We start from the raw sequence: 72,089 nt of genomic DNA, 5'->3' as shown, positions 1-72,089 counted from the left end.
GATTCCAAAGGAGTTTATTTATGTTGATGCCATCTGCCCAAGATTTGGTACAATGTGAGGCGTAGTGAAGTCTAACTTCAAAGCTTAGGAAAATAGTAAAAAGCAGCCTGGGGGTTTTGTGCAAAAGCTGTGCTTCATTAGTCCTCTATCAGGACTTCAATGGGGGTGTGATTAATAGTTTTCTCTACTCACTACACATTTGTACACTCAAGACACAGGTACTTCAATTCCTTCGTTGTTGCAGTCTAGAAGGAACTGAGATATTTGAGTGTTTGGGTAAGTGTTTTTATCCTGGAATCAGGTCGTAAGGCAAGACAGAGGGTGGGGGGAGAGACAGAGGGTGGGGAGAGAGAGAGAGAGAGAGAGAGAGAGAGAGAGAGAGAGAGAGAGAGAGAGAGAGAGAGAGAGAGAGAGAGAGAGAGAGGATTGTCTACAAAAGGCACCTATAATTTGTTTTGCAATTGGAAGTAGGAATAATAGGACACCATCTCTTTTCTTACCATTTATAACAAGAATCTGATTTCTTTCTCTTTGAAAACTGTGATAATATAAGAGGACCAAAAGGCTGGGGATTTATGTTCCACACTGTGCAAACATATAATCTTGGGCAAATCGCTTGGATTTGGAATTATAAAATGGGATTAGTCATAACTGTTGAGTCCTTTGTAGGGCCAGCTTGGCACAGGTAACTCCTGAAATCAGGATAGGAATTACAGACAGCTTATCCAAAAATTCAGAGGTGCATACATTCCTTTTGCTAACAAGGAGATGTCCTGCACTTGACTAGAAAATAAAACCAGTTTGCCAAGAGAATGGTTAATGGTTCTAAGTTTCACTAGAAAGGTTGACGTTCTAGACACTGACAGTCGTTCTATAGAGAGTAATACTGTAAATAGCCATCTTCTTGAGTTCAGAGCCAAGCAGTGTCTTTTCTACATTTATAGTTTATTGGAATTTTGGACAAAGGAACAGATATTAGGGATTTCACAAACTGGGGATACTTTGGGGCATTAACTCAAATGTGGGTGTTTAATCAGATTATTTCTTGTTGAGTCTAAATCAAATTAACCACAGAATCATTTTAAAAACACATTATTGAGTATCTACTATGGGGTGAGACACTTAACAACCTCTCTGTTTTGTATCAATTTACCTGCTATGTGCCATAGTTTCATTTGCAAATGTGCTTATTCTTCCTTGCCTTGATTTTACTGATAAAATATTACCGCCTTCTTATTGCAGAGTGGGTTCTATATGTGTATATTTGGCGTATTTTATAACTCTTGAGTTTTTGGCATTTAAAGCATAGTCCACTTCAACAAAATAACTAGAACACAAACTCCACAGGCCAGGGAATTTTCAGCACTCATCACTGGGCCCCTGTACTTGGAACAGTACCAGTGTGTGGAAAACCTTAAATAGATGTTTATGAATGAAGATGGCTATGTAAAATTCTTAATAATTCACTTGTCCAAGTATCCACAAACATTGGCATTTTTATGTTAAATCAGAGAGGCACATTGTAGAATTTTATTTACCATTACCATTCTAGGTTATTTTAAAACAATACTTTGGCATCAGAAAAATGATTAAATGTGGTGAATTGCCATTGCTTTTCTATAATCACAATCCAGAGGTCTCCTGTCAAATTGTCATGGAGGCAGAGACAGGAATAGAATAGCTTGGTTTTCTAATGTTCATGGAACACTTGGTAAAGGGAGAAAGGATGCAATTTTGTATTAAAAAAGGGCCATCTCCTTGGTGTTTCTAGAGACTGTGTACAGCACTAGAATGCAGAACTTAAGGAAAACGCTTAAGTTAGTGGGGGTCACTGACTATTTCAGACATGATATGGCATAATAGTGTCCCAAATAGCCAGGGTGTAACTATATAAGCACCAAGAGGGAGCTGCCTCAAACAGCTTCCTTAGTGTGCAAGGAAGAAAACATCTATGACATTTTGGTGAAATAAATAATGGCAGAGGGAGGGAAGAATGGATATATATATATATATATATATATATATATATATATGTCTCTCTCTATATATACATATATATATAAAGAGAGAGAGGAAGGGAGAGGAAGGGAGAGAGAGAGGAAGAGATGAAGAGAGAAGGGAGGGAGAGGGAGGGAGAGGCAGGTTCATTCTAAGGTATCATGTAGGGTTCTGGTCTATATGCCTTCACAGTAATTTCCCATATTCACCAATTTCCACACCTTTTCCCCTCTTCATGCTAATGAAAAGTACTCACTCACAAAAGTATTTTGTATGTACTTTCTCATAGGTGACTTTAACAAGATACTACTGTTATATTGTGATTCATAGAGTACTGCTAGACTTGAAATAGTTGTTTGATTGGGCTATGCCATTCATTTAGGAATTTTCCTTCATGCTCATTATTAATCCCCATGTTTCTTGATAAAATAGGAACATTGTTATTAATGTATTTCACATGAATTTTTTGAACTGTGAGTTAATGCATGAAGGAAATTGAAATTGCTTTTGGCTCACAGGAAGCATGAGAGGTCAGTGATTACTCTTGTCATTGCCTTCCTTCCAGGCTGCTAATGATGGGTGACAGTCCTACGCAGATGGGCAGGATGTGTGGGGAACAAAATTGCCTTACAGAGTGAAGAGGGGAAGCAGCCATGTTGATGACTGACAAATCCCAGGAGAAGCACTCATTCAAATTTGAGTGAAACCAAAAAGGCAGAAGTAAATGAAATGGATTTTTTGCAACTGTATTCAGGCCAGTTCTATGGAGTCTGAAAAGTTCCCTTCCCCCAATTCTGTGCTTGAACAATAGATGGCTAGTACATCTTGCGCAGTGACTTCATCGTTGTAAAGCGCAGTAGAGAAAGGACAGGTCATGCTCAGTGAAACTGATCAGGGAGAATTCTTGCTGTTACAGGTTCTCTCCCCGTATGTTAATGCCGAGATGCTGGCAGCACTCACACATTTCTTGGCTGGACAGTGATGTCATTTCTGCTCTTGGGGATGGCTCATAAGCACTGAAAGGTTTCTTCACCCCTGAATCCACAATAGGGCCGACAAAATTCAGTTCTAGTGCTCAGCAATTTAAACTTGGCTGCTGGGGTTATGTAGTTGTCTTGTTTATTGATCGTTTATGCATTGAGAAAATTTTAAAGAGCAGCAGATTCACAGTCAAGAAGTGATAGCTTGTTGATGTTAATTTCCTTGTATTGCAATTTCTCATGACCCAGATACAATGAGGAGGATTTAACTTGATAGACTCTGGGCCAACGTGCCGTTAATAGAATAATGCACTTTCCATTGTGCTGCAGCTGTTGTGGGGGTATTTCTGAAAATCACATCTCAGAATACTATTACACACACAAGAGATACCCAATTTATCCAAATAACCCCTATTTCTCCAATTCCATCACCTTTTGCTTGTTTTCTTCTTTTGAGCCTGATCTGTTTATGGCTTTCATTTACTCTCAGATTCAAATTGCTCAAATTTACCCATGCTTGAAAGGCTGAATTGACAATCTCTTCAGTCAGGCTCTTCCTCCTGTGATGTCTCCAAGCTTTCATGCCTCCTGTCCTTCATTTAGTTTGCCCTCTTATTCTAGCCATGGAGAAAGCCATCCAGGTCTGGCCTCCAGCAGGGAAACATCATTGTCTCCTGATGGAGAAGTGAATTTTCTGTACTTAATTTGTGTTTGATTAATTACAGAATTAAGCTCGACAAGAAACACATCTTATATGATGAATAGGCATTTAAATCCTTTTTCATACATAATATGATGTAATATGACAGGAATACTTCGAAATATTTTATTTCTCTGGTTGGGTGTGAGATGAAGTACACTGGACAGGGATGGTGAATTTAAGCAGTGATGAGTTTTAAGTTAATTGTGATCATGCATATGTATGGGATGCAGTGTAATGGTTAGAGGGACACAATTTATAATGGTCAAATTGGAGTATATGTGTATATGTATATGTATATATGTATTTCCATCTTCTTAAACACTTTTAAAAATGCCATTGAGTTGTGATAGGTGTGCACATTTACAAGGTACAGTGTATTATTTAATACATACACACTAATGAAGTCAAGGTCACTAATATCCACCATAACCAATTTGTATTTGGAATCTCTGAGATCCATTTCTTTTAGTGATCCGTAAAGTGTTCCTAGCTTCCTCTGAACTACAGGCCACACATTGTTATTTAGAGCACTAGAATTTATTACTTCCAGTTTTGATATCCATTACCCAATCTGTTTAGCTCTTCCTCTCTCCTCTCCAGGCTCTAGTAATCATGGTTTCATGTTCAGATCGACTTTTTGGCATCCACATATGTCTTTCTGTGTCTGAATTATTTCACTTGACATAACATCCTTCAGTTTCATCCATTTTACTGCAAATGACATGATATTATTCTTTTATTTATTTATTATTTTATATGTAGATCCCAGTTCCCCCTCCCGCCCTCCCTCCCTCTTACTCCCTCTGACCCCTCACATGCACCCTGACTACCCTCCCCTCCCATCCCCCACCCCAATTCCACATGTAGGGCAATGCCATCCAGGTGGGGTCATGTAGATCTGAGAGGTCATTTTAAGTAGGGACTAGGGCTTCATTCCTGTCTCTAGGTTAAGGCAGTTATCCCTCCATGGGGGATGTGTCCAAAAGGTCCTTTTGTGCACCAGGAATACATCCTGGTTCCACTGTCTGAGGTCCCTTAGACTGCTCAGGCCTTCTAGCTAAAGAAAGGTCTAGAGACCTACGAGACTGCTGCCAACTAACAATTTGAGCAACCGGGGAAAGGCTATCATAAATGCCCTTCCCGGATAGTGAGATCAACAACTAACTTATCCATGGAGCCCTCACCTAATACCTGTTGGAAACACAAGCAGACACCCATACCTAAACACTGAGTCGAACTAGAATCCAGATGCAGTGGGAAAGGACAAGACCAGGTTGCAGAAACACATAGAGACAGCTGACCTGAACAAGGAGGAGCTAACGGCCCCCAGACTGATAGCTGGGAATCCATCATGGGAGTGACTTAGGCCCCCTGAATATGGGTCTCAGCTAGCTATCATTCTTTCTTATGACTGAATAATCGTGTGTATACATGTCACATTTTTGTTCTTATATATAGAAGTTTTCCTACTAACATATAGCCATTGCTCACTGCTTAGCAAGTTTTAGTCACCATGGAAGACTTTAAAATACAAGAATAACTTAATAATAATATTTAAAAGTTTGCTATTATTGACTATTTTTAAAATAACAGAGATAAATTTTTTGCACAAAATAATGGGTTTCATTATGATATTTCACATCTGTACACAATGTTTTTGTACCTCTGTCCCTTTTCCACTGTCCATCCAGTCTTTCACTTACTCTAAACAGGCCCCTTTAAGTCTATGTATCTTTCTTAAAATCTAGATTTGAAATATGAAGGAAAGTGTAGTATTATTCATTCTGAGTCTTGTTTATTTTATACACTGAGCCATCCCACCAGCACAAGTCCTGTTTATTTTGATTCATATGATGATCTTAAATTCTGTTCTTCTATAAATGGCATGATCACATTTTTTTGAGATAAGTTCTCACTATGTGCAAGATTTTTAATTAGTGTATATTTGTGTGTGTAGGGGAGGAAGAGACACACAGAAATATAAAGAGACACAGACATACACACATAGAGAAACACACAGGAATACATACGTAGACACACACAGATACACATACAGATACACACAGATAAACACACAAAGACAAACACACAAAGACATACATACCGACACTCACAGTTAAACACAAAGAGATATACATGCACAGGTAAATATATACAGAGACTGTACATGTAGAGATCATGGGACATCGTGTAGGAATCAGCCCTCTTTAATTTGGGTTCCACCTGGCAAAGCAGTAAAAACCATTACCCTGTGAGACATCTTATTCCTCTATTTCACTTTTTTTCTTATCGCTGAAAATTAATATATGGTGTCTATATACCAAATTCTATGGTGTTCATTTTACTGAAGGACCCCTTACATCACTTAAGCTTGTCTGTTATGAGTTGTCCACAGTAAGCATGGCTGTGCAGGTATCTCTGACTTTGGTTCCTTTAGGTTTATTCAAGTTTATGCAGTTCTAAAGCAGGATCATGTAGTTCTACTTTTGGCTTTTTGATGGTCTATATATTATAGATACTACCATATCTTAGTGACCAAAGGAATTTATATTCCTTTTAACAGTGTGTGAGTACTCTCGCCATAATCCCTGCTGCTACTTGTTTTCCGGTAAGGAGCTAATGGGACTGGGATGAGATGTAAAGCTGGTTATATATCGCGCTACTGTCAGGGAGCAGAGGGTATGGCTGAGAATGGAGCTGGCATGCAAAACTTCAAGGCCCATCTCCAGTGAGCACATAGACATCCGACAGGCCCATCTCCAGTGAGCACATAGACATCCTACAGGCCCATCTCCAGTGAGCGCATAGACATCCGACAGGCCCATCTCCAGTGAGCACATAGACATCTGACAGACAGCCGTACAAACAACATGTTCCCAATGGGAGACCAAGTGTTCAAACACGTGTGACCATGTGGGGCATTTCACATACAAATCACAGCATTACACCTCTGTCCTCCAAGTTCATGACCATCTCATAATGTGAAATGTACTTGTTCCATCTTTCAAAGCCTCTACAGTCCTTAACAATCCCAATACTTCAAAAGTCCCCAATCTATTCTGAGATTCAAAGCAGTCTCATAATAATAGATGCCTTGAAAACAAAACAAAACAAAGTTATATGCTTCCAATATACAATGATGCAGTGATAATCCCATTCCAAAACAGAGGTATAGGGGTAGAGAAGGGGCAACTGAATGTAGATTCACAGTGTACAAACTCACATCAAAACCTTTGGTCAACTGTTGATTAATTTTTTTTTTTGGTGTGGAGTTTTTATTCATCTCTATGTGAAAATCTAGTTTTCCCAGCACTGCTTTTTGAGGAGTCTGTACTCTCCCCAAAGTGTTTTGACCAATGTAAAGAATTAGATGACCTTATACCAACAGCTGGGTGGGTTTATTTCTCTATCCTCTTTCACTCCATTGGCCTTTTTTTTTCTGATTTTGTTCAATACCCTGATTTTTTTTAAAAATAATACTTTTATACTATAATTTGGTATCAAGTATTATGGTACCTCCAGGATTTCTCTTTCTGTTTAAGATTGCTTTAGTTATTTGAAGTCGTTTGTGCTTCCATATGAAATTTAGGGTTGTTTTCTCTAGTTCTCTGAATGCCACTGGAGTTTTGATTTGATTGTCTGAATCTTTAATTTATTTTTGCTAAAATAACCATTTCACAACATCAATTCAGCTGACCTATGAGAATGAATGGAAGGTCTTTCCAACTTCTAGTGTCTTGTACAATTTTTTTCCAGCAGTGTTTTATCACTTACCTTATTTTACCACCTTGGTTAGGTTAATTTCTTTGGAGTGTTTCCCCCCCCACCCCATTAAAGCGATTGTGAATAGAGTTGTTTCCTTGATTTCCTTCTCAGTGTGTTCATTGTTGTTATATAGGGAAGGTACCGAGTTTTGTGAACCGATTTTGCATCTTGCTATATTTCTGAGGGTATGTGTATATGTTAACAGTTTTCTGGTGAAGTCCTTAGGGTCTCATGCATAGGAGCTAGTCATCTTCAAATAGGGATACCTCGATTTCTTTACTACATGTATGTCTTTTTTAATTTTATTTTTTATTTTATTCTCTAGCTAAGTGGACACCTCTGTCTCACAACTCTCTGGTCACAGTTGGTGCTTAGAGTCTTTCTCTTACCTAGTAAAGTACTGACATGGTGTCACACACCTGTCTTTTACTCTTCTGTTCTTTGCTTCTCTACGGCTTTCATAAGAGATGGGAGGTTTGCCATGTGCCTCTTCCGTCCCTGTTGACACTGTCACCCAATGTCTGCCTGTGAGTTTGTTAATGTGATGTATTGTATTTATTGGTTTGCATATTTTGAGCCATACTTCATTTGTCCTTGGAATAAACTTACTTGTCTATGATGAATTATTTTGATGTGTAGCTTAATTCATTTTGCAGATACTTCACAGAAAAATTTCAATATTTATGATCGTCAGGTAGATTGGCCCATCATTTTCTGTTTTTGTAGTAACCCAAACCATTTTTGGTATGAGTATAATATGGGCTTTGAATTTAGTAACAATCTTTTTCCCATTCTGATGTACAGAACAGCTGAACAACACCAGTGTCAGTTCCTCTCTGAAGGTCTGGCAGTCATTATATCTGGGTCTGAGATTTTTTAAGTTGGGAGGCTGTTTATTTCTGCTTGAACCTCATTGCTTGCTATATACCCTTTTCCTTAATTTTGGTATAGCATGTGTTTCTAGAAACCTATCTATTTCTTTTAGACTTTTGAATCTATCAGAATAAAGGGTTTAAAAACACATATTAATAATTCTCTCAATTATTTTGGAATCCACAAAATCATCTTCCCAATATATTAATTATTATTATTTATTTGGATTTTTTTCTCAGTCACTTTGGCTAAAATAACATCTCCATCATGTGGAAAACTGCACAGATCATGCTGAGAGCTGTCCTTCTCTAGCTAGAGGTATTTCTCAGGCCAGTACCCAGGGAGGGAGATCATGACAGTCACTCTGGATTCCCAGCATAGGCCACAAAGTGGAGAACCCATGCTTCCAGAGCAGCATAGCTTTCAACTCAGCAGGTTTCTGTTTTGAAAGGTTTCTTGCTGTTATTATTGTTGAATTCTGAGAAAAGAGAATTTTCTCAGCCCTGATATGATACGGTGACCCTAAGGTCCTGCTCTGGTTGGACTGAAAGTCTGCTTTGATGAAGTCTCCACTGTTGTTCATGCCTTTGGAGTTTGTTTCCATTTCCTACCTTTATCTCTTCTCCTTCATTTGCCAGAGCATGCAGATATCATGGGGTTTTCCTTGTATGAATTCATTCTCTTGCTCTTCCTGCCCTGTAACTATCTAATTCTGAGATCAGGGTGTCGGTCTATCTTCTGTATTTGTACTTCACCTTCATCAACTGGGGCTGAGTCCTTTGGATAGACACTGGACTTCTTTGGCTTTGCTTCCTAAATTTTCTTTCCATATTTCACTACTGAAAGTAGTGTTTTCTGTCATCATCTGTGTCATGGGACACTTGATCCCATCTATCTCTGGTTTGTTCCCAAGAGACCTTAGCTGTCAGTGTGTGGATCTAAAAGAATTCTGCAGGTCTTTCCAAGTTTATCATGCATATTCCCAACAGTCACACCATTCCTGCCAGAAGGAATGGAATCCAAACTCTCCATAATACAATTTTCTTACAAGAAAACTTGAAAGGATTTGTCCAAATGTAAGGATAATCCAGACTTCACCTGGTGTACTTACTTGCCTCAGCTCTCCAGTCATGGATAGCTTACTCCTGTCCTGCATGACCTCTACTAGAACTGAAGTTTGTTGCTTGCATGCCTGACACAATCCTGATCGCCTTTGAAGACTCACCTTATGGCACTTCCTTCAGGAAGCAGTTTCTGGTGTTTCCTTCATACCCTAGAGAAGGAAATTCTACAGTTTTGGCTTCTAAAGTTGTAGGACCTTGCATATTATTGTCATGGGCAAAGGTTGGTTGCCCTTACTTGATGTTAGTGTGCTTTTGTAATCCAAGGGCTATGTAGTGTTTCACATACAACTCCCTCTTTAATAGTTTATTTAGTTGAGATTGCATACTTAACTTTTGGATCCTCATTGCAAGGTGAGTTCTTGTCTACAGATAAAAATGAGTCAGGTTTGGGTGTTAACTATTGCAGAGCTGTGTGCTGTAACTACTGATAGACTTGTTTTGGAAAATATCATGCACTCTGTCTCATTCCAGGAATATGTTCCCTGTAATCTGCCCTTCCTGGCTTTGCACTGTGCTCTTGGCAACAGCAATAACACAGTCCTGCAGGCAGGTGTGGTTGGTAATGGATGGAATTGGATTTGGAACTTTTTCAGAGATTTACTTTGGATTCTGATGTTTTGAGCTCTTGATTTTGGCAAGCCTGTCATTTGCTAGTTGTTAAATGCGCTGAGTCATTAGTCTGCCTTTGTCATCTGGGAGCTTCCAGATGATTGATATGGTCCTGTGCCATTTCCCAATGGGTTGATTTATTTGTCCACTTAGCGTCATTACCTGGTTTTGTGAAAAGTAAAATAAACTCAATCAGTTGTACCATGCCTATATACCTGTGAAAGCAGCAAGCTGGGAATGTATTAAAGCCAGCTGTTCACTCTTTGGTAGTTAGGACAAAAATTCCTATTGGCAAACCCAAACATCTGACATCTTATTGACCCAATAAAATAATCTGTATTTGTGTTCTCTGTGTAATGATTTTGTATGGTTTTTTTTTCTTTTTCACAGTCATCCTATGTAGTCTAAAGAATAAATATTACCTTCATTTTGCCAAAAAATATCTTGACCCTCAGAGATTACTTGGAGGAATAACTTAGTTCCTCTCACCTGTAATTTTTCTTTTGTTGGGCTCAAATATTGAACAAAAGAGAGTTTTAAATGTGACATATATGCTAATCTCTGTTATTTACTTCTGAAGTTTATGGTTGTTTAGTCTTTTTTTTTTTTTTTTTTTTTTTTTTTACAAATATGTCTTTAATGATCCATGAAACCTTCAGGCAATTTGTAGTGAAGCAAAATATGTAATAATAATCCACCCCATCCCAGGGTTGGAAGCTGGTCTTCCCAGGTGGCACAATCAGCAACCAACAGCCTAAATTGCAGGGTTGGGTGGAGAGGGGCAACTCAATCCCAGAACAGACTAGAGATCTGTGAGACAGAGGTATTCTCTACTTTCCCACACAAATGGTTCCTTCCAAAAGCAAAGTGCTTATTGTCTCCAATATAATGTGGCTCTTGGATGCCATCCCATCAGCAAAGTGGAAACTCATATCTGGTAGTGGTGTCCTGGTGTGCTGATGAATAGGAAATGGCTTTGGAAAAACACAACACCAACAGCAATAAAATGGCTTTGAAAATTTCCAGTCAATTATTGTATAGCATGAACTTCCAAGAGTCAATCACATGATAGCTTTTTTCAAATGATAACGTACAAGTTTGAATTTTTACCCTTATAAATGTTGTGACCATCATTCTTCAGACCAAACCTTTTTTTCTTTTGAGTTGAAAGTCCTTATAACTATCTTTAGTTTTCTTACTTTGTATAAAAACAAGTCCTTTATCTTATGATAGTGTTGGCTTCCATCCCCATCATCCTACTTAAAGTTTATTCCCCTGTTGTATGAGGATAAATCTCAAAAATGAGTTGCTGTAGCATTTCTCACTCATATGGACAGTCAGGCTGTCAGCAAGGGTAGATAGAAAGGCTGAATGACTGAGCAAAACCAGAGCATCAGAATTTAGAGGCCATGGGGTGAAGGATAAGAGTATAATGATGAGGATGTATGAACCCTGGAACACTATTCTGGAAAAGTTGATGGCAAGAAAGGAAAGGGTCCCTCATCAACGCTGGTGTTCTCTTGCTTGAACTTCCACTTCAGTTTTATGAGGTAGTGGTTAGCTCTTGTGGATATTTTTGTCATTGGGAAAATACTTCAAATTAGACAAAGACACTTCTCGGCAATGTTCAGGATTGGCTGTTCTATAAACGCAAGGTGATGTTTAGATACTAGGTTTCCTCTTGATTAATAATGTTTGGTGCACATCTGATCCATTGTAGAAGAGAATTCTAAGACAGGCAAACATCTGATAAACTTCAGTCTCTCTCTCTCTCTCTCTCTCTCTCTCTCTCTCTCTCTCTCACACACACACACACACACACACACACACACACACACACACACACGCCCCCTGCAGGGAATTCTTTTGACCGAAATCTTGGTATTTCCAAACTACAACTTTGGTAAACTAATGAGTTTTACTGGGATTACTTACAGGAGCAGAAATGACTCAAAGACAGCTGAATTGCCAATGCCCACCGCAGCATAGGTGATGGCTAACAAAAGTTAGAAAACACAGAGCTCACTGCATAGCCTGCAGGCAGCTCAACAGGTTGGAGAGTGTCCTTTCCAAGTGACTTCTGGACTAAACTTCTTCGAGACAAGCTCAGCTGGTTTCTGCTTCTTTCAGAAAGCTGATCTGGTCTTTGTGTCTTTGCATCTTGGCTTGTCTAAGTGGCTTCTTTGCAGATTTTATTGGTTTGGCAGGAAAGGGCCTTCTGAAGCTAGTCAGTTTCAGGGACTTCCTGAATCTATTTTGAGTTGCTTACTTTTGGGTTTAAAGGGCTTTTGTGGAGAACAGAGTGTTTCAATCTGGGATAAAACTGTTACACAGCAGCTAAGAAACTGCCACTTTTATCATATGATTAAAAAAAAAGGCTCTTTAAACTTTGAAAAGCAATTTGGAGATTTCTGTTACCATGACCATGGATGTACCAATTTAGTATTCAAAATAAAAAAAAAAAGCTTTCATTGTTATTTTGTTTCTCCCCCAACCAAATATTCTCTTTTTTTTTGTGATCCTGATACATTAACTCTATATATGACATATTTTTTGTTTTATTTAAAGAGGACCCCTTTTAGTTTGTTGTTGCTGACAGAAACCAGAGTATTGACCCCTATGATGGAGTAACAAACTCAATGAATGAAATTCATTTAAGGGTAATTTTAAGCAGGCCAATGTATTCTTGATGACTCCAATAACAGGATTTACATGAATACTGCTTATGCCATAAATATATTGAAATAAAATTTTAGCTATCTCTAACAATATTACTGTTGACACAATTAAAATTTTCTATATCATGTGTTAGTTATCATGAATAAGCAATATGCATTGCATATATGATTTTTCAATCATGCCCACCATAACTATCTTTGCGCTATATTTTTGTAAAGAAGAACAATGTCTCTGTAAAATTCAAATTTTGTAATACCGGATAGTTGGAGAACCTTCTATTAGCATTCAGTGATCAGTAGTTAGCTTAGGGAACTTACCACGAAGGAGGTTCTGGGGATACATTAGAAAGAACAGTTTCAGCTCCCAGAGCTGATCATCTGGCAGAGAGATGGTCTGAAAAGGTCAGGGAATGGCAAGTATTCCACAAAGAGGTTCTGAGTTGTTCAGAGAGTAAACAAGGAATCACTTCCAGGAACGTACTGTTTAAGTTGAGATGAGAATAATGAGCAGGAAAATGGAAGGATATGGAAACAGTGAGAAGGGCAATTCCAAAAGGAACTAAGAATGAGGACAGGGTGCTGACATATGGGGCTGGGGCTGGGGCTGGGGCTGGGGCTGGGGCTGGGGCTGGGGCTGGGGCTGGGGCTGGGGCTGGGGCTGGGGCTGGGGCTGGGGCTGGGGCTGGGGCTGGGGCTGGAACAGTGACGGATGTCAGGGAGGACATTCTTTGCCACCACTGCTAAGGTTGACTGAGAACAAGGTCCACATTGAGGCAGCACACACCAGGTCTGAACCAGTCTTTGTTTCTGCAATGACTGGACTGCCGTAGCCCTCACCCTCCCAGTGGCCCTTGCAGACACTCCAACAGAACTTAAGTCTTTATCTCCATTGTTTTCTGTACTTCTTGCTTGCTCTATTCTGTGCAAGGCATGCATTCTTCTTGGGTATTAGCACATAAGCACAAATGGGACAACCAGCACCAAGAACCCCATGTGCCTAATGTTACTGGTTCTGGATTGTCAGAATCAGCATCAACAGTGATGTGAGTTCTTGGCATTGCCTTCCTGCACCTTCTGAGCCCTCTGCTACCACCTTCTGATCATACACAAGATCAGGAAGAGCCCTTGAGAAGGAGAAGCATGGGCTGTGACGGAAACTACTAAACAAGATCAAAGTGGATAATGTTGCACAATTTCCATGATGCCTGGTGGTTATTCAGATAAGCCCCGCTCTTTCCAGTGCTTACATTTCAGCAGATGGGGATCCACTTGTTTCCATATAATTTCTATTTTTAGAGGACATAATTGGTTTTCTTTCTGGGAAACCTGCAAGCAGGGAAAAGCTACTACTTGAAGTATTATCAGTCTGTGATGACAGGAAGAGATGTTCAAGCCTCCCAGTGACCCCAGCGGTGGTGGGAGGGGAGGGGAGAGGAGGGAATGTGGGAGAGGAAAGGAGGGAAGGTGGGAGGTAGCTGGGAGGCATGGAGTAGTACAAGCTTCTTCTTCCATGTGGTGGTATTCTTTCTTCACAGCACAGATGAGAAGGTTTCAGTATGCAGTGCGTCTATCCTCAGAGAGCACGGGGAACTCTGCCAGAGTTTTGTTCCAACCACCATTTGTCTCTGCTTTAAAATAAGCATTTATGTGGCAAACTCTTCATCAGTCTCCTAAAAGGCTGTGTCAGGAAGGCAAAGTTGTTATTCCCATTATTTGGATAGGGAAAATTAAAGAAGGGAAATAACATGCTTTGAATATGTTAGCAAGTTATTATGGCTCAGGGTTTCCAGCGTGCTCCGAAGCTTTCTTAATTTTCCTGTAGAAATGACTGGTAGTGTCTCCATTGAAAAAAAAAAGAACATCAACTTCCAAGAAGAGCGGTTTAATGTATGGGTTACCATATTTCTGGCTTACATCACCCAAAAGCAGCAAATCTGTTCGCACGATTTATTTCTTAAGTCATTGCCTCTTTGAAGGCAATACTTCGTGTGTGTGCACGAATATGCTTACATTATAGGCATGTGTGTATGTGGATTAGAACTTAATGTCAGTTGTCACCCGTCAACCATTCTCCACTCATGTTTTGAGACTGTCTTTCACTGAATCTGGAACTTGCTGATTCAGCTAAACCAGTGGTTCTTATTCTTCCTCATGCTGTGGTGAGCCCCACCCAACCATAAAATTATTTTCGTTGCTACTTCATAGCTGCAATTTTGCTACTGTTCTGTAAATATCTGTGTTTTCTGATGGTCTTAGGCAACCTTTATGAAACGGCCATTTGATCCTCAAATGTGTCCTGACTCACAAGTTGTGAACCAATGAGCCTAAACTAGCTGGCCAACGAGCTCCAGAGATCTTTCTGTTTCTATGACTCCAGTGCTGGGATTGCAGGAGCCTGCCTGGTTTTTCAAGTGTGTACTCAGAGTCTGAATTCAGATTTGCGAGCTTGTACAGTACCCACTGAGCCATCTCATCCCCGAGAGACTGTACTGTTTCCTTTCCCTTTTTATTTACTTAATGGTTTTGGATTGAAAAATACTTGCAATTGTTTGGCAATATCAGAGATTGTATTTTTAAGAGTAGAAAGAAGCAACAGTGGACAGACTTCCTTATCTTTAATAAAAGGAGAAACAAGGTTTTTTTTGTTGTTTGTTTGTTTTGTTTTTCCAGTCTTTTTGTGAGTCACATAACAAGCAAGTGAATTTGAGCCAGATCTCCATATCCTATGGTTTGACTGCCATATACAACTCTTCTTTAGTCTTTCTTAAAAACAAGTTTTTTGAAGCTCAATTATTTTTAATAGATACAAAAGAAAACATCCTCAGGCATTGGCAAGTTGTAAGTTCAACATTGTTTTAGTCACCTTAGATCTATAGATCTTTATTCTTCTCATTACATTTCAGAATCAATGTATTATTATTTACAACATAATTATGTTGGAATTTTGATTCCCTCTGCAATGTCTTTGAAGACAAATTTGAATAATTCTGCATCACACTAATATTTCACCCATGACCCATTTCATTTGGTTTTTAAAATATTCCTGAAAGTGTTTTATTTTCTTTATAAATCAATGGTTAAAGTTATCTGGTATATTAGAAGTGTTCCATTTGAAAGGTCTTTCTTTCTTTCTTTTTTTTTTTTAGGCTGATAATTTACCTAGTAACTTTATTGATCATTCTTTAAAATGTGAAGTAGTTTGGTATTATTTGCTTTTTGTTATATATGATGGTATCTTTGAGTGACGATAGTTTAGCTTCTTCTTATCCAGTTGTAATATTGTTGCAGAGGCAACACCATAAATACGCCTGTGACTTCACTTGCTTTTGGGTGAATTTAAAAATAATCAGTTATGGAAGTCACCTAGCTGGTCTCAGATGACTTTATCAAGTTGATACTTAAAAACTAAGTAGGACAGATATTTACTAGTCAGGCTCTATCTAGGTGGTAGGTTAAGATAGCTGAGGATTTTTTCAAGAGAAGGATTTGGATCAGACAAGGTTGTGAAATGGTTTTGCCCTGGTAGATGTAGCAAGGCAATGAATTTAAAGGTGTTTATTATTCCTCTCTCTCTCTCTCTCTCTCTCTCTCTCTCTCTCTCTGTGTGTGTGTGTGTGTGTTTGTACATGATAACGTTCAGGTGCATGCTATGTTCAGGTGCATGCTATGGCCACATCAGAGTGTAGGATCTCCTGAAACTGGAGTGTCAGGTGGTATTGAGTTGCCAGATATGGGTAGTGGGAACTTGGAGTCCTCTGGAGAAATAAAATAAAATATAAAATAAATAAAGAAATAAATAAAAATAAAAAAATACTAAGTATTCCTAAACATTGAGCCTTTTCTCCAGCTAAGGTATGCAACATAAAGTGACCAGTGCATTGTCATTTAATGAACAAGTTATTTTGCTCAGGGGAAGGTAATATGTTGTACTAATTACTTTCTATTGCTGTGATTAAACAACATGACCAAGACAACTTACAAAATTGCTTCAAAGTGATCAGCTTTGAGCAAACTTGAGGATGTATGATCACTGATGGCATGCTAGAAATAACAGGACCTTGAAAGGAGTGGTTTACATGGAGTAGTGGGGGAGATTTTGGTTGGAGAAGTTTCAAAAGAAGTAGAAAGGAGTAGAAGAGAAGTAAGGGATTTTGCTGGACTTTTTTTTTTTTAATGAGTTTTGCTGCAATTTGGGGGCTGAGAGGAGCAATAGCTCAAGGGGAAGAGGCATCTAGAATCTAGAAACGTTATAACCAATGGGGATGAGTCCCAGGAAAAAGATACTTACTATGTTGCCCAGCAGGACCATTGCTTGAGTGATGGTATTTGGTGTCTTCTCCTACTTTGTACATAACATTCACACACAGTTATCAGCAACAGCAGTCCTGTAATTTCTTGCCTTCACCCTCTCTCTCTTCTTTAGCTGAGAACCATCTTCCTGATGCTGCATACCTTTCATTTGCCATTGTCAGTTTTTAGCATTGGCTGTCATGGTTGTGTTTTAATTTGAACTTGCCTGAATGTATTTGTTCATCTTTTACCTTAAAATTCTTCTGTATCCTTTTGATTTTAGGTGAATATCTTAGAGGTAATATTATTATTTCTTGTTTTGTTTAGTCCATTTTGAATGCCATTATTTAATTTGTGGGCCTACTTCATTTAAATTAAATTGATTACCTTAGTTACTTTTGACATCTTACTCACCAGAGGTACATGTATCTTTCTGTTTTCTTATGTTTCATTGGAGATGCAGATTTTTATGTCAGTTGAAAGTTGTGTAGACAGTATACTTGTTTAGCAATGGTCTTTAAGGTATTAAGATCAATGCCCATGTTTATTTTCTTTTTTTAAGGAAAGAAATATTCTCAACATTCTCTGCCTGACTTTATGTTGGTGTTGGTGTTGTTATATTTTGGTGTTGTTATATTTTGGCTTCTTGTGTGGTTTGTGGATCCTTGTTCTTCACGCTTGTTTCAATTTGCTACCTTTTGTTGGGTAGTTGGTGATATATATACTATAATAAAAATGGTGTTAGTTTTCTTTCTCTCATACTTCATTGTGTCTTGTATTTTTACCTTGCTTCCCTCACTCTCTTTCTACCCCCTGCCTCAGGAGTAACTACTCTACATTCTTCACTTTTTAAAAATTTGTTTAAGCATTGTACTCATGCATACAATATTTTGACCAACTACACCCCCATTCTCTTCACTTCAATTTCTCCTCCATCCTCCCGTTCCCTATCACTATTGCCTCCAAGTTTCATTTATTGTCCTCCACCTCAACTGAGTCCCTTCAATGCTGCCAGTCTGTGCATGGGAGCAGGGCAATCTACTGGATCTCCAATTGGAATATGGGTGCAGGGTGATCTACTGGGTTTCCAAATGAAACATGGGTAATTCTTTCAGGAGCCACATCCCTGACGAAAACTCTCCTTCTCTCAGAAACCATCAGTAGACAATAGTTTCTCAACTAAGGGTGGGGTTATGTAACTTTTCTCCCTGCATGCTGGAATTTTGAGTGGCTTGGTCTTGTGCATGTTGTCACAGTTACTCTGAGTTCATGTGTGCACCTGTCATGTAGTCACCATCTGCCCATGGGCTCTGCAGTCTTCCTCTTCTGCCTCTTCTCCCATGATTCCTGAGCTCTGGGAGGAGGGCCATGGTAGAACTGTCCTGTGCAGCACTAGGAATGCCTCTTTTAAAAGTGAATTTTTGTATAGTAAATTTTCTGAGTCCTTCCATATCCGAGTGTCTCTTTATTTCCATTTTACTTTGAGGTAAACATGTTAGCAGATACGTCCTACACTCAGATATCTCATTCCTTCTAAGTGCAAGAGGCATTACTTCATAGTATTTTTCCTCTCAGTGTCCCTGATGAAATATGTGATGTCAGTTTAATTATTGTTCTTTTATAAGTTCTTTGTTCTTTCTCTCCAATTGACAGCATGTGGAATTTTTGCTTTGTTTTTGATGTTCTTGTAATTTATGATAATGTGTTTAGATGTGGATTTTTCTTATTGATTATATTTGGCATTCTTTGTTTCAGCAGTGGAAAAATACAAGATATGGTTTGACTATAGACGTATAATACCAAATGCGTTTACTAACTCAAGTGATTTTTTTTATACTTGTGTATGTGCAGGAAAACTGCTTATACACACACTTAATCTGCCATTGTTGGTTCTCACTATGTTAGTCTTTGTGCAGTTTTATGCACATTGTTTCTTTAGCTGAATCTAAAATCTGCAACTTTCTCAAGATCAGTGAGCCAAGAAATAGTAGACAAAGATGCTATCTGAACCCAGGTGTTTTTTCCCTGAGCTTACTCTTACATCTGTCCCAGTTAGTAAGTTTTTTGAGCTATTTGAACTAGACTTTAATAATTGGTGGTTTAGATAGATTTTTTTCAGATTAAAATTATGTAATTATTTATATTTATATGAGGGGAGAGAGAATTTCATGTAAATTACTTTGAGCATACATTAATAACTCTGTACAATTATGATAACTGTAATCTGTGTTAGAAAGGAGAGCGTCTTTCAAATTAAATGATTTAGAGACAGTATTTGCTTATTGCTCTTGTCCCCTACAAACTGTCAGCCCATCATTACTGCTAAAATAATTGCATTTTCAGTAATAAAAATATAAGGCCTGAGTTTGGAAGAGGAAAGATTGCAAAGTAAGAGTAACAGGGCAGGGAGGTAATAAACCCCTCCCAGAAGCCATCGACTGCCAGTACAGAGTATCACTGTTTCACCCATACACCCTGTTAATTCTTTTCCAGTTTTGTTTCACAATGTCTTCTTCTGTAACCAAGCTAGAAAGGTGGGGTTTAGTACCAACCCCCACAAAAAGTAAAAGTTTCTGCTAGACATAATATGAATGATTTGTTTCTGTTTTCTTTAAGAATGATTATTGAACAGAACATATTGGGTAGCATAATAGGTAATGTGATACTGGCTTCTTAAATATCTGTTGGGAAGGAATTCTGGCCATGTTTATTACTGTGTCCTATAGCATAGTGATTGGCTCACAGAAACTCAGAGTCAGGAGCTGTCTTTGTCAGAACCAATTGAGCAGCCCCAACTTTGTACCTGAGTAGGGGAGTGTGGATGCGGGAAAGAAGTTCATAATTGAGTGGGGGTGTGTGGATGAAGGAAAGGCTAGCTGTAGACGATAAAGAAAAGACAGAGACAGAATAAAAGTCAGGAGGACAGATCAGTCAATACTGAAATGCCATGAGTTTATTTTTCACCACTCGTAAATACCTTATCTCAAAAGGGGAACACCGTATCATGTATACAGAACAAACATTTTTCTTCCTCACTTATTCTAAGGGTTCAGAAACCACATCTTAGCTCCAACTTCTTGTTCCCTAGCCTTGAGGTCAGGAGTAAACACAGCTCAGATTCAACTTCTCCTTCTTAGCCTTGAGTCAGGAGCAGCCATACCTCAGACTCAGGTCTGTTGTTATTTAGACTAAGATAGCCAAACATCCTTCTGTAGCCACACCTTTGACATTTAGGTCTTATGACTTGCTGAGGACAGCTTTGAACTCTCTGTCCTTGTGCCAAGATGGAGTGAACCCATCTTTATGGGCACCCACAGAAGAGCTCCTAGAAGTAATTGAATACAGCATCTGGTAGGCAAAAATGCTATTAGTTTTAATTAAGACAATTGGTCAAATAGTGCTTAAGAGAAGAGATGACAATCGTCCAGACTCCAAGGTGCAAAGCCGCCCATCAGTATGGAAAAAGAAGCCAGGGTTTAATTGCACTGTCACGTTCAGTGGGTGACTGTCACATTCTGGTGGATGTTACCCTGTTTCTGGGTTTCAGAAAGAAAAAAAAATTATTTTTCAAAGCATTTAATTTTTCCCCTTGAGGAAACTCAGGAAAATAATCTGAAAGTGACTGAAAAAAAAAAAGAAAAAAAAAAAACTTAAACAAGCCTTTATCCTTTGGATTATAAGAAAGAGGAGAGAAGGGGACAGGCTGTCACACCCAATTCTCCTTTGTCCAGGACTGCATCTTCTGACCTGTGAGTGCTACTGTGCCCTGGAATTTTCTGCTGGAGGATTTGTTTGCTCATGGTGTCTTCATTTACTTTGTACAAACATATTTTTGACTATCATAAAAGTTTACTTAACAAAATTCTTAATATAAATAGGTATATGACTGGATAGTTTTCTTGTGCTAGGGCTGAACCCAGGGTTTGTGTATGTTGGCTAGCATGTTATCACTGAGCTGTTTCTCTGGACTTATGATCTATTTTTAATTAATTATTTGACAATTTTATACAGATATCTGATGTATTTTGATCATATTCACCACGTTACCTCTCTGATCTTTCTCTAACTTTTCTGTATCCCCTTTCCCAACAAGTTTTCTTTCTACTATTGTGTCTTTAAAAAATACTGAGATTAGAGGTTTTTCCTTAAATATGGGTATGAGATTATTTAGGAACCTGGGCAATATACTAGGTAGAGGCTATGCTACTGGAGAACGCATCTTCCCTCCCCCCAGAAGCCATTATATGCCATCAATAGCTCTCCTATGATCTAATTTTTAATGTCATAATCAAATAAGATCTTTGGAGATAGGACATGTTTCTTTGCTAAACAGTCATTCATACCTGTTCCTAGGATTCTCATACAATGATTTTATTTCCTCTTTGACAACCATTCCAACATTGTTCTTTGACCCATCAGCTATCAGCACACATCTAACTATCACAAAGTTCAGAAAGGTATCAAATCCCACAATATTTCTTAGTCAGGTATGCCACCATTTAATTTCAATATCTTCCCATCATTTTCTCTCACACCCCTCCAGGTGAATAGCATTAGCTGTGCTCATGGCATAGACTTGGCAAGCTTACAGATGCTTTGACATGGACAACCAATTTTGATTTAGTGAACTATGGCTAGAGCACAGACTGAGAGAACCAACATGAATTTGTGCTGATTTCAGTCTGCCTTCTATTAACTAACAACTGGGATGTGAAAGGCTAGGGAGTCAAGTCATGCCTTCAGGGTTTGATGCTATTACTTTTACCTGTGTGACTTAGGAAGCCAGCCTGACATGAGACCATATACTGTATGGTTCTGGTGTAGGATATAACTATCCTAAATTAGATAGCAAGACTGGAGGTGCTGGATCCAATGTTTTTTCATTTCTATGTCACCCAAAGCACAGGTGTTGAAGGTTTGATCCCTAGGAAGCAGTGTTCAGAAGTGGGGCTCTTGAGAGATCATGAGGTCTCTGATTTCAAGAGTGGGTTATTTCACTTATAATCCATAGCTTATTGAGTCTTGGGGAAGGTACTTACTTGGTTATTGAAGTGCTTCCTGGCCACCAGGAGCTGAACAGTAATGCTCTGCTCTATAGTTTCAGCCATAATGTTTTCCCTTCTCATGGGCATAGTCCAAGTGAATTGTGGACTGACTCCTCTGAAACCATGAGACAAAACAATGCTTTATTCTTCCTAATGAATTGTCTAGGGCAATATCTCGATTGTAGGCAGTTACTCCAAATGGAACAACAGAAGATCAGATGGAACACTCAAATAATTATCTGCCAATTGTGTTTTCAAAAGGAATTTATGACAGTAGGTTTTTCATGACTTAAGTATATGATTGTACCTTTTCTATAAACTATAGTTTTATGAAACTGGAGGGAAAATTATCTGTTTATACTACAGGACCATGAGTTCAAGTCTACTGATGAGGAAGAAATGCTTAGCAACTTATGATTATATATATATATATATATATATATATATATATATATATATATATATAATTTGTTCCTTTTTATACATTGTTCTTTCCTTTACTAAAACATAAAAGCCTCCCTTGTAGTTTTGACCCATCTGCCAGTAATATACAGCAAACAAAGCAAATTAAGAAACACCTTAAACCAAATTCACATCAGTGACAACAGAATAGAGAATTGGACATGGCTTGTCCTCCTTTCCTACATGGCAGAAAATGTTCTAAGTTAGCCTTGTTGGGAATTTGAAGTCAGAAGGAATGTTCCCTTTCTTTTAAAACAGGAGATGGTGGTAATCTATGATTTAGAAGGAATATATCAAGTTACAGAGCTACAAGAAAAACCCAAGGGATGAGTCTGTAGTTTTTAACCCAATTTAAGAAAGCTTTGGCTGTTTGCCTGATGAGGGGTGTGTGATAGAGATGGGGAGGAAAGCCATCTCTTCCTGACCTTTCAGGCATCCCACAGTGTATTACCTTCCTACAGACACTGCATTATTAAGACGCCCTTGTGCATCCTGAGGGTGCTAGGTGAGACTGGCTCTAGCAGGCAGCTCCAGAAATCTTAGCTGGGAAACTTTTACTTTAGAAGAGCTCTGAAAGCAATTGTGACATGGTTAAACTATGCTAAACCCCATCATTTGCATGGGAATCTGGACCAGTAAATGTATTGCAGGCAGATACATGTCTTTCTAGACCAAGTGATTCAATTCTACAGATATAATAATGAGTCTGGCTACTCTGAATAGTGCTGCCATCCTATATTAGATTAAAAGGTATTACAAACTTTGACATTCAGTTTCGTGGATTATAAGACATTTAACTTTTTGGCTGTTGGTAGATGGAATGTTTGATTGATAGCTGAGTGTAACAAGCCTTGCAAACCTGGGATAAATCCTATGTGTTGGGGTACATAGCTTAGTCATATATCAACCAATTCCATTTTCTTTCGCTGAGGACTCACTGTGACTAAGTGCCTCACACTAGCTCCTGAAGCCATAGTTAGAGCTGTCCTCACAGTCATGCCATCCCTGACATGTGTACTGTCCTTTCAAATGAACTATGCACCACAATAAACTGTTCTTTCTTTTAATGTTATTTTTGTTTGGTATTTTGTAACAGCAAGCAGAAAAGCAACTAATACATAAATCGATATTTTGCTCAGGATCTTTTGATCTATATCTTGGGAAATTTTGGTGTGTAGTTAAACTTTTTCTTGTGCTATCTTTGATGTTAGGCTGGTGCTGTTTCATAGGATGAATGATGTAGTATTTATTCTACATCTGTCCTGCGAAAGAGATTATGAGGAATCATCACAATTTCTTCTCTAAATATTTTGTAGAATTTGCCAGCAGCCCCATCTGCTGATGCTGTTTCTGTTCTGGAACACTATTAGTCCTGACTCCACTCCTTTAGTGGATACCAACTTATTTAGATTGGTTGATGTGGCTTCTGTGTCCATCAAGGAACTGGTCTATTCTTCTAAGTTATCAAATTTGTGGCACTTTATTTATTCAACCCCCCACTTCAAGTTCCTTGACTAATCTAACTCTTGCTATATTATTTCATTTCATTGACTTGATTTGCTCTCCCTAATTTTTAAATATGGAAAAATATAGAAACAACCCTGTTTTATATATCAATTCCAGTTCTCTATATCTCCCATGTCCCCCACTGATTTTCCCCCCCCATCCCTTTCCCTTTCTGCTTCCCAGGGAGGGTGAGGCCTTCCATGGGGAGTCTTCAAAGTCAGTCACATCATTTGGAACATGTAAGGAGTACATTTTTCCTCCCGCAGCCTAGTTTTGTCCTGCTGCCGTGCCAGCCCCAAATAACACACAGAGACTCTGTATTTGATATAATTCTGTTGGCCCATTTGTTTCTTATAGGTTAGCTCTGTCTTAAGTATTAACCCATTTCTATGTATTTCCACGTGGTCTCCTTACCAGGGAGTGAGGCAGGCATCTGGTCTCCCCGGTCTCTCCATGCTGACTCCTCCTTCCTACTTCCCTATTTCCTCCTTGTCTCCTAGTCCCTCCCACCTTCCTTTCCTATTGGCCAACAGTTCTTTATTCATTAACTAGTATGAGAAACATATACAGAATGACATCTCCCATCAGGAGCAGGGCCAATTATCCCTCCTTGTGGAATGGGCTCCCAAAGTCCATTTGTACAGTGGGGATAAATAATGATCTACTACCAGAGGCCCCGTAGACTTCCCAGGCTTCCTAACTGACTCCCACATTCAGGCAGGCTCTGTCAGTCCTATGCTAGTTTCCCAGCAATCAGTCTGCAGCTCATGAGATCCCCCTTGTTCAGGTCAGCTGTCTCTATGGGTTTCTGCAGCCTGGTCTTGACCCCTTTGCTCATCACTCCTACCTCTCTGCAACTGGATTCCAGGCGTTTGGCTTTACTCCTTAGCTGTGGGTATCTGCTTCTGCTTCCATCAGCTACTGGATGAAGACTGTAGGATGGCATATAAATTAGTCATCAATCTCATTGTAGGGGAAGGGCATTTAAGGTAGCTTAGGTTCTTAGTTGGGATCATCCTTGTAGATCTCTGGACATCTCCCTAGTGCCAGATTTCTCTTTAAACCTATAATGGGTCTCTCTATTATGGTATCTCTTTTCTCACTCTCCTCTCTTTTCCCCTGACTCAATCTTCCTGTTCCCTCATGCCCACCTCTCCTATCCTCTTTTCCCTTTTCTTCCTCCTAACTCCCTGTCCTCCCCCTGCCACTCCCATTTTTCTCAGGAGATCTTGTCCCTTTCCCCTTCTCTGGAGGACCATACATGTCTCTTTTAGGGTCCTCTTTGTTTCCTAGTTTCTCTGGCTGTATGGATTGTAGGCTGGTGATCCTTTGCTCTGTGACTAATATCCATATATGAACGAGTACATACCATGTTCCCATGTTCATCTTTTTTTGTGACTGGGTTACCTCACTCAGCATGGTTTCTTCTAGTTCCATCTATTTACTTTCAAATTTCAAGATTGCATTCCCTCCCCCTGCTGAGTAGTACTCCATTGTTTAAATGTAGAACATTTTCTTTATCCATTCTTCAGTTGAGGGACATCTAGGTTGCTTCCAGGTTCTGGCTATTACAAATAATGCTGCTACGAACATAGTTGAACAGTTGTCCTTGTTGTATGAATGTGCATTCTTTGAGAATTATGCCTAAGAGTGGAATTGCTGGATCTTGAGGTTGAAAGATTCCCATTTTCCTGAGAAACTACCATAATGATTTCCAAAATGACTGTACAAGTTTGTACTCCCACTAGCAGTGGAGGAGTGTTCCCCTTTGTCCACATACTCTCCAGCATAAACTGTCCTTAGTGTTTTTGATTTTAGCCATTTGGGTAGGTGTAAGATGGTATCTCAGAGTTGTTTTGATTTGCATTTCTCTATAGCTAAGGATATTGAGCACTTTCTTAAGTTTCTTTCAGGCATTTTAGATTCCTCTATTGAGAATTCTCTATTTAGTTCTGTACCCCACTTTTTAATTGGCTTATTTGGTGTTTTGGTGACTAGTTTCTTGAGTTCTTTGTATATTTTGGAAATGAGCCCTCTGTCAGATGTGAGGTTGGTGAAGATCTTTCCCCATTCTGTGGGCTGCCATTTTGTCTTGTTGACTTTGCCTTATAGAAGCTTCTCAGTTTCAGGAGGTCCCATTTATTAATTGTTGATTTCAGTGTCTGTGCTACTGGTGTTACGTTCAGGAAGTGGTCTCCTGTACTAATTTGTTCAAGGGTATCTTCCATTTTCTTTTTTAAGAGATTCAGTGTGTCTGGGTTTATATTGAGGTCCTTGATTCATTTTGACTTAAGTTTTGTGTATGGTGATAGATATGGATCTATCTGCAATCTTTTCCATGTCAGCATCCAGTTATGCCTGCACCATTTGTTGAAGAAAACATACATCTTTTATTTTACATTTTTTCTTGTTTTTTATGTATGTATTTAACACTATAAATATCTCCTTAAACTATTTGGTTGCATGCTTCAAATTGGCACAAATACCAATTGAGTGAAAGACTAAAGCCCTCTAATGATACAAATGATTTTGAGACCCATACAATAGCAAGTTCCGAGGCACTGAGGTAGGAATAGGGTTGAGCTATTTGATGAATATCAGATGTGCTTTGGGTGAATTAGGGGCCGGTAATAGAAATGCTGGCTGAAAAATATTTAAAAGCATATAGGCCTCAACAACTGTGACATAAGAGCAAAGATAATAAGATTATATAATATAGAAAGAAGCAATCCAAAGCAAGTGTTCATTAAAAGCCAAGCCACTGGAGCTACAGAGATCCTTATATAAAGTTGTCATTTGTCCCTTCTAGAAATGTATTTATTATTATAAAGGTAGGGTGTTGTATTAATGCACAGATTTATACATAGGTCGAAGATAAATTAAGGGTTATATATTTTATTCAGTAAGAAGTCACTTACACGATAAACTAATGACTCTCATGGTCCTGCTCTTAGGACCAATGCCCGGGCTGCTCTCTGTGACCTGACTAGAACTAAGAGAGTGAGCTGGGATCCAGGACCCCTACCTAGCCTACCCAATCACATATGCACCTGTGACCACTCCCAAAATGTGGTCAGTGCTTCAGGTGTGGGCAGGGTGGATATCTCACTACAGTGATGTGTACACACTACCATGTATATAGAAGTCAGTGACAGCTCTGTACAGTCAGTTTTATCATCCCAACTTTATGTGGTTTCAAATATTATATTTTGATTATCAGGCTTCCGTGTCAAGTACCTTTGTGTGTTGTACCATCTTGGTAGCCCAACATTTTGTCTCAATGGCATTTTGAGGAGCTACCTTGAGAGCACAGGGGAGCCAAAGTGAAAGCCAGCAGAGAGACCAAGCTTGGGTTTAGGATAGGGCAAGCTTTTCTCACTGTCCTGAAGGTGCTCCCTATCTTTAGGAAACATCCTCCATGTAGGACAGCTTTTCTTCTAATGTTAGACTAGATGATGACACAGTACAGTGCTTCTCAGTGATCTACGGTTATGTGTAAGGTATTTCCGCCAGCTGGTCTGGGTCCACCACCGTGCCAGCCCCAAATAACACACACAGATGCTGTATTTGATATAAAACTGTTGGCCATTACTAGTTTCTTATTGGCTAGCTCTGTCTTAAATATGAACCCATTTCTATCAATCTAAGTATTTCCATATGGTCTCATCTTACTGGAGAGAGGGGACAGCATTCTCTCAAGTCTCTCAGCTCTCTCAAGTCTCTCCATGCTGACTCCTCCGTACTACTTCCTCTCTCCTCCTTGTCTCCTAGTCCCGCCCATCTTGCTTTCCTATTGGCCAACAGTGCTTTATTCATTAACCAATACAAGAAACATATTTACAGAATGACATCTCCCATCATCCCACTGTACACCTGTTTGAACCACAGTGTGACATTTCCTCTCCATATGTAGACCCAGGCTTCTAATTTCTGCCCTGGATTTTCTTCTCTCTACAGAGCTTTGAACACTTCCTGCAAGATAAATCCCTCAACTTTCAATTGCTAAGAATGTGTCTGTTTCTCATATTTATTGTGTCATTTGAGAGGGATAAAGTCACAGGATACTGATGTGTTTTGGGTGGTTTTGTTCTCTCTGTGCTATGTTTTATTGCACTGTCTTCTTATGAGAATGGTGTGTAACCTTCGATTTCTTCCATGCCTTTCCTCGTCAGTGACTTTCTATGGTTGGAAATGTTGCATCTATAGAAGCATTTTTCTTGGGTTTTCATAATAGTTCAGTGGTATCTGGGATGGAAAGATCTATGATTGGCATATGTGATTTTGCCTACTTCTGTTCCTTCTCCATGCTGTTTACATGTATGTTATACCTTTCCTCGTTACCCATGATTCTTAGCTGACCTCCACTGTATTTTCTGTCTTTGTTTTCTTTGACTGTTAGTGTTTGAGGTGCCAACTAGGATATTCTCAAACTCACAGGTTTTCCTCTCAGCAGTACTCGGTCCACTAGTTAGTATATCAAAGTTATTGTCCATTTCTGTTCCAATGTGCTTTACTTTAGCATCTCAGTTGTTAAGCTTAGGATTCCCATGTTTTTTACCTCCCATTCCCACTGTCTGCTTTATCAAATAGAATTATTATTATTATAATAATCAAAGTGGCTTTACTTACTGGTCTAATCATGAACATTGTTGCCACATCTTATTCTGATACTTGTGGTATATTTTCAAAATATTTTCATTATTTGTGTACCTTTTCCATTTTGCTTGCTAGCTGGACATGATGCACCAGTTGAATGAAATGGTTATACATAGCTTTACGCAATGTGCTAGTGAGATATGGAGGAGAGGAAGCATTCTGAGGTCTTATAATTTAATCGCAGACCAGAAAGCCAATTTTGCAAATGTTTAGTTGCCACTCACATGCTACACACACTTCGCTGGAGGCTTGCAAGGGCTAAAATTAATTCTCTTTTGTAGAGGAGACTGACCATCAGGTTAGTAAGGCTTTGATAATACCCCACGTGTGGCAAACATTTACTAACAGGTTCTGCAGGGAGCAGATCTTTCTGAGGAGAGTGCTAGAATATGCTTTAAACAAGGTCTTTCCATATTTATTTTTCAGAAAACATTGGGGAAGGGATTGATTTTCTCTGGTGTTTCTGATGGGAATCACACTGAGCTCGACAGATAAAACTCATGAAAACCTCCAGGGCTGGACTCCACACTGTGCCTCCAGCAATTTGTCAGTCAGCTTTTCCTACCTGTGGCTTACTTACTTCTGCTCTAGGAAGTGGTGATTCTCTGTATTTGCCTGCCTGTTTCCAGCCCTGCAATCAGATATGTGTGCTCTTTCAGAGAAGAGATATTGAGTTTTCAGATTATCTCCTGTTTTATTTGTCAAATGAAGTGGCAGCATTGAAGCCCCCCAACCTCTTTTTTTTTTATTTTTGGTATGGTGTTGGAAACCTAGTACTCTCCTTTGATGGCTTTTTTCTTCACCATTAGTGCATGGATGAAAACTTGACTTACGTGGTGAAATCATAAAGGAATATTGTTTGTCAAAGATTGCTGTGTGGTTTTTATTTTTTTAATTTCCTGAAGACATTATGTATTACATGTTGCCATCACGAAAGGCAGAGTAACAAAAACACAAATTAAATTAAAACCAGACTCATTTGCTAATAATGGAATAAGGGGAAAATTTGAGTTGTAGGGCCATAGGGTTAATTACAGAGTTCAGGGAGTCTCCCAGACTTTCACTCCTGTGCTAGATCTATCTTCCCATTCTCTGTTCAAGGGTCTAGACAGATTCCAGATGACAACTGATGAGCCAGTAAGTTATTATTATTTTTTTCAATTGTCTGCTTTGAGTCAGGTAATAATTTGGTCTGGTGAGATGTGGCCAGGGATGAGGCATGGTCAGGTAGTGATTGCATTTGTGGATGACTTACTCTCTGGTCTGTGAGAGAAGAATACCCAGTGTAGGGATGTGGCCTGAATGGACAGCATTGGAAATGTGTGGGACTCTGGTGCCATAGCTTTGTGATTATAACCAAAACCCTCTCAGCCTGATGGTAATATGTCCTGACTTAGATACCCACAGCAGAGCAGATGCTTCCATCAGCTTCGCCATCATTTCAGTATGAGGAACTTAACTTAGGGAGATTATAGGCCAGAAAAGAAGCCCATTATTAAAATGGTTCGATATTTATACTGGGTAATTGGTAAACACTATTGTTTCAAGTTGTTTTTTACTAATGTGTTTGCTTTCTGAATCAGATGGGCAAATTAGTGGCCTTACGTCTGTCTTTCAGTTTCAGCTTGCAGAGTATATGATGGATGCATGAACCAAATTTTTATTTTCTATATCTAAAGCCTATACTTAAGTAATTTTTGCAAATGAGATTTTTCAGTCACTGCTGGCATGTTATAGTTCATGTGTATGTACTGTTGTTACAAAAGCTTTCTATAACAGATAAACGAGGGCAGAGATCGATGTGTTGACAATTCTATGTTTAGAAGTCATAGTCTAACTATATTATACTAGTTCTATAGTTTATGTAGGAGTTTAAGCAGGGAAAGTCAATAATTTGGGAAACCTGAGGGATACAATATCACAGCATCAAGTTAAGACAGTCCCTAAAGCCTTAACTAGGGAAGAGTAAGAATTCTATTACATTGGTTGTTTTAAAATTGGCTTTATTATATTTAATATTATAATACATTTATATTGTCCTTTCAACCATAATTTTCAGTATGAATACATTAGCCAGATGCCTGTTTCTTTATCTAGCAAGCTGTTATTTCCGAGGTTCTGTTACTATAGGTTGTAGTTTGATGGATGTGTGTCTGCATTCTGCATTTGATACAATTAAAAACGTCTACCGTGTATTCATGTGTAGAACAAGAACAATGTGCCAGAACAGCTAAACTGTAAACTTTGGTTGTTTAGCTCAAAAGATTGTTTTCTGTTCATAAACTCGTTTTTATTCTACATACTGGGCAGTTTTCTTCTAAGAGGTAATTGGGGAATGTAGGTACAGCAATGAATACAAGTTGCACAATGTTAAAGAGATATAGTTGACAGGTCTTGCATATTTTTTGACGTGAAGTGCATTTGTCTGTGAGAATGATATTTGACTCACTTTGGTCTTTGAGCTATCTTGTTCTTACATAGTTTTCTTTTTTCCTTAGAACCTCATAGGTTCTGTGTATTGTGAGGTCTAAGTGAGTTGTAATGTAAATAACTTGCTTAATAAGTTTTGTTTTGCATTTCTGTGCTGTGTTCTGTCTTGATCTGCCCCCTTACTTGCACCCTTATTTTGAGGTTTCTTCTCCCTCCTGCCCTTCACATCTGCCATGTCAGTATTTCTAAGGCTCTTCCCTTCTCTCATTGATGCTCCTCCCATTTTACACTCAAGAACAGCCTTTGTCTTTCCAACTGCAAGCACCACCCTTTTCCCCTTCTTAAAGGACAGTGCCCTGCTCCTTCTCTCTAAGATACAGATTTAAAAAGAAACATAAAAGAAGAAGTGCATATTTCTTTTTTTTTTACCCAGTATTTTAGGGATTGGCCACATATCTGGCTTTGTTGTTCTGTCAAGGGAGGCAAATATCTGAGAGACTGGGGGTTAGACATTTTTGGGCTTTAAAGAAGAAAAATTCTCATTTCAGCTCAAAGAGTTAAAAGCTGACTTTATTACTTCAAATGAGTTTCATATTCTGGTTCCTTTGTGGGCTCATAAAGCATCCAATCTTTGCAGACTCCTAACAAGTGCCACATTTCATGTTTTCATGCCCCTGCTCACAGCTTGTGGGGCAGTGGGGGGTGGGTGGGGCTTCCTGTATACACACAAAGGCGGAGCTACTCACCCTGGAACAGGCATTTGCTTTTTCTTTCTACTTACATGCTGCTCTCTAAATAAAATTTATCCTCGACATCTGTCCAAACTGTAGCTCCATTCCCTGTTTACAATGGAAATGTGCGTGCAAGTGGCTTGAGTGAGAGGAGAGTTTCAAGCCGAGAACCATGCACGAGGGAGGGTATGTGAGGGAGGAACCCTGGAGTCTGTGGATGACTGGCAGGCGATGGTTAAAGAAGGACAACTAACCTCCCAAGGGCTCCAGAGTGAATAAACAATAGTCTCCACCTCTTAATGAAGACTTAGGCCAATAGCTGCGATAGCGTGCCTTGTGTTTAAATATCACTACCTGTCTGAAGTCAAGGTTATGCAGATGAAATTGACTTCAAAATGTACACTTAACTCTCCTTTCAAGAACTGGAAAACACAAAACATGGATATTTAGAGTTACTTAGGAAATACTTGTTCTTAGGAAATGGCTATGACTGCTAGAAGCCTACTCAGTTCCTACTATGTAGCGTCCATGTCACTGTTACCAGAATTTTGAGACCGTGAGCTAAAGAAAGCCATAGAGTAGTGGTAGTGGACACAGAAGCAAGGCCCCGAAAAGAGACCCTCTATTTGAAATGGTCTTGTGGGGAAGAGCAACAGTTCACATAGGAAACTAAAAATTGAAACTTATGTATGCTTTGCTGTAAAAGATAGAGGAGATGATTAACTTTGCTCTTCATAGTCAATATTAATTTTAAATGTTCCTAGCTATTATTATTTTTGTCTATCAGGAAGATGAGCAGGAAGAACACTGAAATGTGTTGACATCTGTTTAGGGCATCCTGAGGTGACCGAATGGGAAGTGCAGGAGACTTCCTGGTGACAACGGAGGTGAATTCAGAGACTGGCAGGGTTGGCGGTCTAGATTATACTGCATACCTGGCACCTACGGGAAAAGGAACAAGGTAGAATGACATTTGCAAGAGATGAAGACTTCAGTGCCACTCTGGAGGTTTTGGTAAGTCTCTGAGACTACCAGAACAAAGCTTCCCCACTGGAGAAATCCCATGCTGTGAGGAAATAGCTTGGCTCCAGCCCCCACATTGTGCTCAGGTCTTGGTTGGGAGCAGTGAGCAGGCAGGGTTTCAGTGTGATGGATGATGCACGCTCCAAAGTTCATTCATCATGTTCCTGAAACTGGCCATCCCCGCGGAAGGACCAATCTAAACAGCTCTTCCTGGTGCCACTCTTATGGCTGAGTTAGTTAAGACTACTATAACGATATTCCATAATCTGAGTTGTTCATAAACAAAAATTTATTTCTCATGGTTTTTGATGGTGAAAAGTCCAAAATCAAGGTACATTCAGTGTCTAATGGGGTCCTGGTTTTCTTGGTGGGCCATCTTGCTGTGTTTCTCATGTCCTGGTTTTCTTGCTGGGCTATCTTGCTATGTTCCTCTTGTGAAAAATAGGCAAAGGGTCTTTCTGGTCCCATTGGCTGATGGCTGTGTCCTTCTGAACAACCAACCACTGAAGACTCCTGTGTGTTAATGCAATCACCTTTGGGGTGAGGATTCCAACACACAGAGTTTGGAACTGGGAGGGCCAAAATTCCAACCCCAGTAACTTGCTTGAATTCTGGCAACTTCATCCTTTGCCAAGCATGTTAGCAGGTGTTTGCTTTTGTTTCTATATTGAAGCCTGAGGGTTTTAGCAAATATTTCATTAAGCTTCATCTATTTATAACTCTGTAACCAGCTTATATGCCCAAATCACTTTGCTCATCTCGATGGTCTTTTCCATATATGGTGTAAAGATATTTATCTGAGAATTGTGAGTAGTCACTGTCTCACAGCTGAGGCCATGCAAAGTTATGTAATTTATTTTCCCTAATGTATTTCTTAAAACTTTGCCTCAAAGTGTGTCATGATTATACTGTTTACCAAGTAGTGAATCATTTCATATCTCTATAAGGAAGGGCAGTTATTAGGATGTATTGGGAAGGACTTTGGGTGGTAGTTCAGTCCTGAGTAGGAAGAAGATTGGTTGTTCTCCCCAAATTTATGATAAAATGCACCAGTTCTAATCAAGTCCCATCTGGAGGAAGTGTCTGAAGGCTCACAGGCTCTATTTTCCATCCGAGCATACCCTGGGCCACATGCCTGAGGGGGTTGCTCAGCCTGCAGACACCCACAGGTTTCATCTGCTGCTAAAAGATGGCATATCAGAAAACCTGGAGAGCAGGGCTGAAATAAGTTGCCCTGAACTGACTCTTGGTGCTGTGTCCCCTTATGCCAGTTAGGGCTCATTTGGACAGAATGTTTTCACTCTGAAATTGAAAAACTATGAGGAGAAATTGGGAAGGTAGTTCAAGTATCACCATGACCTCTTTGTAAGGATTAGGAATTGTGTACTAGAAATATTTTTTAAAAAAAGATGAAAGGAAGTGACTTGCTATAACTGCTTTGAATAAGCTCTACATGAAGTTCAGAACTGTCTGTCTTGCCACTTGAGCCAGATCTTCCATATTTTATTTCAGAATCAATCTGGGTACACTTAACTTGTCTGGACTCTTAGAATTTCTGTGATGAGTTGGATGTTCTCATCTGTAGAGATAAGGTTGCTTCCAAAAAGATGAGAATGCATGGGTAAATTATTGTGAACATAACAGTCATTCACATTTTCTTAAAATTTGCATTGGAGTTGAGTGAGGGAACAAAGGCAGAGAAGCCATTGCAGAGGAGGATGTCTTAATAGAGGGGACAGTAAATGTGTAAGTAGAAAGAAGAATTAGTGGGAGGTTTATACAGGGAGAGGGCAGAGGAAAAGGGAGATGGAAGCAATGTGAGAGGGCTAGCTAAAAAGAGGGAACATATAGAAACTTGTAATCTTATAACAAGACAAAACCAAAGCCAACATACAAACAGATTTGGAAGGTAGATATCCTTTATGGCTGGGAAATGTTTTTTGAAGCTATGGATTACTAAACAAAAGCTCCAATAACTTGTGTTAGATAAATCCTAATGGGTTTTTGGTCAGATGGTTAAGACCTTATTGTTGAATAACTTAGATACTTTGGTTGTGTGATACAGAGAAAGCAAGCTGAAATGAGCTAGAAGCCTCTTCCATGCTGGATAGCTTTTAATAACACTAGAAAGGGCACCATGAAGACTGATGATGGGTGCGGAAAAGCACTGAGGGTCTTACTGAGCTGTGAGCTCTAAACTACAAGACTGACTTATAGGAAAGATGTCTGTCCACTTATGCAATAGTGGAGCCATTGTTATGGGGGTAACCAACAGATTAGTGATTGACATTGAGGCACAATCCATTGGGAAGAATTCATACCTCATACTGAAAACCCAAAGCCCAAGAAGGAACTTAAATCTGTTGCTTAGTTAAATTGACATAGTGTTGGATTGCCTTCTAAATATTATATCCATAGACAAAAACTATTCTCAGCCTTAATGAGAGATGCTGTGATTTCCCGTGAACTGTGACAAGTACAGACTTATGGCTGTAGAGGGTGTTGAGAATAAGTGATGGTTACAGGTGCAAAGGCAAATATATTGCTACATCTGTGGCTCAGGGAACATTGAAGAAGTGATGGAAATATTGTAAAAGCTGAAAGAAAGGGAAGAAGGGCTGGAAAACAGCATCTTTAGGACAATACATAGCCACTGGAGATGACTCTACTGGGTTTGCCAAAGAATGGGCCCATCATCATCCAGGCAAGGATAGGGAAGGGGGTCAAGAAGTCCTATATGTTAACACTGACCTATTTCTAGTTTTCATGTTTTAATTATTATTTTTTCTTATTTTACATATAGATTCCAGTTCCCTCTCCCTCCCATCCTCCCATGCTCCTCGACTCCCCCCTCCCATTCCATTCCCCACCCACTCCACAGGGAGGGTGAAGCCTTCCAGTGTAAAGAGTATAGTTTTTCCGCCTGCTGCCTGGTCTTGTCCTGCCGCCGCACCAGTCCTAATTAACACACTGAGACCCTGTATTAGATATAATTCTGTTAGCCCATTACTTGTTTCTTATCGGCTAGCTCTGTCTTAAGTATTAACCCATTTCTATTAATCTAATATTTCCACGTGGTCTTCTTACTGGGGAAAGGGGCCAGCGTCTCGTCTCCCCAGTCTCTCCATCTTCCCCTCCTTCCTACTTCCTCTTTCCTCATTCTCTCCTAGTCCCTCCTATCTTCTTTTCCTATTGGCCAACAGTGCTTTATTTATTAACCAGTATGAGAAACATATACAGAATGACATCTCCCATCATTCCAGGAGGGATAATCAAAATGTGTCAAGTCTTTTGGAGTAGGTTCTAGGCCCTCCCTCTTGCCTCTAGGCTAAGGGACTACCCCTCCATGGGAATGTGCTCCCCAAAGTCCTTTAGTGAGCTAGGAATACATCCTGGGTCCACTGTCAGAGGTCCCTTAGTCTGCCCAGGTCTTCTAACTGAGACCCATGTTCAGGGAGTCTGGGTCAATCCAATGCTGGTTTCTAAGCTATTAGTCTGGGGGTCCATGAGCTCCCCCTTGTCCAGGTCAGCTGTCTCTGTGGGTTTCTATAGCCTGGTCTTGACCCTTTATCACTCCTCCCTTTTTGCACCTGGATTCCAGGAGTTCAGCTCAGTGTTTAGGCTTAGGTGTCTGCTTCTGTTTCCAATAGCTACTAGATGAAGGTTCTAAGATGGCATGTAAGTTAGTTATCAATCTCATTATTAGGGAAGGGCATTTAAGGTTGGCTCTCCACTGTTGCTCAGATTGTTAGTTGGGGTTATCCTTGTAAGTCTCTGGACATTTCTTTAGGGTCAGTTTTCTATTCAAACCTATAATGACTCCCTCTATTATGACATCTCTTTTCTTGCTCTTGTATATTCATTCCCTGTCTGAATCATCCTAGTACCACATGTTTTCCTCCCCTCCCCTTCTCATTCTCCTAACTCCCTCTCCAATCACTGTCCATCCCCTGATCCCAATATGCTCAGTAGATCTTCATTGACCTATTTCTTATAGTTTTCTGGAAAGGGAAATCATTGGTTTTAGTTGTGCATATACTGGATACACAATGCATAGTCTCAATCCAATTGTCAGAGAGATGTCCCTTTTTAAACTAAATGGGTCACAAAACAACAGTCATGAATCTGATAAAGGGACAGGAAGTCAGAAGGGAGTTTGATAGACATGGAAGAGAGAAACAGAAGGTAGTAGGAGATAGTTATTAGAATGCATTAACTACACAAATAAAAATTTCAAGTAACCAATTTAATTTTTAAAATGCCTTAAGAAAGATCACTCTTTCTCAAAACATATCTTGAAACTTGATTCCAAAAGACAGATGGTAACTCTGTTTGGGAGCACAGAATCATTTATTTAGTTGCTGCTGTTTTTTATGCACACAAGTATAAATCATACCAACACTAGTTCTGTTATTCAAGAATCATACCTATTTGTTCTTTTTACTCCATGGGGAACCTCTGTGCAACAGACTTGTGTTCAGTTAGGTCCAGTGGTCTTGATAACAATTCTGTCAAGAGCATGTTTAGAGCATGACATCATTACACACATATTGATGGACATCTCCTCAGTAGTGGGTTGGGAGTATGCACTAATGTCCTAAGGTTCATCCAGATTGTTGGGTATTAGGAAGGAACTGAGTTTAGCATTATTCTATAAATGTGGCACTAGGCTATGTTCTGATTGTGACCTTAGGTAGCCACATAACCTGCTACTTAGTTGTTCACTGGCACTAAAATCACACCATTTCCATATTTAACAAGACAGATTGTACAGTGGGAAAGCTTGAGAATTTCTTGAACCTGGTAGATTTACATCACAAATAGTATATGTCAGTCAGTTGTCCAGTAGTTGCATGCAAAGATGCTTCTTATTTGAAATGGTCTTACCTAATGGAGCTAATTCTTGACAACAGCCACTGTAAAAGTAGGTCTTTGTTTTACATTCTTACCAAATCTCTAAATTGAGGCCGTATTTTCTATGTCGTCTTCAAGTCTCCTGTTGGCACTGTGGTGGAATGGTGCATATTTAAAGACTGGTATTTTGGAACTGTGCAAACCACATAAGTGTTTTTTTCTTTACAAGTTATTTCTGTTAGTTGCCTCCTTTACTTGCAAGTTGACTATAAATGTCATGAAGTTTATGTCCTATATAAATTGCTTTAATTATGTTGGGTTTATATAACTTCTTTGTGCTTATATGGGCTAAATGTATAAATGCATTTTCTTCTATAAACTCTAGAAGTTTGCTGAATGTCATAGTAAATAAATACAATCATATTTAAGAAAAAGCATTTACTCTCACTGTTTTAAAGTCTAAATCATGGATATCATTATCACTGCATGATGATACTGCAGTTTGGTTATATTAATTGAGAGGTGTATGCCAGCTTTTCATCAAAGCAATCCCAGATGGGAAGTGTTGTTCTTAGATTTCTAGTTTATCAACACAAAAATCCTTAATTCCCTTTCCTTTGCCCTACAGAAACAAAAACACCCCAGATGCTGCAATAAATGTGTGGGATAAATCTATATCTTGCAGAAATATTTTTATGGCCAACTTTAATATAATACCAAGAGATTTTTTAGGTATTTCTACCCAGTTGCTAAGTTGAGTGGCAGTACCAGAAATAAGTGTAAAATAACTTGAAATGACTGAGGAGTTAATATGTAATGAAAGTCTCAGTAGAAGATGAGAACACCAACAAAATACCTCTAACACACACTTTTCCTCCCAAATATCCTGCAGTCAAGTTTGTCTTTGCTAAATAAAATAAAACAGAACCTGAAGGCAGTCTAAAAATCTAATCATTGTTCACTTAACTATACTGATGGATGTCTCATCAACTAATAAGATAACTGTGCTGTGTTAGTCAGCTCCATTATAGCTGTGACTGAATTCCTGTGACAACAGTTGAGGGCTGGAAAGATTTATTTTGCTTGAAGTTTCAGAGATTTCACCATAGCCCTCTGCTCCCATGGTCCCAGGCCAGTGGTGAGGCACACGTTGAAGGTCACAGAGTGTGTAGTGGAGGATGTCTCTACAGCAAGTAGAGAAAGAGGAAGGGATCTAAGACCAGGTACACCCCTAGGGACCCAGCTGGGTCACATATCACATCCTTTGCATAACCTACCGAGACAGCACCACCAGCTGTAGATCAAGCATCCAACATATGTGCCTTGAAGGGACAATGTCTGTGTAAACCACAACAGTGAGTGTTTAAGCCCTTCCGGATAGTCTCCTTTTATTCAGTCATTGATTTCTCTTTTAATCCCTTCACTATACATGCCATCAAGTGTGACTATAGTTGGCAAAATCTCTTGATTTACATACTCTTCAGAGTTGTGACAGAGTTGTGATGAAAATATAGATAGATGCTCTGAAAATTTTGTGTTACTGTGTCATGTCTATTTCTTAGTTTGTGAATATATAATATCCAGAAAGTGGTGAAGCCGATGGCATCAGGGGCAACTCATTGATATAGATATAAAGGTGAGTGAAATGATGTAAATACTTAACATTTTAGGGCAATACCATGTAGTGTGAGGCTTTCTATTTATTTGTGTGCTAACAGATGCTGATTGGTATCTCCATTATTGTGAAGGCATTTCTATGTCTGAGCTGCCTGTAGGCAAATCCTTTCTGGATCATGTTACCTTCTAGAAGTTTTTATCAGTCCTTGACTTTCCTTGGCATAGAGTTCTAGCACTTTAGTGGTGTTTATTTTATTTTATTTTTTTTGGAGGGGGTTCAAGCTAAAGATCAGAAAAGCAAAGCAGCCAACTATGATCCTGTCCTCAGTGTGGCTGGGGAGTGAATACAGACTGAGGCTGTGAGCTCCTGTCTTTTATTCCTCTCTAGTGCTGGTATTAAAGGCACACACCACCACAGCACAGCCTTTATGGCTAACTAGTGTGCTGCCACCACTACCTGGCCTCTGTGGCTAGTTTTGCATTCTGGTCTTCAGGAAAGCGTCATTAGATCATAAACAAAATATCACCACACTTGGGATAACTCAGAGACATATGATTAGAGTTGTCCTTGGGCATTGATGGTGATCTTGCTGGCCTGGCCATCTCAGAAGTGCTCTGAGGCCCTCACAATGTTCAATCCCTCTACCACCTTCCCAATAGTGGTAGTTTTGGTTCATTTGTCTCTCTCTACATGGTGTTTAGATGCCTGTTTGACTCTCTCTCTATCTTTTTATAAGGACATGCAGCATCTTGAATTATAGGATCAAATTTTATCTTGGCCACCTTCAAAGCATTTATTGTCAAAAATACCATCCTCACAGGCACTAGGAATTAAAACTGGTGGGGCAATTATCTTAACATGTCTTATAAGGGTAGGAGACTCAATTAGATAAACACATAGGAGACAGGAATTTCCTGGGGGCTGAATAGAAAAAATTATTTCCCAGGCCATCCACAGAAATAGCCAGTTGGACTTCTGTTCCTTCAGTGGGATTCACATTTTCTTTTTTTCTTTTTCTCTTTACATATCGATCCCAGTTCCCTCTCACTTCCTCCCTCCCTTTTTCCTTCTCTCCCACCCTCCCATGCTCCCAACCACCATCCCTTCCCATCCCCCCACCCCAATTCCATATGTAGAGGAATGCCATCCAATTGGGGTCATGTAGATCTGACAGGTCATGAAGTAGGGACTAGGGCTTCTCTCCTGTCTCTAGGTTGAGGCAGTTATCCTTCCATGGGGGATGTGTTCGCAAGGTCCTTTTGTGCACCGGGGATACATCCTGGTTCCACTGTCTGAGGTCCCTTAGACTGCCCAGGCCTTCTAGCTGAGACCCATATTCAGGGGTTCTGAGTCAGACCCATGCTGGATTTCCCAGCTATCAGTCTGTGGGTCTATTAGCTCCTCCTTGTTCAGGTCAGCTGTCTCTATGTGTTTCTGTAGCCTGATCTTGTTCTCCCTCTCTGCATCTGGATTCCGGTTCAGCTCAGTGTTTTGTTGTGGGTGCCTGCTTCTGTTTCTATCACCTACTAGATGAGGGCTCTATGATGGTGGATAAATTAGTCGTCGATCTCATTATCAGGAAAGGGCATTTATAGTAGCCTTTCTACTGTTGCTCAAATTGTTAGTTGGGATCAGTCTTCTAGGTCTCTGGACATTTCTCTAGATTCAGTTTTTCTCTTCAAACCTATAATGGCTCCCTCTTTTATAGTCTCTCTCGTCTCTCTCTCCCCCTCTCTCTTTTCTCTCATCTATTCCTCCCTGAGTCAATCTTCCTAGTCCTGCGTGCTTTCCTCTCCTCCCCCTTTTCTTTCTCCTAGTTCCCTCTCCACTCACTGCCCCCCCCCACACTCCCCCATGTGCTCAGGAGATCTTGTCCCTTTCCCCTTCTGTGAGGGACCTTATATGAATCTCTTAGAATCTTCCTTGTATCCTAGTTTTTCTGGTGATGTGAATTATAGGCTGGTGATCCTTTGCTCTATGTCTAAAATCCATATATGAGTGAGTACATACCATGTTCCTCTTTTTGTGACTGTGTTACCTCATTCAGGATGGTTTTTTCAAGTTCCATCCACTTGCCTGTGAATTTCAAGATTCCATTGTTTTTTCCCCACAAAGTAGTATTCCATTGTGTAAATGTGCCAAATTTTCTTTATCCTTTCTTCAGTTGAGGGGCATCTAAGTTGCTTCCAGGTTCTTGCTATTACAAATAATGCTGCTATGAACAAACATAGTTGAACACATGTCTTTGTTGCATGGATGTGGATCATTTGGGTATATGCCTAAGAGGGGGATTGCCAGGTCCTGTGGTAGATTGATTCGATTTTCCTGAGGAACTGCCATACTGATCTCCGAAATGGCTGTACAAGTTTGTATTCCCACCAGCAGTGGAGGAGTGTTCCCCTTTCTCACATCCTTTCCAGCATAAGTTTTCATTGGTGTTTCTAATTTTAGCCATTCTGGCAGGAGTAAGGTGGTGTCTCAAAGTTGTTTTGATTTGCATTTCCCTGATAGCTAAGGATGTTAAACACTTTCTTAAGTGTCTTTCAGCTTTTTGATTTCCTCTATTGAGAGTTCTCTGTTCATTTCTGTATCCCATTTTTTAATAGGGTTATTTGGTGTTTTGTTGACTAGTTTCTTGAGTTCTTTGTATATTTTAGAGATCAGCCCTCTGTCAGATGTAGGATTGGTGAAGATCTTTTCCCAGTCTGTTGGCTGCCATTTGGTCTTGTGCACTGTGTCCTTTGCCTTATATGAAGCTTCTAAGTTTGAGGAGGTCCCATTTATTAATTGTTGATCTCAGTGTCTGTGCTACTAGAGTTATGTTCAGGAAGCAGTCTCCTGTACCAATCTGTTCAAGGGTACCTCTCACTTTCTCTTCTAAGAGGTTCAGTGTAGCTGGATTTATATTGAGGTCTTTGATCCATTTGGACTTGAGTTTTGTGCATGGTGATAGACATGGGTCTCTCTGAAGTCTCCCTACACACCATCATCCCGTTGTGCCAGCACCATTTGTTGAAGATGCTTTCTTCATTCAACTGCATATTTTTAGATGTTTTGTCAAAAAATCAGGTGTTTGTAGGTGTGTGGATTAATATTACTATTTTTTTCATTTGATTCCATTTGTCTACCTGTCTATTTTTGTTCCAATACCAAGCTGTTTTCAGAACTATAGCTCTGTAGCAGAACTTGAAGTCGGGGATGGTGATTTCTCCTGAAGTTTCTTTATTATACAGGGGTTGTTTTAGCTATCCTTTGGTCATCTTTAGTTCATGCCAGCCTAGTTCATAAGGGTTCATAAGGGTAGAGTTCAAAGACTCAAGTAAAATCTAGGCTTTCACTCTCACATATAATTGCACCAGAGAAGTAAGTTAATGTGTTATAGTTATCAAAGTTGCTACTTTGTACACTTTGAAATAAGAATAAAGCCAGTATTTTATCTCTGGGCTTTGGTCATAGGTTGTTGTGGGAAATCTTATGTAAATGATACGACTATTTTAATTTAATGTTTCTGGAAGATATATCAATATTTTTTATTGCTTTCCATAAATCTTTGGCAGCCTACAAAGACAGCCTATATAAATGTTTGTGGCAACATCTGCCATTTCTGCAATATTGAATGTGAAACTGAGTTGCATTTCTACATCTCATAATCAGAAATACCTTCTAGTAGGACTTGATTAAACTTCTATAAACTAAACTATTTGGAAATGTTAATTGATATAGAAAACATAAAGTCCTTCAATAGATATTCCTATCACCTTTTGAAAACTAGGAAAACAATCATTTGCATTTGTTCTATATATCATTCCCATCTCCTGAAATTTGTTATATTCTTGTTCATTTGATTGTTTGGTAGTTAAATTGACATACAGAGAAATTTAGTGGTTAATCTCAATGAACTTATTTTAGAGAATCAGAAGTAGTTTTAAACATTCAATATAGTGGTAGCATTTTGCATGAAATCAGAGTGTGGTAAACTAGTGAACTACTTCTGAGGAACAGGTGGATGAAGTCTCTGTGACCCTTAATAAGAAACAACACAAGTTGTAAAAATATATTTTAATTTGAGGGAAGGACATTTAGTAAGGACTCAGGTACAGGGAGGCATGGGGAAATGGCCTTCTAGAAAAGGGCAGGATGAATGCAATCAATGTGTGATGCATGTTTGAAATATCAAGGTGAGGTACACACCATCAATTGGCAACATTAATATGACTTCAGAAAACAATGTAGAGGGCAGAGTCCTTGTTAGCACTGAAAAACAAGATACCACCAACTAAAGAAAATGTAACTAAAAATACATTTCAAAGGTATAAACAAATAGGCACTAAATAAAAGAAGCTATCTGGAAACATGATGTAACAAGAGCATTATGGCTGTAAATGTGATAAAGGACAGAAGACTGTCATTTACAAAGCAAATATGAAATTAGTTTTTATTTGAAGGAGACAAAGAGTAGAAAGAATAATCTATGTAGTTTTGTTCCATAATTTTGCTAGGTTGCATTTAACTTTGTTGATTTCTTTAATTTTCAAGATGTGAAAATTAGCTGCTTCAGTGGCAAAAGTAAGTGGATTTTCAGAGAATGATTATCTGTTTCCATCTTTTGATATGTCCACTTGAAGCAATATAATACCAATGAGTTGTGTATGATACCAATACATTCTGGGATCCAAAGTTACACTTTGTGTTCTTCTACATGTGGATTAGTCCTAGAGATCAGAAACTCCACAGGCAGGCTTATATTTCAAAATGTTTGGTGATTCTTGAGTTTAATTACGATAATCTGAAAATAAGATCAGAGGAAATGGATTAGGAGATGGTGAATGGACATTTATTACCTAGCTTAAAATCACCCCATCTATAAATCTTCCTAAGGAAAATTTTTTCTTTATCTCAAAAAATCTTCATTTATTCTTTCAAGAGAAAACAATGAAATATTTAAAAGCTCCCATTTCTTAAATGATTGATTGAAATCTATAACACGCCCAGTTTAGGTTTCCCTAAGAAACAACTACTATTTTACCTTCTTTAATGATCTTTCTTACAGAAGAAACCAAATTCCTTTTCAACTTGGAGTCGAGCAGGAAACTAGAAATTAATAATAAAAAAATGGCACAGAAGTAAGGCTTTTCCGTGTTAAGGCTCAACAAATAAACATTATAAAGCATAGTTCCCTTTCATAACTCTGGGAAGAAAACTCTGTAAGGCAACTGGCAGACAATTCTTTATCTTAAAAGGGAACAGTCACAGTAAAGCTCAGTATACCAAAATCTTAGGGTTTGATTTCTTCAGATGCACAACCTTGCTGGGTCATCTAGGCTGACCTCCTACTTCGCTTCAGTCCTCCTTCAGCTTCCCCAGTGCTGGGTTTACAGGCCAATGCATCATGTCATTGGCCTAAAAGTTTCTTCAATTTTTAAGGATAAACAACTAAGCAATGGGAACTTACACTTTTCCAAAATTTCTCAAGTTTTAAAAAACAGATTTCTACCATTATTTTTTGTCTCAAAAAATGTATTTCTAAAAGCACTTTATATCTTAAGTATACTTAAAAGTACAAATGTATAGCTCAAAAAGTGTGTGTCTGTGAATATCTTTTATTTTTTTCCTTCAGAGTTTGAATAAGGATCTTTTTTAAAAAAATTATTATTATCCTGGAACTTGATTTGTAGACCAGGCTGGCCTTGAACCTACAGAAATCCATCTGTCTTTGCCTCCCAAGTGTTGGTATTGAAAGTGCACATCAGGACTGATGGATCACAAAATATTTTTGTAAACTCATGTGCTTCAGTGAAGTCTCCAATCGTGCACTTCAATGAGCAAAGAGCCACTAGTACATACTCTACAGTGAGTCATGAAATCCAGAAATGTAAGCACTTTGATTAATTTTTAAAGTGTGAATGACTTTTATGATAGAATATTACTCATCTGAAACAAAGGAGCTGAAAGAGCTACTATAACTTTGGATAATTAAAACAATTTCATTAGGAAGTTTACCAAGGACATTTACTCGTGTTTTACCTAGAAATCCAAAGGCAACATCACTCTTGATAACAGCACACATTTCCCACATCACATGAACAGGTAGGTGAAGTGATATGGCTTTCATAAAGAATTTGTAGTCAGGACATTAACTATAAGGTCCTGAAGTGTCTTGATTTTTTGGTTATGCTCTCATGGCTTATGGATCTTCTCATGTTCTTACCAATTTCTTGTCTTTGATGTTAAATGCTGCTTATTTGTACAATCAATATTTTTGGGCTATATATTTCCTATACATTGGCCGTAAGGACTGCACTTCTTGAATAAATTCTCATTCAGTGTATATTGCTAAAACTGATATACTCATAATTCCTCTAAAATTTATTTTTCATGGACACACTGAATCTAGCCATACTGGTATTTTCCACCTAAGGGTCCCATCTTTATTTTTTCTAAATAATAAATTTCCTTAAGCTGCTACTCCTGGATATTTTTGACACAGGTTTTTTCTATGTAGCCCTTGCTGTCTTGGAACTCTTTGTAGGCTGGCCTCAAACTCACAGAGATCCTCCTGCCTCTGCCACCCAGTGCTGGGATTAAAGATGTGTGCCACCCCGCCCCAACATTACTCATGGATTTTAAACACTAATGCTTATCTAACTTTTCTTATTCATATTGGTTCAAAGAACAGACAAGATGAAAAATTTTTATGTTCCTCAGCAGAAAAAGTCTTCCTCTGTATTAAAAAAATTAAAATGAATACAACCTACCTTATTGTTAAAGAGACTACTGTGCAATATATTTTCATTGTGGGCAGTATTACCTATAAATATATAATAATTCATTTATTCATCAGTGAAAGTGATATGAAGCATGGGATATATAGAAAAATTATTAAATGGATAAAATGGCATATTTTTACGTGTACTCAGTGAACTGAACATTATATTCATACAGACCAACTTGAATAGTATATTGAGGAGTTAGTTCTGTTCAGACATAATTTTTCAAACCCTAGTAATAACAACTTCTATTTCGTTAAACACTTTTACGTTTCTTTCACCATTTGCCAGAACTGGTCAGTTGCAAAGCACAGTTTTCTAGGCTCCCCACTGGCAGCTTATTCTGCTCCCCTAATGTTACCATGAGACACCCATTTCCAGTCCAGCTACACAGTGTAATCCTACTAGTTTTCCCCTCTCACATTTACTGTTATGCTATTTGTTCAATAGGTCTTTATCTGACTTATAATTTTTCTTTTCCTCCCAATATTTGTCATAACATTCCTATTCTTAACATATTCATATGAATCACTTGGTTGAGTATTACACAAATTTAATTTCCCCCATCAATGACTTCCATTTATCAATCATCAGACTCTGGTTCCATAAGTCATTATCATTCTTTATAACAATTTCCCATGTACATTATTCACTTAAATTTTACATATGAGAATGCTGAGTCTGATTCATTCATAAGAAGACATGAAAGAGTCCATGCCCTAAAAAGAATACACAAAGATATGGTGGTAAAGGAATACTGCTGTCCAACACAGCTAACCAGCAGACCTCCAATACTAATACAGTAAAAGGAAAAGGAAGACTCTAATCTAGCCATCCAAAAGAACAGGAAATAGCAAGCCCCTCTCAATAATAACTTCAAATGAAAAAAATGTTCTCAACTTTCTAACAAGTCACTAGCTCACTGATTGGATTTTAAAACAATATTTAATTGTCTGTTGTCTCCAGAAGTGCACTTACTTAGCAAAGGCATCGGAAAACTGAATGTGAAAGGATAGAAATCTACCACCAATCAAATGGAGGCCATAATAAGCAAGTATAGTAATTACTATGCTTGCTAAAGAAGACATCCCAGCAAAACTAGTCAGGGAGAGAAGGAGAGAGAGAGAGGGAGAGAGGGAGAGGGAGAGCCTCCATATTAACTAAGGGAACATTCACTAAGTAAATGCAGCACTGCATCTTGGTGTGTTATACAACACTAAAAGATCACATAGGTACCAGCACATTACTAGCAGGAGACTTTACTACTCTAATATTTATATAGATCTTTATATTGATTGTGTCACAAAGTAATCCTCATTAAATAAGTAAATAAACTGGGACATTTCCTTGTATTTATCAGACCACAATGGAATACAAATATAAACAAACAGCAAGAGAAACCTCAGAAATCACTCAAACACTTAGAGACTAAATAAATAACATGGTTTGGAATGAGTAGCAGGGCATTAAAGAGGTCAAGGGGGAAATCATTTTTTAATAGTCCAGACATAATTACAAAATCCAATAGTACACACTACCAGATCTGCTGGATTCAGCTAAGGCAGTCCTTAACGAAAGTTTGTAGCTATGAGCACTGGCAGTAAAAAGTAAGAGAAATCTTAAATAACCTAATGGTGTACCAGAAGACTCTGGAACAACAAGCCAAACCTAAACCCAGTGTGTGGCAAGAATAAAGAATGGAGCAAAAGTTGGCAAAAAAAGGGAGTAAAGGGATAGATAGTACACAGAGTAAATAAAGAGTTGGTTCTGTGAAAAGACAAAGAAGACTGACAAACATTTCCATAAAGAAAAGTCCAGGACTGAAAAGGTCACTGATAAATCCAGCCAAACTTTTCAGGAGGGTTTAAAGCCAATAATTCTCAAAATGCTCCAAGAAATACAAAGGAAAGGCAAAGTCTCACCCTCATTTTATGAGGCCTGTATTACCCTGATGCCAGAATGGAATACAACATGATAAAAGAGAACTTCAGACTAATATCCATGATGAATATATATGGAAAACTCTTAACAAAATTGAAGATCATGTTAAGAAGATCAAACACCATGACCAAGTGGATTGTACGTACAAATCACTTATGCAAATCATTAAGTATATTATTATTAAGTATAATATATATTAATATATGATATATAAATTGAGGACAGAAGTCACATGATCATCTCAGTAGATGCAGAAAAAGCGTTATACAAATTCATATGGTATCAGTCCTAGAGAAATTAGAAATAGGAAGAAAAACTCCAAATTAATAAAGACTATATAGCAAAGGTATAGTCAATATTGCACTAAATATGAACAATCTGAAAGCATTCATTCTAAAATATGGAAGATGATAAGAATAATCACTCTACTATTTTAAGACCCACTAGACAAGATAAAGACATAAAAAGATTAAAAGTAGAAAAGGGAAGTTAAATTATTACCATTTATCACATAATTCAATAATTAAGACCCTACAAACTCTACCAGAATATCCTGAGATCTAATAAACACATTGCACAATGTTGCAGGGTTAAAAACCAACTGACAGAATCCATTATTTTCCACATATATCCGTAATATCAAACCTAAGGAAGAAATTTGGAGAAAACATTTTACCCATAACATCTCAAAAACCAAACCAAAGCATAGGTAGTAATAAACAGAAGGAAGGAACTGAAAAGCTCTATATTGAAACTTTCCCCTCAGGAACCCAAGGAAAAACCGTATATGTTATCTTTCATATGTTGATACTGAGATAGGCTATGAAACAAACAAACAAACAAACAAACGGGACCACGAGAGGGGGTAAAAGAGGTGTTGAGAAGGGGAGAGATCAATCGAACAAACATGCTATAAAAATGGAAAGGGGGCTACTGGGGATGGAGGAATATAAGTGGGGACTGTCAGGATAGGGGGAAAGAGGGGAGAAACGTCAGCAATGACAAAATCATGTTTGAAAATGCCATGATGGTATCTATCGCCCCATATGCTAAAGGATACAGACAGATGAAGAGCAAGAGCTTAAATTAGGTTCTAAAGGATACAATTAGCCAAATCACAGTGTCCTTTCTCTTCATTGTGATGGGACACCTGGTGCTGCTATAGAGGCACCACAGTTTTCTACTTGATGCCAGATGGTTTTGCCCATAAATGTGCAATCTATTCAAAGTTGTACACTGACACTAAACTACTAGGTTTATATCAATTATAAATATCTAATGCATACTTTGTTATAGTTTAAATCCTTAATTTAATACTTAACACTTACCACTTGGATGGTGCACAATGGTGAGTTTATCTACAAGACAAATAAACATTCAGTGAGGTTTGTTTGCTATTTATCCTAAGAGATCTTTTTATTGTCTTATGACTTTGTGTCTCTGAGGTGACCCAAATTTACAGCATATACTACAAATACTAATCCTTCCTCTGGATAATGTGTGAACCCAAGCCTCATTGTGTCTCTCTTCTCTGACTTGCCTGGAGGTGTTAAGGTTTGATTGTTGTTTGATGGCTACTGAAACCCTGCTTTCTTTAATAAGAGGTGCCGTGGTTATGGTGTTTCTTCTCAGCAATAGAAATTCTAATTAAGATACCAGCTAGATTGAATTTAGAATACCTGAAGCTTTGAAATTGTTATACTCTAGCTATGTGGAGAAATGAACCTAAAAACTAGATTAAAGCACATTTTAGCTACCATTTTTTAGAGTACGTTCTGGACTTTAAGTAATGTGTTGGCAATCCTTTTGTTCAGTAGACTTCTCACATTCTCTGAGGCTCTCCATGAGCGTTTTGGTATGCTACCATTTTAGTCTGGGGTCTGCATCATGGTGGAGAACATGGCCTACCATTGCTTTTGTTTACTACAAACTTCAGAACCCTCTGTTTTTCACATTTATGTTCTTTTCTGACAATCCTATGTAACCCCACTCAGTTAATTTAGCTCTGTTTATATTTTCTCTTCTTCCAGTTTCTCTTCTTCTCAATTATTATTCATTAAATATAGAAAATATTAAGTTTCTTAAAACTCACATGAGAAATAAATGTACTCTTTTAAATTTTATGATCATAAATTTCCCTCTAACTGCCTGTTAACTGCATTTTGCTTCATATTATGAGTTTTGGTATCCTGTTCACCATAGCTTTCAATGACTCCTCTTTTGATACAAGGATTATTTTTGAAACATTCAATTTGATTCTTAAATATTTTGGAATAAATCTGCAACACTCAGGGAACATTCTCTTAAGTTTTGATCTTCTGGAATGTAATGAAGCTCTTCGATGACTTAGCATGTGCTCCATCTTGATAGCCAACCCAGCACATCTTACACAACCATGTGAGCTTAGTGTTTTTATGCCTTACTCACTAAATGTCAGATGGGCTGAATTAGTTCTCTGTATCTTTACAGACTTCTGCAAATTGTTCAGTTAACTACTAAGAAAAATGTGAGGACATTCCCTGAGTATTGCCAAATTTTGCTTCATTGGCTGTGATAAAACTTATAAGCATACATGTAACATAGAAGACAGAAATATGCTGGCTGTTATGTCATTCTGCTGAACCTTTACCCTATCTAATGTATCCTTTTATCTCCTGCCATGGATTTTGTCTTCAGATTATCTTTTTTTTTTGTTTATTTTATTTGTTTGTTTGTTTTTGTTATATTCCCTTCATTTAAAATATATGTTTTAGACTGCCTAAATTAAGGTATCTTTTTTTTGTGCAGCATAAAACATATTATTTTAAAATTAAGTGTGTAACCAATTTGCATTAAACACAATTATTGACTTTACTCAATTTACTATTCTGCTATTTTTGTTTTCTTGTAGTTTTGCTTATCTATTTTGTATATGTACCAATTTTGCATTTTTGTGATTTATTATTCATAATTAAATATTTTAATTCTCTAATTAATTTCCTCTATCGATTTCCTAGGTTTACTTTTTTGTTATTTTATGTGTGTTTGCCAGCATGTGTAATAAATGCGTGCAGTTCTCATATAGCCAGAAGAGGGAGACAGAACGCCTAGTAGAGAGTTGTGAGCCATCATGAGGGTACTGGGAAGCCGTGTGGGTGGGTGGCTTGCAGGTCTTCTGAAAGAGTAGCAAGTGCTCCTTATTATTGAGCCATATCTCCCTTATTTTTATTTTTAAGTTAGTAAAATATGCAAGCTCAATTTCTCAAACTAATTTGAGATGATAGATTTCTGCTTTATACTTCTCTTCATACTTCCCATCTTACCCTCTCCCTCTTGTTTTTAATTGAGTCTTTACATGCTACATGTTGAACTTTATCATGGATGTAATTTTACCTGATTCTAGTTAACTGCAGCCTCTGTTCTTTGTGGTACTGTTTCTACATTACATGCTCTAACCTATAACACATGTAAGTTTTGCTTTAAATAATTTACCAAAACACAGAAAACAGATCTATAGATACCTCATTTATACGATTTGAAGTGTTTTTGTCCCCTCAATGTGGATTTGGATTTATTTTTTGTTACTATTTCTTTCTACCTATATGAAAGTCTTCAATGTTGGTTACCTTGTAATTTTTTCTATAAATCCGTTAGTTAGTTTATCTAAAAACACCATTATTTCAGCAAAAGTTCCAAGACTATTTTCTCTGGAAGTGCTCTTTTCTTTTCAATGCAGCTCTTTGAAGGTATTACTACACAGTCTTCCAATTCTCCAGTGATTCTGACAAGATATTAGTGAATATCCTCAAGCCTTCCCTATCTATGTCATTCATCTTTTTTCTAATATTAGACAAATTTTGTCAATCCACCCTCATGTTCAGTAATATGTGATATGCTGATTTTATCTATAAAAGTTTTCTTATATTTTAGTGTTGCTTTCAATAATTTCAACTTGGTTATTCCAATTAGTTTCTAATGTTCTCTTATTTTATATTATTTATCCTCCTAAAGCTGTCTTTTACATGAATTCAATATTCTTATAAGAGACACTTTAATGTTTAATGTTCTCTGCTACAATGGTCAACATGGGACTATCCGTTTATTACTACTGGTGGCTTTTGTTTTCTTCACTATGGATTCCTGTTCATTTTCATGTAATTTTTAATCACTCTTTTGGTTAGAATGTTGAGTATTACATCTCTTGTATACTGTGGATTCTGTGTAGGATCTTCTTTTGGTAGGTAGTTCAGCTTCTGATATGAATGTTCTAGTTTTGATTGTTGTTTTTCAGAAACCCCAAGGTATTTCATAAGGCCTGAGGGTGCAAATATGTTTCTCCCATGGTTTTAGAATTGACAAGACATTTTGTGAGTAGAGATTACTCTGAGTTAGTGTCCTAATACAGGAGGCATTAGAAGTTTCAGAAAGCGTTAAGATGGGTCCAGTCTGGCAGGTCAGGAGCAAAGAACGGCCTTTGCCTAGCTCACTCAACCTTTCTCTCTGTCTTCTTTATTATATTCTTTTTCTTCTTCTTCTCCTCCTCCTCCTCATTATTTATTATTATTATTATTTTGTTTTCAGTGCCCTGGAGTTGCTAGCTGTGCTCCTAGCACACTCACTCAGCTCATCTCTCAGCCATAGACAGATGCAAGTTCCTCCTATGTGACTCTGAGGCCACTCTTCTTCAGTTCAGTTCACACCCTCCCCACAAGGTCAGTTGCATCAGCTGAGCTCTCCATGTTGTCAATCCCAGGACCGATGTGCCTGCTCTCTCACAGTAAATGTTTCTCTGCCAGACAGGTGGGCAGTGGTTAGATTCCCCGCATAAGCCTTGCCTGCCTAACAATAGCATCTTCACCTGCTTACTATCCACTTCTCAAGGTCACTTGCCTGCCTTTGATCACTATTAGTGTTTTATAAGGTGGGATTGCATGCTCCCTGTTGTTTGTTCCACTGTGATAGAAAAGCGAGCTGATTCACTGCTCAAACACTGGTGTTGATTTCTGAATTCAAATAAAAATGTGCATAATATTCTAATCTGTGTGTTTTTTTCAATTTCCTATTTTTGTATTTATAGATTATGGATAATATCTGTCTACTATGACCACTGTAAGAAGCAGTAGTATTTAATATGTGCTCTTTAGATATGATAGATACTATTTATGTAATATTTCAGTAGGATTATTTATAGAATTTGTAATCTTATTAGTTTTTAAAATGGTATTTTTCCACATAATAATGTAAGTTTTTAGATCTCAGTTATGTATAAATTAATCTCTTCCTTATGTATAAATGAATCCCTTTCTTATGATAATTATTTTACAAACTATATAATTTAGAACACATTTATAGAAAGGAAGCTTAAAGTAGACGGCAACACAATAGCAGGAGAATAAATTTCAGAAAGTGAATTTCCACTTGATGAGCAAGCTAAAGGCTATGTAATATTTCCATAGAGTGGGTAGAGAGGGTTTTGTTAAGCGCTAATTTTCTGTGGGAGAAGAGAGACTTGGGGAAAGAGTGGCCATATAACTGTAGTGCAATTTACTTTCAATTCTGGAATGTATTATTCATCTTTGGAGAAGATTTGCCATCTTAATGGCATTGGTCTTTGACCCCAGTTGTTTCCTCAGGGCAACTGTTAACTATCACAAGGGAAACCTGCATTGTCAGGCAACATGTGGTTATGATGAAAGGCCAACCTCAGCAAGATAATTTGAAACAATCCACATGTGGACAGTTGTGAGACTTGGCTGTGCTAGGAATGACCTACCTGTTTGATGCCCACACATAATGGTCAATGAAAATACACTGGGAAAAGAATGGTATTATTTGTTAGTTACCTAGGAGTCAAATGGAAGTAGTGAGCCTTAGTTGGTCAATGTGAGTCAGTAAAGGACTCTTGAAGGGATGTGTGAATAATCCCACTTTGCAGAGAATGAACTGGAGAGATTGAGTCTCCAGCCAGAGAGTGGGAAGCAAGGAAATGTATGGATTTGAACTGAAGTCTGTTTGGATCTGTAGTTAACTACATTTTCTCCCCAGCCACACTGTCATTTTTGAGTAGCAGGCAACTTTTACTCACCATAGGCATTTTCATCTTCTGGCCTTTTTCCAACAATGCTGTCTCTAAGCTGGCGTATTTTTTCCTTAAAGTACAGAACACAGATTTTAAGATTTAAAATCTTTAATGGGACAAAATGAAAGCTTTTCTTAGTGTAACCAGTGCCCAAACCACTACTTAGTAGTAGGTTGCTACTTAAGATGCCTAAAAGCATCTTTGGTACCTCATACATAATCTTATTCTTCATGAAGGAGATGTACAATGGTGTAGCATCCTCTTTCACAGAGATTGAAACTAAGGTGCAGGGAGGATAAGCAATTCATTTAATCACAGCTGTATGCAGGAATTGGAGGCTGAGTTTAGCTGCATGCCTACACCTGTGTGATTCAATTGACTGAAGAGCTAAGCCAGAATGCTGTAGCTGAATGCCTCCTGGGCCCATCTACAGCCTCCGTGTGGTACAGCCTTTCCTGGGTACTCTATTATTAACAAAATTAAGGGCCCAGGGGAAAATACTATGAAACTAGATTCTCAGAATATGTGTGATCTTTGTTTTCCAAATATTCTGCTCAGCACAACTGCTATCATTTTAGTAGAAACAAAATGCACACTAGCATGCCATACATTTCTTGAGAAGAAAACCTAAGAGAGTTCCTCGCCCCCCTCAGGAAGTCTTTCCTGGGGTTAATTCCATGGTTTTGCAGATGATCCCCTCTGAGTGGAGTTGGGTGCCTTTGGCAAGGTCTTCAGCTTTGTCACACGTCATCTGCAGGGCTGGGTGTCTGCATGGCTGTGACTCTTCCCTGTTCTTCATATTCTTTGGATACATATGTGAAAACGAGGCATTTTCCCCAGAAAAATCCTCCACCAGCCATACCTTGTCACAATAACCACTGATAAAAATTCATTTCCAGAATGCAAATGAATATGTTTGTAGCCAGAGGGGGGATATGGAAAAGAATATGAAATATGGGGGAGTGTGTGCACATGTATGGATGTCTTAAATATTTCCTCATGAATATAAACATACAAGCAAACAGAAACAACTAAGTGTTTCAGGAAATGATTAGGGAAGTAATTTCTAAGAAGCTGGATTACACGAAACTGAATTGAAATCTTTGTTTTTGAAGGGATTGATAAGGGTAAATATATGTAGTTTCTGGGAACAAAATGAGTTGCATGGGCTTGTAATTGAACACATTTTACTACATTTTAGGGTTAGAGTGACTGTGACAGTTAGGATATTGGTAAGAATAGAGAAACAATGTTGTCATTCTTGTCATTGTGTTCCTGACAGAATACTGGTAAGAATAGAGAAATAATGTTGTCATTCTGTTCCTGAGCAATGCACAGGTACAGAACTGCACCTTCCACTCTCTTTAGCATTAGTTTGGAAAAATAATTGCCTTTGATTAGTATTGTGAAACCTGGACCATTTTCAGCCACTGATTGGCAACCAAACCTGCCCTTCTGGGTAGGTGGTTTCTGACAAGCTATGATCTCAAATGTGTTTGGAAAGTCCTCGCCTACACTGCTTTGGCCAATATGCCATATTGTTTGAAATCTCATCATAGTGACTCATTTTTCTATTGTTAAAAACTACTTGTTTTTTTTTTTTAATAAAAATCATCCCTTGGTAGAGGTAGAATATTCAGCTAATATGAGCTTCCTGTACTTTGTCCTAACTTGGCTTATTAAACGTGTTTAATCAAGCAGCTACATTACAACTACGGGTTCTGAGGTAAGAAGGCTTCCTGCCATGGAAAGAGTAGAACATTAAAACATTTGGGGAGTGGGAAAACCTATGAGATAAGTAGACTATGCAGCAGGTATCTCTTACTGAGAGCAGTTAAGGTGTCATAGGTGACCTATTTTATAAGGAACAAGTTATTAAAATTAACCATACTTAAGACTAAATGCTTGATGTGACATCAGTTAATTTTTGTCTGTTTAAGTCTGGTCTGTTATACGTTTTAGCATGCTGAGAACCTGTTGTTGTGAAGGTGCTTAATCTTAATTTTAGCAATGAGATAAAACAAATGTTCTCTCTACCCAAGATAGGATTTGTAAACAGCTTTGATGCATGGGTTCCAAGACTGAGTTAACATAAATGAACTTAGCAGTGAAAATTTGGATATTATTTTCAAGGATTTAGTTGATTGTTGCAAACATCTTTTTTAGTGGCTAGTTAAAAAGAAAAGATTAGTTGTCCATATGTCTTGTGAGGACTAAGCATTTAAAGAGTGTAGGGAGATCCATAAGTGAAAGAATGTTCCAGAAGATCATATTACCTGTTGAATCATTTCCAGACTACTCTTTCCCAACTGCCAACGTTTAAATTTCTCGAGAGCTTCATCCATAGACATTTTCCCATTCTTGACTTTTCCTGCAGGAGGATCAGTTCTTCCTGCCCAAGGATCAGTTCTTCCTGCCCAGTGGTCACATAACCCTTTGCACTAGAGAAGGTTGGACCCTCCGTTCGAGCTTTGTCTGTAACAGAAGAAGACGGTGTTTTAATAGGAAATTAACAATTGAAAGACTGAGGTAAAACCATTCTACATAATAACTCATCAGGGTTTTCTCTTACATATATTCACAGTTGAAGAAAAAGCTAGCATAAATGTTTTGTTTCACTCTTTAAGAGAAGTTGTCATTGTGTAACCCAGGTTGACCACATACTTCAGATTCTCCTACCTCAGCCTCCAAAGTATTGATATCTCAGGCCTGTGACACTATCTCTAGACAGCAGCAAAATATTTTAACATATTGTATTTCCTTTTATGGATGGTAGGACCTAGCACCTGCCTTGTAGGTAAAAATAATCATTTTATTGTTGTAAAACATAAGGGCCAATGATGTGCTAGTTGTAGAAAATACAATCTCCCCATTTTTTTTTTTGTGGGAAGTAAAATAGAGAATGTGGATAGGGAATCAATAGTGCCTAAATAGAGGAGCACAGGGTCTACCTCCTCTTCCCAAAGGGAACAAGAGTCAAAGGTGGTAGCTGTCCTTTGAGGTAAGAGACTATCAGGGAGCTATGAAATTCATCCGGGCAGAACCTGAAAGCTTTGAAAACCTGAGTTGCAGAATGAAATAAGAGCAAGAGGAGCCAGGACCTACAACCCTCACTGCTTAGTGGGGAAGGGAGACTCAGAGGAAAACCGGGCTGGAAGAGTCTCAGCAAATCTCATTAGTACAGACACTGCTAGTCTCAGCTCCTGGAAGACTGGCTATTATTATCAAGAAGGTCATTTAGGGAAGTCATATAGGGCTTTCACAGTGGTTTATCATTGGAGGAAGAACTCCTATATCCCCAGTAACCCCAAGAGCCCACACTGCTGTGGCAAGATGTCATCATGTGAAGGCAGCTATTGTCTGAATTATATTGACCTCTGGGGACAAAGACCTGTGCATATCCCAATATCTGGTACCTCAAAGATACCCTACCACACTAGCAAAGGGACTGTTGCCTCATAGACCCAACCTGACCTAGCAGGATACAGATGATTCTAGACCTTGCACTTTAAAAGACAAATTATATGACAATAACTATAAAGTGTGTATGTGTGTGTGTGGGGAGGAGGTCAAAAAACAAACAATGATCTAAAAGACCCATGTAAATGAAAATTGCAAAATTTCCAACATAAATTACAGATAAAACATTACAGCATGAAAAGTCCACCCTTGTTCATTGACTAGAAGAAAGAATGATATAAAATATGATATAAAATATCCATATAACTCAGAACTGTCTTGAGGTTCAAATAGAGTCATCATCAAAATATGAGGACATCTTTCACAGAACTAGAAGAAAATACAAAAATTCATATGAAAGCAAACCACAAAGTACAAATGAAACTGGAGCCTATCATGTTAAATAAAGTAGGATACAGCATGGAGAAAAACTGCATGTCCCCTCCTGATGGGAGATGTCACTCTGTATTTGTTTCTCTTATTGATTAATGAAAAAGCCCTGTTGACCAATAGGAAAGCAAGATAGACAGGACTAGGAGACAAGGAGGATTCTGGGAGAGGTAATAGAGTAGAGTCAAGATGTAGAGACTTGAGAGAAGGTCCGGACCCTCTCTCCGGTAAGATAAGACCACACAGAAACACTAAGATTAATATAAATGGGTTAATATTTAAGACAGAGATAGCCAAAAAGGAATGCTAGTAACAGGCCAACAGTTTTATATCTAATACAGTATCTCTCTGTGTTATTTGAGGCTGGCACAGCTGTGGGACCAGGCTGGTGGGAATACTGCTGGTAATACCCTCCCATCTGAGATTGCTATAAAAATCAGTTGAAAGATATAATTCACAGTAAAACTTGCTGGGAAGTAGAAGAAAGGAGGGGGCACGTGGAGGTTGATGAATGGGCACAAAGCTAGAGAAAGTAACAAATTCTAATGTTCTACAGAACAGAGGGGGATGGATATAGTATACAATAACCTACTGTGTACTTTATGAGAGGAGGCTAAAGCTTGAACACACAAAGCAATAATAATGAAACAGAAACATTAATTCCCCTGATTTTTATCAGTATGTAATGTATATGCACAATGAGCTATCACACCAAAATGACTAGGGAGAAATAACTATTTGCTTTCTTGATCATAACACAGAATATACATATATCAGTTCTCATACTGTCTCCCACAAATTTGTGAAAGTGACAAAAACAGTAAATTATAATAAAGAGATTATATGGACAAATGACAGTGTAAAACCTGCCACCTAGTATTAATGTCATTAATATTAAACACAGGTTGAAGAAACACTATCTCTAATTTTGAGAAAAGTATCTTAGTTAAAAAAAAATCTAAGAGTCACAAAAGACTTAGGGTCATTTGAAACTTTATCTTTGGAAGTAAATATGTACTCTCTTTGTAATGAAAAGCTGTCTTTCCCAAAAGAACATTATTTTGAGGTTACCATGTGTGTTTTTTTTTTTTTTTTTTTTTTTTGTGTAGCACAGATTAGAGAACCCAATGTCCTAGCATGAGACCTGGAGGTTAAAGCGGGGAGCCTGAAGGCAGGACACAGGAAATTCATTTACCCCCGTGTCTTTGGGGGATGTATGGACCTTGCAGACCACTGCAATCCCTGTTATCAAGTGATAGCACATTTGTGCCACCTGCCTGGCCTTGGGACTCATCTGAGTTCTCAACTTCTTGGTCACTGTAATGTCTCAGGAGAAGCACTTTCTTAATAAGCTGTCACTTCTGACTATGCCCATTGTATAAGGACAGAAAACCACCTAGTTCAGTTAGTGTTTGGTTTCCTAGCCCTGGGAGGAAGACCCACTAATCTTTGGGAATCCTTCTTAAAAGGAAGAAACTGGACCATCGTTCAGTCATAGTATCAAAGAATTGGGAGATTTGGGAGCGGTGCTCTTGTCTAGTAGTGTGGTCACTGTGAGATTGAGTTGAAGATGGTTTTTCTGGAAGAAAGACATTTTAAGTTTTAGGCATTACTTTTAACTACCCTGAGGGTGCCCAAGCTTAGACTGCGTGGAATGACCTCTAATGTCCATTTCAGTTTTGAAAGAGCCTCTCACAGTGAGTCCAGCATGAGGAACACTGGAAGAGTCTGCCGGATGGTTTCCTTGAATTAAATCGTCTCCACAGCCAGTCATTCTGCTTTCCTGGAGGGACTTCCTTCACTTTTCAGAAGTTCATTCCCCCAGAACTAACAAGATGTCAATAGATTCTACACTCTGAATCTTCCTGCAGGGATGATAGAACACAGAATCCCAGGAGAAATGGAGAGTGCAAGCCAGCCAGAGGGCTAACTGGCTGAGCAGGGAGAAGCACAAAGAGCTGTTGAGATCTTGCTTTTTCTACCACTTGCTATTTATAGGCTTCCACACAAATTTGACTCCCCAAGATGCAGGTTCCTATGGCATCTATATGCCCTCTTGCCGGAGCAGAAGGGCAGCATCATTATTGGAAGCTATACCAGTTAGGCATCATCGCGTTTCTGCTGTCCCTTTGCCTGAGCCAGATCCATTTTTATCTCCAAGTAACCCATGCAGCTACATTTTCTGTGTTCACAGAAGGTATCTCCAGTAAACTATTCTCAGGAAAGTGCCAATTGCAATTTTCTCCACATACAGGCTTCACTGAATTAAAATACTGCATCTGGGGTGTTGAGATAGTTCATGAGGTAAAGGTACTTAGCTCCAAGCCTAGAGAAATGAACCTGACCCTTGAGACCTGTGTAAGGTAGGACAGAAGGACTGCACAAAGTTGTTCTCTGACCACACACATGCTGTGAACCCCCCAACACATACAGATTAATACAGAACTGAATCCTTTTAATAATATACCTTTCAATTGCTCCATCTAATTTCTTTTAAGTCGTAAGTAGGATATCAGTGCAGTAGGAAATATGTTCTGGTCCTTAATAATTCCACAAATACAACAGAAAGGCCCTGCCTCCCCCACAAAGTCTCCAATTTCAAATCCTAAAAGTGAGCTGCTTGTGGACAAGCTAATTTTCCACAAACCAGATTTTCCTCCTCATGTGAAATATAATAAAGCACCTGCCTTGATCAATTATTATTAGGCATGACAAGCTCCAAAGAAAAATGATCTGGAACTTTTGCTACCTTCTCATTCATGGCAGGCCCATTATTCTAAATGTGGGATCTGTAAATTTTAGTAATGTTGATAGGTTCCTTTATTGCATCAAGGCTACCATTTAATGGAGATTGTAATGGTAGTATTTCTTCCATCCAAATTTTATATTTCTGCTTACTATTAGAAGATTTAGTATGATCTTTACATCATTTTCATCAAGATGCTTTTGACATACTGTTGGCTGCATGTTTGAAACCCTTACTGTAAAAGCCTCAATGGTATAGTTCCTTTTTGTGGTTTTTGGTTTTTTGAGATAGTTTCTCTGTGTATCAGTTCTGGCTGTCCTGGAACTAGCTCTGTAGACCAGGCTGGCCTTGAACTCACGAGATCCACCTGTCTCTGCCTCCCAAGTGCTGGGATTAAAGGTGTGAACCACCACTGCACAGCTGGTTTAGTTCCTTTTAATTTTTTCTAGTCTCTTTCCATTTGATTTGAATACTGTTCATAGAAGCAACAAGTAACCTATTATAGGAATATTTGAATGGGTAGAGCAGGTCAGAAAGTATTGCACTGAATTTCAGTTAGTGAGTTATTAGCAAGTTTTTTACTGTAATGTTGGAAAGAAACAATTTACGAGGCCTTGCTATTGGGTAACAAGATTAATGTGAAGTATTTATTTGATTACTATTATGCAACTACAAAGAATGTACTAAAAATGATGACAGCTCCATTCAAGGGCTTATTCTATAGTGACACAGACATGATTAAAACACATACACAGAAGAGAAATAAGCATCAAAGGAAAGATTAGTACATATTCAAAGATGATTATTGGTAAGAGAGTATTTTCTTACAATCAACAACTTTCTGTAATGATACTATATAGTAAGAAAAATATTTCTCTTTCCCAGTAGGCTTCTCTCATGGAGCATGTACTATTCTGGTCCTCTGGTTCTTGAAGGGGGTATGCATTGCAGTAAGAATTACTCCACATTATAAAGACCATTCGGCTCAATTTTTATCTATTCTTTTTTTCTCCTTTTCCATGGTGTATGGTGCGTGTTGTGCGAGTGTGTGCTTGTGTGTGTGTATGTGTGTGTGTGTGTGTGTGAAGGCCAGAGGTCAATGTCAGGTTTCTTCTTCAATTGCTTCTCTACCTTATTTTTTGGAGCACTGTCTCTCACTGAATCTAGAATTTTCTATTTTTGGGCTTAGATTGCCTAGCCAGCAAGCTCCAGGGTTCTGCCTGTCTCTGTGCTCCTGGCACTGCCATCACAAATACACTTCTCTACCCAGCTTTTATGTGGTGCCTGGCATCTAAACTCAGCTCCGTGCTTGTACAACAAGCACATCACATGAGTGAGCTCCATGGCCATTTCCCTTTCATGGTGAAAAGATCTTATATGTTCCCACACTGTACTTTCACAACAAATTAATTTTTAATACTGCAAAGAAATCCTTGGTGATTTGACTTAGTCAATGGCCAGATTTAAATCTGAGTGTTTTTGTTAATACACAAGAACCGAGCTCCCACAGGGTAAGATGAGAGATACCTGGACTGTAGATTTCATTTTTAAATGATAAAGCTTCATCTCCCTAACTTGAGTGATGCACATACATTTTTTATTGCTTCATTGTGGTTATTTGTTTTAGGCCACGTTTTCTCCTGTCACTTAGAAGAACACACATGATTATCTCGATTGGGTAGACTTCTCAGAAATAAGTATTGTGCATGTCTTGGTTCTTCATTTTGAGCATTCCTTTTCTCTTTTTCTTGATTCAAGATTGCACTGTTGTTCACTGCTCTTTCCTCTTAGTCTTCCAGCCCAAGAATCTTTTGTTGTTCCCTGATTTTATATGACTTCATTCAATCCCAAAGTGTATGTAGTCAAAGAAGTATCTGTCCATTCTGTTCTTGGATACTAGTTTTCTAGCATTGGTACATATCAGACATTCAGAATGGTCTCCCACATGTCTTTTTACAGGCACTGCTGTTTATTTTTTTGTGATAGATTTTGAATGTGTTTTCTTTCTCTCTTCTTTTAGTTTTTTGAGTATAAACATGTTTAAACCTGTGGATCTTTCTACCACTCATATTTTCCTAGAGGGCATTATGTCACTCTCTGTAGTAGGGAGGTGACCTTACTGTGGCAGTTTTGGCAGTATTACATTACTTAAAACAAACAGTCATGAAAATTTCAGTCATTTTTGTAGTGTTGATTATCAACTTGAGAGCATGTGGGAGCTCCCAGGAGGCAAGCCTCCAGGTACATCTGCTTTTTAGGAGTAGGTTTGCTTCTGTTGGGACAATGAAAAGTGATATTGACGAGTTTGATCAACCTGGGAAACCCACCCTAAAGGTGGAGAGCTCTGTTCCCCTTGAAGCTTTGTTCTTAGGCTCTATAAAAAGCAAAGAGTAGCTGAACGTGGGAATTCACTGGTCCCCTCCCCTTTTTGACTGTGGCTGCAATGTGAACCACTCTCTGAAACATTTGCTGCATTGATCTGCCCACAATGATGGAGTGTACCTCAAACTGTGAACCAGAATAAATCCTTTCTGGCTAAAACTGCCTTTGTTAGCCACAGAAAAGTTTGCCTGAGTTATAGCAACTAAGAAAGGTAACCAAGATAGCTTTTTCCATTTGAAAGTTTTCTTGCATTGCTGGTGATTATTAGCAGAATAACATCTCATATGTTATCTTAAGCATTGCATAAGAGCTTTTGATATTACACATGACAAGTGACCCATCTTTCTTTAATTTTCCTCCATAAATGGCTCTTAGCTGTTCTTTATTCACCTCTATGGATTTAGAAAATTTCTTACATCTTCTTGCTTCTCTTCTGAAAAGGCAAAAAGTCACCTAAACATATATGGGATTTCATTAAACCATTCCATTTTAAGAAGAATTAAAATCAACATTCCCAATCAACCTTCCATTTTCAATTTTTATAGTTTCATTTGCTTCCATCCACTTTCACTATTTTGTAGTAGAACATATAGTTTCTTTTTCTCTTAGTTAATGGTGAAAGATTTTGAGACTATTAAGCTAGCTTTGTTTATAGACACATATTGTGTGGGTGAGTCCTAAATATTCAGTTGTATTTAAATTTGTCTCTGTCTTGTAGAAAGCTTATAGGGACAAATTAATAACTAATTTCAAGATAAATTAAACTTATTAAATGAATTAAGTTATTAAATAAGTTTAATGACATTTCAAATCCAAGTAAAAGAGAAATTTGTATATAAGAACCACCCCATATAGGAATATCAAATATTAGTTATTTCACTAAGAAATATATAATAATCTCAGTTGATGAAAAATGTATATATTAACATTTATTCTTTAATTTTTTTTTTAAATAATGCCTTCTCAAAATGTATGAAAATAAATTTCTAGTTTCCTACTGTGGTTAAGAACAAAATGAAATTGCTTGTTGTCAGTATTCTTGCTTTTGTTCAGAAAATTCTAGATATTTTAATAGCACATTCACTTAATATATCTATTGAGAATTAAAGAATCCATAATCATCATTCTCAGATTTATTTATATAATGTCTAGAAATTCTGAAGGTTTTGTTTTATTTTTTTATTTTATTTATTTATTTATTTATTTATTTTTGTTTTTCAAGACAGGATTTCTCTGTATTGCTTTGGAGCCTGTCCTGGAACTAGCTCTGTAGACCAGGCTGGCCAGAGATTTGCTTGCTGAAAGTCTGAACTATTTTTTAATAACAGACACAATTAAGTAAAATTTTCCTTTATTATAATGGGGAATATTCAGGGGTATTATGAAAATTACATTCAAAATGCAAAATTAGCTATTCGAACAGAAGAATGCCCCTTTTTCATCCTTCTCTACTCTCTCCCCTTCTTTTCTTTCTCTCTGATTTCCTTATTGATGTTTTCTCTCAGTTATATGTGCCATAATCTTCTGCTAATTTTCTTTAAAAAAACAAACACACACACATAACACTTACATGCATTCATACATTGCATATGACTATTAATTTTAACTGTTACCATGACACAACTGACAATCACCCAGGAGGGAGGGCTTCAATGAGGGTTGTCTTGATCAGATCACCTGATAACATTGAATTGCTGTCTCTTCTGAAGTCTTGGAAAAGGAAATCTAATTTTTTATATGAACAGAATACCTTACTAAATATAAATTTCTTAAATTACATTCTTTTCCCAAATATTACTAATAGTCCATTGTATCCAATTTTTGTTACTCATATTATTTTTAACCTTTTGTTTGTTTGTTTTTTTGAGACAGGGTTTCTTAGTAGCCTTGGAGCTTGTCCTGGATCTAGCTCTGTAGACCAGGCTGGCCTTGAACTCAGAGATTTTTCCTGCCTCTGCCTCCCAAGTGCTGGAATTAAAGGTGTGCGCCACCAATGCTTGGCGAGACTTTTAAATTTTAAAACTTATTTTGATTTCCCCCTTTGCTTCATTTATTTAAGACAGATTCTTTTCTCATACAATATATCTTGATTGCAGTTTCCTCTCCCGCTACTCCTCCAAGTTCCTCCCCACTCCCTCCAGCCCCTTCCTAGAAAACAAAACAAAACAAAACAAAACAAAAACAAAAAGAAAAAACAGAGCTTCTTGAAGGTAACCAAACATGGTAAAATAAAATATAATAAAATAAAACAAAGCCACCACATGGGGGCTTTAGAAGGTACCCCAAGAGAAGAAAAGAGCCCCAAGAGCGGGCATAAGAATCGGAGACTGTTCACACACTCAGCAATCCCATAAAAATATGAAGCTGAAAGCTATGACATATACACAAAGGACCTGGTGCAGACCTGAATATGATTTTGCTTCATGTAAAAAAAGGTTATTCTTTGGCGATTTAATACATTTATACACTACGGTCTGGTGATACCCATTCTTTAACCTCCTTTTCCTCTTCCCACCCTTCCCCTATATTTCCTCCTCTAAAAATCCCCACCCCACTGTCATGTGTGGCCTATGTTGTGGTTTCTTTACAATGCACTATAACATCTGTGATGGATATTTTTTCAGATACTTTGGGGTTATTCTTCCTTCCTGCAGTTAAAGATTTGCTGTGGTGTATTACTTTTCCTTGTATTTCCTTGATCACAGACAGCCCAGTCAACCTTAATTTCATTCCTATCATATCAACTAAGTCACCGGCTCTGTCTTTTATTCTATTTTAAAAATACCTCTCTCATACAAGGCAGGCCATTGTTTCCCAAGCTTTCTTCCTAGTCTTCAATGAGAATATACCTTCTCTAGTATGTTTTTTTATCAAATATTGGAGCTTTTTTTTTCAGGGTCAGTCCCCTCTGCTGTGATAAATAGAGATTTCAGTTTTCTATTGAAATGCCGGCGTTCCAGTGTGTTTTATGCTTTATCTCATCATACAACAAGTTTCTTTAAAGTCATATAATGCTGTCATTCTCTCATCTCCCTAGAATGTTATTGACCTATTTTTGTCTTTATCTTAGCCCTGACTGTAATCTCCAACTCTGTTGCTGCTCTTTATTCAGTTTAAGTATTAGTCCTTTATCTTCTGACATTTCCCGCCTTCTTCTTACCCTCTGTGTTTTGTCTTTGGGTGTCTAGTACTGAACTTAAGTTAGATACTTAAATTTTAAATTCCCACTAAATCCCTATATTTTAAATTTTTGGACCTTATCTCTCCCTCCCTCCCTCCTCTGGCTCCCTCCCCTCTGCCTCTTCCGGTTGTTTTGTGGAGATTGGTGTCCCTACCTATGTAGCACAGGCTGGGCTCTGCCTATGCTCAGTTTGAACTTGAACTCATTCACTTGCCTTGGTCTTCAATTAGCCAGGATTACAGGTGCGTGAAACATTGTCTGGCAAACTCATTGCTCAACAAGACACTTAGTGTTTAGCCAACCTTAGGTTTGTTTCTTGTGTTTAGAGTCATAATTTAGTATCAGACCCAGAACTTAAGAGGATTTTGATCAACGCAATACAAATTATATCCTTGGGTATAGCAGCTTTTCCACATAAAAAAGGGTGGCATGATTTAATGGGAATAAAAACCATGAATAGCTTCCCACCCCTTCTTTTCATGTACAGCTTTACCCTAAGGTCCTAAGGAACTAACTGATAATCCTTATTCTCATGCCTCCTCTACTAGAGGGTGCTCCTGTGCATGTCCAGAAACAAAACCTAAATAGCTTTGTAACATTAGCCTTTGAGGAGAGTAATATCTGGGGTCTAAGGGTGAGGGGAGATTGACTAGCTTCCCTCTTTCATGGGAAAATAGCTGACTTTGTTTCACCAGACCCCAGAGGGATTCAGTTGACATGGATTTTGTCAGTCACCTTCAGAGTACTTGGCAGGTGGAACCAGCCTTAGATGCCTCCAAACACAATTTTAGTTTCTGCCTTTATTATTTAGAAATTTTGCATTTATCAGGTTTGGCCTTCATTTCTGGACAGAAGTTACAATATGCATTGTAAGTTTAGTTGCATTTGAGGCAAAGAACTGAGAAACCATACAAAAATTTTCAGGTGTAACTTTAACAAAAAAAAATACCTTTTTTTGTGAGCAATATGACAAATGGAAATATAAGTTATACTGGAAGAAAGCAGCTGAAGCCATTATTCTTTTATGGAGTACAAACCTGACCACATTTTGACAATTTTCCCACTTTTTCAATTTAATATATCTAGAATTGGCAAGAACAGCCTGATGGAAATACCACAGGGCTCAGAGAGTCTTTTTTCCCCACATAAGAGTAATACCTTCCATGCTTCCCTGGGTCTCTTTGCTTAAAGACAATTTTATTATTTAGCATTTATCAAACTGCCCAGTGCTATGTACTCTGAGAACACAAAAAATATGTGCATGACCCAAATCTTTTCCATGGGCATTCATACCTCACCAAAAACCAAGCCCACAATAATTGTGTAGTAGTTGGAGGGTTAGGGTGCTGGGCTAAGGCACGTCGGGGCTGACAAGCTGGTCCAACCCCACAGAGCCAAGTACAAAGTTATAAGGAAAAGTTTTAGTGACTCATCATTAAATACATCAAAATTGTTCTCATTATCACAAATAATCTTTCAGATATGTTTGTATTGATAAAATGATTCCTGTAATCTTTTCCATTTTATACGTTAGATTGAAATATGACTTTAAAGAAATGTATAACAAACATAAACATGTTTTATGATATAAATGCTTTTATCATAAAATTTATCAAACATATCCACATGCAGAGAATTGTAATGCAAGTTATATGTGGCAAATTTATAAATAATTTTTATATTTGCATACAGGATAGGAATGGTTTAGGCAAACAAGAATTGAAGTTCTATATATCTTATGCTCAGCTCTAAATCTGGGGGTCTGCCCTAAACATTTGATTAAGAATGGCAGGCTCTTATCAATATACCCATATAAATTATGGCTTATCCTGACTTACAGCAACAGGACATCCTTCATGTGGTCTATTAACCTGAGGTGAGCAGGGATTCTAGGTGAGAGCCATGAGCAAGAAGGCTATTTTTTAATGCTTCAGCTTATTCGTGTGTTGTGTTTCTTACTTGTAGCAAATAAAACTAAGTGGAGTTGGTCTTGGCATGAAAAGTCCTGACAGAAACAAGTTTAGGAAACCCAGACTAATCCAGAAGCCTGAATATTATTTCAACTTTGTGTCCATGTTCTTGAAGTACCAACCTCATCTCACCTCTAGTAAATTTGAGGATGTCTCAATCATAGCCTTGTTGCAAGATATCTACAAGCTCATTTAATAGCATGGTTGTTATTTAGCAAATACCCCAAAGACGCAGAAACCCCTCCTCTTCAGTGAGAATTTCACAAATAATTTGGTCCTCAGTGAGTGTGGTTAGCATAACCGACTTCAAACTCAGAGAACTTCAAATATGCCAATAATATCTAGCTAGAACTCTGGTTTGTATTGTGTCCACGGAGAAAAAGCTTTTTGGCTCCCAGGGCTCTGGGTGAACTGGAGTGGAATGGAAATGTAGTGGATTGGAGAGCTCATTCTATCTGTGATGCCTTTCTTTGGCATTTTCTGATTTCCAAACCAACTTCGGAAATCTGCACTTTGGTGAAAAATTTTTTTCACTTGATTCCCCAGTCCTAGTATTTTCCCTCTGTTATTTCTCAAGACGTAAAATATGAGTCAAGGAATTCCTTTGAGTTCCCACAGAAATAATGGCCAGGTAATTTTTTTTTTTCTGTTCTTCAGGAAACTTCCTTGGTAAGCAATACTTTGTAGCTCCCTGTGCTTGCAACCCCTTGGCAATCTTCAACTTAGAGATTCTGGAATGCTTTCAGTTTCCTTGGGGAAATAGTTGGCTCTTATGAGTCCCCTTTCCTTCCAGCATACAGTAGAAGAAATACATTATTTTGAACCCTTTTAAGGGACTTGTCTTGTCTCCTATAAAATCTTAACTCTTGAACATTTTACAACTCCTCCCTTTACCCCCCAGAGACATGAGCATTAGAGAAGCATCTACTGTCATTTTTATTGCTTGATGAAGTCCCAGGATAGCTAAGGATGCTCTGAAAACCGCAAGAAACTGTGTATTTCCCACCAACCACCAAAAAGAGCTTCAAGAAGTGTGGCTGGATGGTTTGAATGAGGAAATGGTTCCTGTGGTGCATGCTTGCTCCCAGCAGGTGGTGCCACTATTTCAGGAGGGGCTTTCACTTTTACAAAGTACAGTGGAACATTTGGGAGAGTAGGCCATTGGCCTTCCTGCTTTCCTGGCTGCCATGACAGAAATCTCCATTTCTACTGTCATTCCTACATGAAGAAGTGAGACCCTTTGAAACCATGAACCAGTGTAAATCTGCCTCTGAGGTTGGTTGAAGGTCTGGCATTCTGTTGTAGGGGAAGAAATTTCTGACTAACATAAATGTGTTTTTAATTTACCCAGAACATTTATAAACATCCTAATTATCATTTTTGATCATGATGAAAACTGATTTTTCCTGGAGTGTTATAGTTATCAGATTTTAGAAAAGAAAAGAGAGAGAGAGAGAAAAAAAAGAAGGAGACCAGCAACAACAAAGAAACCTTCCTAAGATCTGACTGATGTGTTCTTTTACTTTTAGAAATAGCACATTATTTTGTTTATTCTGGTAAATTTTTTGGGTAGTCTAAAAGTAAAGGAATATCCTACTGTGACTAATTTAAAATGCTACGAATAAGTTGAATTCTAGAATTGAATGAAAAAAATCAAATAACATATGTGTCAATTTTTTTTAGTATCCTGAAGTCCCTCAGAGACCTCTTTTAAAAATCTATTTAGCCCAAACTGACTTTGTGAAGCAAATTAACCAAGAGTATAAGACTAGACATATAAAATAATAAAGCATTTCATTATCAACAAGGTGATTGCAAAATTTGTTGCCTTTTGTGCATTCTGTCTCAGTATTTTATCTTACCCTTGAAACTCTTTTTAAAGCCCTTCTGGAACATGAATCAGTCCTTCTGGGCTCAAGAGAAACCCTCCTTAAACTGCTTTCTGCGGGACAGACAGGCAGCTGCTACTAACAGGTGCTGCCCAGGTCTCCCACCATCTCCCATGTCCTGTAGAAGGAGAATCCTGAAAATTTCCTGATCTCCCCTTCAATGAATTATGACCCATGGATTTGGATACATTATGGCAAAAGATACTCAGGGAATTTTTTTCTTCCTCAAAGAGCTCAAAACGCCCACTTTCTCGGTGCATTATTTATACAAGTGTGAGGTGTGTGTGTGTAATCAGTTTTGGTTTAGATCTTTAGGAACCATTGTGATTCTAATAGGTTTTGAAGACCACTCTCGGAGTTTTGCATTTATTTACTGAGAGATATAAATGCATAACAAAGGTACATAGACTTTCAAAGGTCCACGATCCACCCTTATGTTAGCTACTTTTTATAATGGCGAAAGACAGAACCAGCCATGAGAGGCAGGATTTACTTTCTACTTACGGTTGAGGAGGTATAGCACATCATGGTAGAAAAGGTACAGTGGCTCAACCAGGCTCAAGTCATGGGGACATTATCATAGATATTAATGGCAGGGAAATTGGGAAGCAGAAGGAAGCTTAACCTGAAGTAGGACTATGTCCAGTCATCAAAGGCTATACCAACTACTAACTCCACTAGCCAAACTTTATGTTTTTAAGCATCACATTTTTCTGGAGCAGCACAACCATTTAGGGACCTATAGGAGAACATTTACATCCACATAGCATTTGGCCCTAGATCCTTGCAGGCTTGTGTCACTGATGAGACAACTGCTATCAATACAACTTCAAGAGTTGTAACCACATCAGTACTGTTCAAAAAGTCTAAACTCTCAGCTGAGAGCCTTGTAAAAGTCAGAGAGCAAAAGGTATTCTTCCTTGACAGACAGCGTTTTGCTTGTAAAAGGGACTGAAAGACTGTGTGGTAAAGTTTTGAGCAAAGCAATACTGAAACCCAGTAAGGAAAACACCAAAGCCCAATCACTAGGACTGGCTGAGATCCACTTCTGCTGGATCAGCTGCTCAGCACGTGTGGTCTCTTGGGATGGAATCATCAGTGGCTACATTTTCTTGCAAAACATTGCACACTCTGTCTTTCCAGCACCTCTAGGTCTGCATTCCAACTTAGATGTCACCTTCATGTTGTCACACACAGCTTACTAGGCTTCTGTGGAGGGACTGCCTCATACTCATTGTCTGACCTAAGTGCTTTCTTTGGAAATAATAAGCCTTACTATTCTCATTACCAACCTTTCCCATTAATGCTCATTTTTAGTTATGAGAAAGGACTTTATTGGTTATGCACGGTTTAGGAGTGTACGGTCCTATAGTGGAAAAAGCATGATGTGGGTGGTGTTGAGGTATGGGGTTTAGGTTACAGAGGTTTGTATACAGTTTGCGTGTATATCAGAAAACCAAAGAGGTAGAGAGAGTTTTAAAGCAAAAGGAGCTAAGCTATAAACCTCAAAGCCCACCATATGTTCTACTTCTCTTCATTAGCCAGGTCTCTCCTCACAGGTTCTGTAACCTCCATATAAACTTAAAGACAAGTGTTAAAGCACATGAACTCTGTGGGGGAACACACCTTTCATTCCAACCATGACATGACTAAATCATGAAATCCATGCTTTAAAAAAATGTGGACAATTGCCAAAGAAAGATGGTGGTATTTTGGCTAAAGCAATTTGAAAAGTGGAAAGATTCAAATAATCAGAAGAGTAGAGAACAGCTTCCTCATGTATTAAAGCAATTATGAAACTAATTGTTAGAACAATCTAAGTACAGATTAGCTGTCATGAGAAATGCTACTTAAAGAGAAGCATAGTCATGAATTTTGATACAGCTTTTTCAGGATCATTCACAGCATCCTAAGAGCAGGTCCATTGGGGTTCTATGTTAAATATTGTTCAGAGAGTGTTA

At 38.2% G+C, this 72,089-nt stretch overlaps 1 pseudogene; it reads right to left on the bottom strand.

The window, feature by feature from the left end:
- Positions 1 to 43,389: 43,389 nt before the first annotated feature.
- Positions 43,390 to 59,734, bottom strand: LOC127218010 (B-cell scaffold protein with ankyrin repeats-like; annotated as a pseudogene).
- Between the last annotated feature and the right edge of the window lie 12,355 nt (positions 59,735 to 72,089).

Source organism: Phodopus roborovskii, unplaced genomic scaffold, assembly GCF_943737965.1.
Source record: "Phodopus roborovskii unplaced genomic scaffold, PHOROB, whole genome shotgun sequence".
Lineage (NCBI taxonomy): Eukaryota > Metazoa > Chordata > Mammalia > Rodentia > Cricetidae > Phodopus > Phodopus roborovskii.
This window is presented reverse-complemented; position numbering and strand designations above follow the sequence as displayed.